Genomic DNA, 72,089 nt, shown 5'->3' with positions numbered 1-72,089 from the left:
AAGGGTATCTACCCAAAACATGTAGTGTAACAACAACCTGGAATAAAAGTTTTGCAGAGATTCTGCTGGAGTCCTCCCTCCTTTATTATTTTGATTTACTGGCACAGTGGAGTTGTTGGCACAGAGCAACTTAATTGGAATCAAAACATTCAATTCCCCGTCAGCTGTACAGACCAACACAACCTTTTACATTGAATATCCCATACCTGTACTAGCAATGGTAGAGTAAGAATATGATGCAGTAGGGCATTATAGAGTCCTGGCTGGAAAAGAATTGTGATAATCTAGAAAGCGTTAACAATCAGAAAGAAAAGGACAGCTATAAATTAGCATAGTACTTAGCATAGTACTTGTTCATATTTTACAGCCAATCCTATTAGAGGTAATGGATGAATTGGGTTCTAATGGGTAGAATGTGCTTATGGGCGCACAGTGATTGTGCTATTTCTTTTGTTGTTTATTTGTTGCTACAATAAAAAATACAAAACAGAAAATGTACTATTAATAATATTATTCGAGTGTTTTAAAAAAAGGTTCAATTTAAAGAAATTAAAGAGCTCATTTATTAAGTGGGTTGCACCAGTCAAAGCCACAAACCAATGCTTCCACTTAATAATAATTTGCAAACAAGTAATTTAGCACAGCATCTGAGTGGATACAGTATAGTAATCTGCGTGCCAAAAACAAAATAAAAAGAGAACACCCGTTGCAACCCATTCTAACCTGCCCACAAAGACAAGGCATTCACAGCCTTTTGCTGTACATAATTATTTGTACAAATGTCAAAGACGAAAAATAAAAGAGTATAATAACACACTTCAAGATCATCTGCAAGTGGAAGATCAAAAAGAGATGAAGAGGAAATGTAACCCTATTGAAATGTCACTGGTTGCACTTTCCTTCTCCACTGCTATTGTACGCATCTGTTGGTATTACAGCAAACATGGAAACCCTTTAAGGTTGTAGGGGGGGGGGGTGGCAACTGACAACTACTACAGTTCAGTGCCTGTACCACAAAAATGTCCTTCAAAGAAAAATGACCCTAGCAACAAAATAACTAAGGGCACAGTGTGTAGGTTATTGAGCTTAATAATAATAATACTAATAAGGAAAGTTACAATGGCAAATTAACACTTTGCTAATTACTGTTGCTTTGGATTTGGGGCCAATGCAATGTATTATGCATTAGTCTTAAAGGAGAACGAAAGCTTACCCGACATAGTTTGCTGGAATGTAAGATCCCCTGATAGTGTCCTGAATCGCTAGGTTTTTATTGCTGTAAAGGCATTCAGCTACCCATAAATCATGACTCTAGCTGTCCAAACTGCAGACCCTTTTGCGCATGCGCTAAAGGCCCTTCTACAGAAGGAGCATGAAGGATCAAAAGGAGCATGCGCCATAATGAGAGACAATGGAGATACTGCCCGTGGCAGTGGGGGTGTGGAATGCTAGCAATGCAGTGACATCACTGTACTTCTACGGAGAGCTTTGGAAGACTGGAGCTTGCAGAGAGAAAGAAAGCAAAGCAAGGGGAAACAGTAAGTGCTTAGAACACAATCATGTTAAAATAAAACAGACTTAATTTTAACCTTTCCTTGTCCTTTAATAAAGTGCTTTGAGTCCCACTGTAGAAAAACTTTTTGCATAGAAGTGTATTTGTTAGTATTGCTGCCTTAAAGCAGTGAGGTCCTGGGCTTAATTCAGATGTGGACACCACCTGAAGATGGCCATATACAGCCAGATATGTGGGAAAATAAGTTTGTACTTACGTTTGCCATGAGGCCCAGGGCCAACCAGTAGTGATGTGGTTTTTCCTGACCCGCACCTGACCCTAACCCGCCCTCCCTTAGCCGGCGCCTGCCCGCATCCGACTTCCGGGTTCCTTTTATAGACCCGAGCGCCCTGCCGATGATGTCACAAAAGGGGCAGGACGAGCAGGCGTGCGACTATTAAGCCGGAAGCCGGCATTTGAAGGTGGCAGACAGGGAGAGCAAGAGAAGAGCTCAACCTGCCTGCCACCTGCGAAGAGGTGTGTGAGACCAGTCTGAACCCACCTGGGGTCCCGCGGGTATCGGGCCAGCCCGCACATCACTAGCAACTAGGTTTTTTCCTGGTGTCCCACTGGCCCAGTCTGACCCTGAGTTTGTAAGCTCCATTCGGTCACATACTGGTGTTAGTGAATGAACCATCACCATAATAAACCATGATATGTCAGAACTAGATCAGTATTGGATAACAAAAACAATAAGGCATATTTCAAATAACCATTGTGTTTAGTAAAGAGAACTTTCTTCCTGTAGCACATACCTATGTAGATATATTGTAACCATTAGAATTAAGTTGCATGATGAAGCATTTTGGTTGAGTTAGCTTTGAGTTAAAAAAAAGTTTATGATAAAGCTCAAAAAACCTCACCAGAAATAACAAGTTGCTATAGCAACATGGTAGAGACAGAGCATAGTAGCTTAACATTGGCACAGGTGTATCTGTCTGCATGCCAGAGCTGTTTAACTGCTTTAAGCTGAAATCACACATTACACACACTGATACAATTCAATACATGTAATGGAACTGTAAACAGAAATAATTTTGTTGATAACTGAACAATACATGTATAGCACACATCTAACTTTAGAAATCCCAGTTAGAATTGTAGGTATATTATGTAACTAACGCTAAGCATTGAAGTAAAGGGCATCTTGGGATCATACAGGCCTTTTGGTGGGGGGTTTAAATAATAATATAGCAAATGTGTAACTGGAAAGAGTTGATGTCAGGGGTAAGGCTAAAGGGAAGTGTAAATACCTCAGCACCAAGGCCTCTTTGTACTGTCATGTTCTGAGGGAATCTGCCCTCCCAACCACATGTGGGTTTGTTTCTGAACGCTAATGTGATAACTCTAGCAGTTCTCGGTAGATAATGTACCTTTACAACAAACATTCAAACATTCTCAGTAAAAAAAAACAAGGTACCAGCAACTCTAATGGTCATATATATTGTTCTGTTGCCATTACTGTCTAAGAGAAATATATTTATTTCCAACCCCAAGGTTAACTAGAACTAGTGTTTATTAATAGATATTTTAAGAGTCAATTACCATATAATCCCCAGCAATATTATATACCCTATGTGCTGGAACTGGCCCTTGCAACAAATATCTCATCCTAGTTTCTATCACAACCATTCTATAAAATGGATTAGTGACCCTATACTTACAGTATATTCTATATTTTCCTTTGTGTGCCCCAGCTAGGCCATGCACCCTGGCAGATAAGAGGACTTTAATTACCATGTGTGTCACAGGGCCAAAGTGTATCATACTTGAAGAGACTGGGCTGCCTCATGCAACAGCTAATCTACATTTCTAAAGTGAATGGCTCATTTACATATTAAAGACCTACTTAGCATTTTTAGCTGAGCGCCCCATTTACATTTTAAAGCAAGCGGCCCATTGGGCATTTGCCCGAACCCACAGAATGCCAGTCCGGTTCTGATTAATACACATCTTAACAGGTCAGGTTGTGGGTTATACCAGACCTGCGCAGGACCCCTACCCCATAGTTCAAATATAGTTGATGTAAAGGAGTAATTCAGACAATTACAGACCCAAACTCTGCTTTGCTTTCAAATATTTGGTCAGTGACCCCTTACCTCATAACAAGTTTACAAATACAGGTATGGGACCTGTTAAAAAGAATGCTAGGGACCTGGGGTTTCCCAAATGATGCATGATTCTGTAATTTGGATCTTCTTAAGTCTACTCGAAAATCATGTAAACATTAAATAATTCTAATAGGCTGGTTTTGCTTCCAATAAGGATTAATTATATCTTAAATTGGATCAAGTACAAGCTACTGTTTTATTATAACAGAGAAAAAGAAAATAATTTTTAAGAATTTGGATTATGTGGATAAAATAGAGTATATGGGAGATGGCCTTTCCTTAAATGAGAGCTTTCTGAATTTCTGGATAACGGATCCCATACCTGTATTTGAAATGTTTTTTTTTATCAGTTATCATGGTTTAGTTTAAAGGTGGCCATAGATGCAAAGATCCGCTCGTTTGGCCACATCGCCAAACGAGCGGATCTTTCCCTGATATGCCATTAACAAGCATGGCTATATCGGGGGTAATCTGATTGTTCAGCCGTAAGGCCGAACGATCTGATTACGATGTGCCGTGGGCTCCGGCGGGGTCAAAATCAAACCTGATCGACCAAACGACCGATCTCCGCCGGACGAAAGATGTCGGCATACACCACACACGATCCGAAAATCGTACGAATCTTCGAGGATCTGTGTGTCTATGGCCACCTTTAGTAACTTCTAATGCAACAAATCTTATCCTAATCTGTTTTCATCCACTTTTGTGAGGTCAGTTTGGGGAGCCAGACCATAGTCTAAGAATGTCTAAGACAGAAGAATAGCAGTGTATGGGGGTAGCAGGAGTATTATTTAGGGTATAAAACACAGGCATTTAAAACTCTCTTTTGGAGATGTGTCTGTGCAGCTGGATGGGCAATAAAAAGTCTAGTTGTAAAAAATGTAGCAAGAAATTATTATAAATGGCAATTACAATTTATAATACTAATAAAAAGCTAAGTGTGTTCAAACATAGGGTAGATGTATCATGAGCATTAGTTTAGACATAAAACAGGATTGCTACATTCTATTTCTGCCTGTTCCTCCTTTATAAAATACATTTTATTGGCTAAAACTTGACCATGTTAGTTCAATGTTTTATAGCAGTGATGACCTATATGTAGTCTGAGATGATATTAAACGTAATAATGGTACGACAATTGAATCTTCTCTGTTGCTTGTGCTCATCCATATCAATAACAGTACCCCTTCCTAAACAAGCACAGGGAGGAAGGTGTATTCTTCCTAGCCACATTTCCTCTTGAAGATCTATTACAAACACTAACAAGGGATCACACGTATTTTATTCCTCTAATCAATATATAACACTATTTTGTCAGAAACTGTCCATATTGTTTTGCTGTTTTACCATTTCTATGAATATTAAACAGCTGCCCCCCTCCATTTGCAAAACCCAAATAACACACCTGTTAACTACAAAGACTTGGTTGCATTAACAAAAATTGGGCAAAAAATTAATTTTGATAGATATTGTATGTACCTGTTTCAAACTTAACAGCTACATAAATGTATATCCTTTACTGTTTTCTGCATATAATTCCAGCGAAAGACCTTGTCTGGCACGCCCACATGTTTTGGTTTGCTTCGTATAAAGGAGAATTTTCTCTTTACAGTAAATGTAATAGCAGCAACATGTTTTTAGGAGAAAAGTGCTTTTCTGGTTGTATTCATTAATTCCAGCTAGAGAGGATAACACATAACTGAAATTGCATAATAAAGCTTCATTTGACTAGATAAAGATAATGAGGTTGTTTAATTGTTTAGTTTCTTATGTTGTGATAAATGTAATTATCTGATTTATTATTTTGGTGAAAAGCTCATATTACTGTTTTCACTGTATGATCCAGTCCTCCATAGCGCATCATTCCATTTTTATAACGTTTTTTACAATGTATCATATAAGAATTATACTATATAATTAAAATATGTATTAGTTGATGGGAAAGGGGCTTCAAGTACCTCAAGTAAAGTCTTCATTTGATATTTAGTTAGTTAGTATTCTGTTCTAAAGAGAATTGCAGGGGGAAACATTAACTGGAAACCTCATTAGAAATATAGTAGAGTAATTAGGTCAAGAACTTCTTGTCGGCTAAAAAATAGCAATAAAGCCCTGAAAAAAACTTTGCCAAGAGCAGTTTCCTCTCCATCTCTTGAAAAAGCTCTGTTCGAGGTCATGCAAATCTCCTACAAAAGTTAACGCCATGGTAGATGCTTGAAACTGCAGAGATCCCTGTCGATGCCATTGTCATGGTGCTCTTCTCTAACAGAGGGACATTTATGGCAAAATTCTCCAGCACCACTACTGTGTATTATGACTTGTGGCACAATTCCATTGGTTAATAAATTTCTGAGTAAAAAAACCAGCGCTAAAAGCTTTGAGGGGAAAAAAGCAAAAAGATGGTAATATATAGTGTAGTATTTCCCTTTAAATAAAAACACCCTTTGTGTCACAGGTTTCTTTAGGAGTTTCACTCCTTCGCAGGTGGGGTCAGTTCACCCTATATGCCTTCACCACTTTCAATTATTTCACCTTTCGTGTTTATAAGTTTTCCAATTCCATTGGATCTGTCAGGAAAATTAAGACTTAAAATACTAATACAGGCAAGTACATTAGGTTCACTTCCTTCCAGCTTGTCATGCAATGCTGTATTTTTAGGTCACTCGCAGCTTGTGTTCTCCTCAAGATGAATTCGCTATGCATTTATTGGGCTTGATTTTTGGACCGTAAAAGAGCAAGGCACAGCAAGGCTCATGGCAAGTGGAATGCATTCTCTGTTGTAAAATCTGTCATGTTTATTTAAGAGTAGAAGAGCATATATACCATTAGTATAATATTTCAAGATGTCATGACAGAAAATTCATCATGAGGAACTTTATTCTACTAGCCTGGTGCAAAACTGTAAATATATATACAGGTATGAGATCCATTAGCCAGGAACCTGTTATCCAGAAAGCTCCTAATTATGTGAAGGCAGTCTCCCATAGACTCCATTTTAATCAGATAATTCAGATTTTTATAATGGATTTTCTTTTTTCTGTTTATTTAAGAACAGTACATTGTACCTTGAACTTGACCCAAACTTACAGAAAGATCCCTAATCTGGAAAACCCCCTGTTTAACAGATCCCATACCTGTATTAATAACCTTCTCCTCTGTTTATCTCATTAACCCCTGAGTATCCATAGACAGGCACATGTTTGTGCATTACCTGGTGTATATAACTATTTCTGTTAAAATGCAGGTGCCTGTATTGGACATTTGGGATATGGACTGTTTTAAGCATAGGATTGTTCAGAGATATTGAATTGTATACTAAAGATGTCCATGGGGTTGAATAAAATGATTGGTTTAAATGATGGACACATCCTGCCTCACTACCATTGGTCCAGCTACAGGGGTGAATTGAATGTATCAATGACCGCTAGTGTTGTGAAAAATACTCTTGCTAAGGGGCACTTAAAGTTCCTGAGACATATTGTGTTATGGCACTTTAAATAAATAGTCCTTTGCAACTGAAATTGCTTGTTCTGTGGTCTCCCTTGATACTTCTCTTGATCGTTTATGTGTGGGAGTTCAGCTCCACTAATTGGGGGTTGATGCATAGAGACTGCCACGCTGTACGCTGAAGACCTATTTAATTCTCCAAACGTTAAACAGGATGAACCTATATCATTTTTGTCATATAATTACAGAAATGGGGTCTACCGATAGATTTGGATTTCTCTGTAGCTATGTATCTACTTGAATGGAATTTAATTGATGTGGAAACAGTGAGTAGAAGTTGTATTCCTGCTCCAGATGCTAGAGCTAAGACGCTTGTTGAGACAAGATTTGTTCTTAATTTAAAGGCAGGGGCAATGCACTCAGTGGGAGGCCAAAAATTACATAGCATTACAATGTACTATCCCACTGTGAGAATATACCAAAAGCTCCATGAATTACAGCATTATAGTGAACATAGTAATTCAGATGAAGACCCTAAGCTAAATGTGTTCAACACAGAAGTTGTAATTTAAAATCAAAAGACTTGCTAGCAAGAAAAATAACTGCAACAGGGATGTATAGAAATACTAAATGATGGAAAAGAAAAACATAACTAATGGTTAAAGGGGACCCGTCACCCAAAAAAAATATTCAAAATCCTATTTTATCACATTAGTCAAGCAAAATGAACTTTAATTACACTATATAAATTATCTGAATATTTTTTCCTTCCATTTGGGAATACAAAATGATAGCAAGCAGGCAGCAGCCATTTTGTGGACACTGTTATTAAGGCAAGCCTTGCATCATCTCAGAATCTTGTTGTGCTCCAGAATGGGGGACCCGATGTCCATCTCCATGCACTGGCTACACAATTAAATGGTAAAGAGAATGAGGGGATGTGGGGAGAGCAGTGACATCAAGGAAGTGCTGAATGGAAAGTGAAAGTAATTGTCTGCCCCACCTCTATGCCGATGGCATAGAGGAGGGGCAGACAATATTTGATTGACAGCTGAGATTTTTAAATGAGCTTACAACAGCTATGAATGCTTTAATAAAAAATAGAAATTGGATTTCATGTTTAATTTGAAAAGGACTTTTATTATACAGATTTTTGTGTCTGGGTGACAGGTCCACTTTAAAACAATTGGGGAAGTTAACTTGAGTTAGATAGATTTAATAAAAGCTGATATGAAAAGTTCCTGAATAATAGTATTCAATATAGGTCCTAGTGTCCCATGAAAGACTAGTTTGGCTCTGAATAACGTCCAGTTTAACATAGGTATAGAACTAAACTAGGCAAATACATTAAAACAATATTTTAAAGACAATGTGGGAGTAGTTTTCCATGTCCATAGAAAGAAATGGAGAGCCTGGGGGCAGTGAAGCTAAAATGTATTGGGCAGCAGTTGCTGCAAACTGCGCTACCATTCACTGGGCTATGTATTACACAGCAGATTTCAGTCATACTGCTTTACCAGTGTACAAATATACCAAATTATTCACTATTTTACCATAGCAGCAATACTGTGGCCTGGTATATAGAATACTATAGCCTGTGTGTGAAGAATTGGGACTACATTTTAAACCCACTATATTACAGTGGTTGTTTGATAAATCTGTTTCACAAAATAGTTTTTGCTTTCCTACATTGGTAGAAGGAACATCACACTTATACTGCCAAATATTGTACCAAAGTGAAAGGGTAAAATTAGTGCAAAACAATTAAGCACGGGGGCAGCAGTTAGCTGCTACTATTCTGAATTAGGACCCTGTGGATTCTCCATCGCGCTCATAGAGCACCATCCATAAAGGTGTCCCAAGGCTGTTCTGGATTCAGACACTGGCATAAGAACGACTGGGCTCTGAAACAGCTGTTGTTATTACTTTAGCTGTATACCTGAAGCCCTGGGTGACAAGAACATCTAAACTTTTTTGTGCGATATTGTATTGCCTACTAGCAGATGGTTCTATTTGGATAACCACAATGTGATGAGAAGATGATGATCTCGGACTCTATTATACAGAGCTGTCTTGAAGTGATGTGACTTAATGCTGGTTGCGTATAAGGCAGAGTCTATAAGAATCAGGGGGCAATGAGAAATGAATTCAATTTATTTCTGACAAAAATACTATTAGTAACAGCAACTACTACAATTGCTTATAATACAAGTTGTTCTAACTGATAAGGAAACCATATTATAGACCTCCCTGCTAAACATATGCATGCCTGCCACATGCCTGGCCCTTTCAGTGCTTAGCAAATATTTTCTTTTAGGTTCCTTGATTTTGCATCTAGGAGGCAATTGGAAATGCTTTGTCTTTTCTTTAAGGGGCAGGGTAGGGTCATTTTTGAACTAAACAGGACAAAATCAGAAACTGAGTAAAGTCACATTCTAATTTCTGATTCAAACAAATCCACAGTCGAATGTGAAGTCCCTCCCTTCCCCAACTGTACTCAGATGAATAGAAAGTAGAAGATTGCTTTGTACTTTGTATCAGTTATGGGTTTTTTTTTGTATGCAATCTGTATGTTTGATATATATTAAACCAATTGATTATACAGGTATGGGACCTGTTATCCAGAATGCTCGGGACCTGGGGTTTTCCGGATAACAGATCTTTCTGTAATTTGGGTCTTCATGCCTTAAGTCTACTGGAAATTCATTTAAACATTAAATAAACCCAATAGACTGGTTTTGCTTCCAATAAAGGATTAATTATATCTTATTTGGAATCAAGTACAAGGTTCTGTTTTATTACTACAGAGAAAAAGGAAATCATTTTTAAAAATTTGGATTATTTGGATAAAATGGAGTCTATTCCATAATTCAGAGCTTTCTGGATATCTGGTTTCCGAATAAGGGATCCTATACCTGTACAATAAACCATTTGATTGTACAGTGTTGTGGAATATGTACATAAATACATAAGACTAATATTAATAATATGAATGGGACTTTACTTTTATTACCAGATTTTGCTCTGCTTATTGTAATAAATAGCAAAAAAATATTCCTAATTCAAATAAAAGACAAAAGGTATGTTCAGCACAAGCCCTATTTATTGAAGGCATGTTCAATAAGTGGGTATACCTATACTAGCCCTTTAAGAAAAAGAGAAAGAATGGATTTCTTGTTATTGAAGGACACACTAGGTTATCTGCCATTGGCTAGTCCAACCATAGAAATCAAATAAATATGAATTATTTTAAGTTTGCTTCTCTCCTTATTCTGTGCAGCTTGTTTATCATCATTGGTCCTCATACTATACCGCATGGAGCATCTCTGTCTTCATTAGAAAATGTAACTGTTAAATAAACTGATCATTGGTGTAACTAGACAGTAGGGAGCAGTTTGATGAAAGCCACAGGCAACATGACATTTCTATGAGAAATGGTATTATTTAAGTTTCACCCACATCCAGTATGTTATCTTTTTATTATTGAAGGGGGTTGTATACATTTGAGTTAACTTTTAGTATGATGTAGAGAGTGATATTCTGAGATAATTTGCAATTAGGTTTTATTTTTTATTATTTGTGGTTTTTGAGTTATTTGTAGTGATGAGCGAATCTGCAAAACTACAAGTACAAACAAACTAAAACTACAACTGCTTTTTCAATAAAAAAATAGGCTCCCATGTTGCCAATTTCTTAAAAACACGTCATTACTAATAATTAATCTGAACACCAACAGATAATATCTGGGTGCTTTGTATCCTCATATTTAAACGTATAAACCATATATTTATGGGTATGTCTTTATATAGACAGTGGGAGGGCTCAAATCCCTTTTGTTGATGTGGAAGGATAAAATCCATGTATGTGTTTGTCTGCGTCTCTTTTTTTGTTGCAGTTCTTTTTTTTTTTTGCTGCACGTCATTTTTGTTTTGTTGCATGGAAGTTTGCAGTAGATCTGTACATGCCGTCACTAATTATTTGGCTTTTTATTCAGCAGTTTGCAATTTCGGCAATCTGGTTGCTAGGATTCAAGTTACCCTAGCAACCATAAATTGATTTGAATAAGAGACTGGAATATGGAGAGGGCCTTAATTGAAAAATAAGTAGCAATAGAATAGTAGCAATATAATAAATTTGTAGTCTTACAGAGCATTTATTTTTATATGGGGTTAGTGACCCCCATTTGAAAGCTGGAAATAGTCAGAAAAAGAAGGCAAACTATTCATAAACTATAAAAAATAAATAATGAAGACCAATTGGAAAGTTGTTTATAATTGCCCATTCTATAGCACATTAAAGTTAACTTAAATGTGAACCACCCCTTTAAACCATTTCCTAGCAATAAATAGAAATCAAATAAATGCTATAATTGAAAATAGTATTTTAGAGTGGACCTTCCTCTAGCAGTGTTGCTTGAACTACATATACCAGTACTTTCCAAAAAGACAGATTGAAACATTTAAACAATAAGGACAGCATGGTGGTGCAGTAGTTACTATTGCTGCTGTGCATCCATGTGGTTCTAGGTTTGATTTCTATCAGGTTTCCTCCCACCCACCGAAAATATACAGGAAACTTAACTGGTTAATGATAAAACTGGTTATGGTGTGTGTGAAAAGCTTCACTTGGGCAGGGACTGATGTGACTGTTGTATGACCTCTGTGATCTGCTGCGGAGTATGTTGAAGCTATTTAAATAAAGAAGAATAAAAGCCATTATTATTTCCTATGAGCATTCAGTTCAAAGAACATGCAGACCAAAGAGACAGTATAAACAGCCGAAGTAAGCACATCATTTTTGAAAGATTTCCAGTATAAAAAGCACTCCGACAAACCTCCCCCTAGGTATACAGAGTAATCAGTGCAGATCAATGCAGCACCATGGACAGCAACTACCTGTTCCCATGCTGAATTAGGACCCTGTGGCTCTTCCAGGCTGCTCACAGGGCACCGCCCACAAGGCTGTCCTGATCCCGAATATGTTTGATTCAGACAGTGGCACAAGAGTGGCGGGGCTCTGCAGCAGCTGCGCTTCTTACTCCTGCCATAAACCTGATGCCTGGGGAGACAAGAACTCTTAGCCTGTTTTTTGCTTAATTTTGTATTGGCAATTTACAGGTGCTTCATCTGGATAAACACAACATGATAAGAGGGTGCAAATCTATAAATCTGTTAATCATGGACTACATTAACCAGATCCTGGCATGATGTGACTTAATGCTGGTTGAGAATTGGGCAGAACCCATAGGAATGAGGGGACAATAAGACCTGTCAGTGCTGCTCTGAGTAAGGTAAAGTAGGTGTATGTATACTGCACCCAGCAAACTCTGCAAAAGGCTTTGATGGAATTGCTAGATGAAAAGACATGAACAAGTTGGTCACATCCAGCCCAATGATGTTCACCCTGAAGGCTGCTGGGGAATCCTGGGAAATGTAGTTCCGCAACAGGTAGGAACCCACTGTATGCTAGTAACAAGTTAGGGTTTGCCACCTATAAGCTCAATGGGAGAGTCAAACAAAGATATCTGTAATGTACTCCGCCAGAAGAAAGAATGTATCAGGCTTGAATGTACAGATCAGACCGGTCCAGAGTATTCAAGTATCAGTTTTTGTATTTGTTATCCTTTCTCTTTGTATCATGCATTCTTCCTTTACTTACAAATACAATATGCCCATAAACAATTGCTCATGCATAATACAGGCTAACTGCAAGAGTGAGGAGGTAAGTCAGCCCGCTCATCAAATCAGTTAAGGGCAATTTTCATTCTTAAGTAACAATACTACATGTCCCAGGATCCCCCACCAGCAGAGCTTATAAGAGATTATGGCTCTGCAGATACCTGAAAGTAGCCATTCTCTTATACTTCAAAGTGTATGTATACAGAGGTAGGTTTTTATGGGAAAGCAGCTGAAGTTTGCACCTTTTCCCATTGTGCACCGTCAGCACTGTAAATTGTGAATGGGTATGTCATTGGGGGTCTACATTAGTGGGGCTGAATAGCATAGAGAGTGTGCATTTAAGCACAATGAATACTGTGGTTGCATTAATACGAAATATTTGCAGCCAAACTGTGCTGCATTTGGTAACTTATGATCATATAACACCTGTTCACCAAGATAGTAGTACCAGCATGTGCTGCACTCATAAATATATCAGCCCTGGATTCTGCATATTTCCTACAAATATGACATTAGTAACTGTGCAATTGCATGTGCTGTTGATTGTTTTGTTGCAATAAAAGTTGTTTTATCTGATAATCAAGTCATATTATAGACCTCACCGCAAACCATATGTATATTTAACAGGCAGCATGGAACAAATGGATGGCCCTTTTAGTGCTTGGCTTAATTAATATTCTAATTTAACTAGGAGGCAATTGTGAATGCTATGTCTATGCTACAGAAAATAATGTATTGGGGGATATTGAAGGACATGCTAGGCTATGTGCTCAGTGGTTGGTCCAACCATAGACTTTACAGATAAATATTTAAATGCTGCCTTTGCTTCACTCTGCATTCTGTGCTGAGTTTGTTTTCCCTTCATTTGTCCTCATGATAACCTTGTTACTGCATGGAGCATCTCTCTTCTCTGCATTACAACATGTAATTGTTTAAGATACTGATCGTTTCTATGGCTGAACAGTAGGGGGGGCATTTAGCTGGAAGAAAGAAGCAACAACAAAATTCCATTGGAAAGAACATTGTATGGTATAAAGATGTGCCGGTTTTTTTTATTGAAATGACTTTGCAACAATAAATATAACCTTGGGGAAAAAAAACATGAAAATATAAGCTAAGTTGAATTTCCTAACAGGATTTTAAAGTGGACATAAACTATTTCATAGCAGAATTTCTGCATCCAGTTTTGCTTGGACTACTTCTCTCAGTGTTCTCTAACAAAGCTGCTTAAAGCAACATTGCTTGAAAAAACGTTTGATCAGCATAATAGCAGCTCACTTCATACAATGGATCCTATAATAAGAATCCTGTCTACTTTCTTTACACCCATTTTTCTGTTCATTTTATTTTTTAAGCAAAAATGTATAAGAATAAGCACATTATTACATATTATAGTGAGACAACTGAAAAGGTGCTAACAATTTTGGGAGAGCTAGGGGGCACAAATCGGGTGTTTTAAGACAGATTGGTCTTCCATTTAATATTTAGAATAATGTAAATGTACAGAAAGTGCTTCCCAGGTAGTTTAGAGATCAATACTATATGGATGGGGCTTCTCCAATCGGAAATCTCCTACATAATCAGTCCTCTGTCCCAGTGTTGTCAGGTATCAGTCTCATGTCTGTAGTACAGCAGTATAATGTGTATTATAAATATGGCGGAGCACCTACCAATTCAGTGTTTTTGTATCAATCAACAGGTAACTAAAGGTGGCCATAGACACACAGATCCTATCGTACGAATCGAGGATTCGTACGATTTTCGGATCGTGTGTGGCGTGTGCCGACATCTTTCGTCCAGCGGAGATCGGTCGTTTGGTCAGGTTTAATTTTGACCCTACCGATCCCGCCGGAGCCCACGACACTCAGTAATCAGATTGTTCGGCCATACGGCCGAACAATCAGATTAAGGTGGCCATACACGGCCCGATAAAAGCTGCCGACAGACCGTGTCGGCAGTTTATTGGCCCGTGTATGGGGCCCCCCGACGGGCTTCACCGATCGAGATCTGGCCGAAAGTCGGCCAGATCTCGATCGGATGGGACAAAAAATCCCGTCGGATCGCGGCCGCATCTATTCGTTGATGCGGTCCCGCGATCCGAACGCCCGTTAGGCATTGTTATAATCTGATCGTTGGGCCCTAGGGCCCACGATCGGATCAGCCCGATATTGCCCACCTCAAGGTGGGCATATCGGAGGGAGATCCGCACGTTTGGTGACATCGCCAAACGAGTGGATCTCTCCATGTATGGCCACCTTTACACCCGATATAGCCATGTTTGTTAATGGCATATCGGGGAAAGATCTTTGCATCTATGGCCACCTTAAGACATGACAACTTACACAGGGAAAGAATAACACAAATAATAAAACAAATATTGCAAAGCTAAAAAAAAAATAATGAAAGTTAATTTTGGACCTTTAGTATTGGTTAGTACTTGTCCCAATAAAAAGGCATGTGTAGTTCAGGAACAGCTGAGATGGAGCAGTTTGTGTACCTCTGAGAAAAGGCAGCAGGTGTAAGAAATGCACCTAAAGACATTGTTAAAACAATTACAAATTCATTTAATACTGAATTTCCTTTTTATGAACCTTCGACATGCTGTGGTGTTTTTTGGACTAGCTCTGCTGCTTCAGGTGCATCCTAAGGCTGTTGGTTTTCCACAATGCAAAATGATTTGTTGTTCTGTGCCTTTATGTATTTTACGAGTTGGTTTATGCCTGAGCAGCTATAGATTAAAGGGCACAAAACGTATTTCTGTTGAGGGGGGGGGGTCTTCTGTCTGATTTTTCTTTAATATTAGCTGTAACTAACTTTATAAACCCCAGATTTCCCAGGCTTACCCATCTTTCTTTTCTTGGTCAGCCAGTTTTCTAGGGCCTAGGGCCCGAAAACCACACCCTTACAAGCTCATCTGAACTCAACACTTTATCTAAGAATACGCTAAATAAATGTGTAGTGATATGTGTTAAGAAGGCTTTCACTGTGCAGTAGTGGGTTTTAGCCTGTCTTATCCTAATATATCTTCAATATGGCATTATCCAGAACAGTAAAGCCTATTAAGATTCTTGTTTGTTCATCTGATGAATCCTGAAGCTGCAAAAAAAGCCAAAATCCACAAATCAGCCATTTCAGACCTGTCAAGGTCTTGTATAAGTCAATGGGAGAGGCACGTATCTTCAACTTTTTTTGGTCTGCACTGGGTTTAGCTGGAAAATCAGACTTTTTTGAGATTTTAAGGCAAATCATTTTTCAGCAATCCAATTAAATCAAGTTTTTTTTTATTAATAAATAAGCTAAATTCAGGCATGGGAGTTTGGTCGTGGTTTTTTAAAATAAAATACAAGATAAATTCTGATTTTAGTAAATAATCCATAACATTAACGTGTGACCACATTCAGGTCAATATAATAATAATGATAATAACAACCTTTTTTAAAGCAGTTTCCCATGCATCTGAACACAAAAGATGGAAACAATAGGGCAGAACATGCATTTGTAATGTATAATTTATAAATGATAGGGAATTGTGCTCCCAAATTCCATATTTCACAGTGCTCTAGAATAGGATCTATGTAGAGCAAATAACCAGGTCCAAAGGACAATCTGTTGATACCCAAGTAGTTTGTTGATCTTTATAATGTTCTTGACATCCTAACAAATAAAGGGTCAGAGAGCACCTCCGCAATATTGACTTATTTTATGATCAGCTCTGTGCCTTTCGATGGGACAAGGCTGAGAAATCAGGTCTCTTTCCAGGCTGCTAAGTCTTCATAGTAAGTCTGTAAAATACTGCAGTGTTCTTAACAAAACTGAAAAAAAAAAAAATTCCTTGCTGGTCATAAATTTGTTCCTGTATCTGGAGTCAGAACAAAGCCTACAAAGTTATTTTAAGCTACAAGTCATAATCAAAACAGTAGAGATGTATTAGGCTGCCTGTATATAGTAATACAGGTATGGGACCTGTTATCCAGCATGCTCGGGATCTCGGGTTTTCTAGATAAGGGTTCCGCAATTTGGATCTCCATACTTTGTTTATTTAAAATATTTTAAATATTAAATAAACCAAATAGGATTGTTTTGCCCCAATAAGGACTAATTATATATTAGTTAGGATCAAGTACAAGGTACTGTTTTATTATTAAGAGAAAAAGGAAATCATTTTTAAAGACCCGAGTTATTTGATTATTATAGAGTCTATGGGAGGTGGCCTTCCTGTAATTCTGAACTTTCTGGATAACTGGTTTTCCAGATAATGGATCTGTGCAATATTTTGGTGTTCTAAAAATACATGTTAATAATAAATAATAATATTGATAGAGAATTCTTGTTCTGCATATTAAACTATTCTGAGCATGAATATTTTTGGTATGATGAAGAGGATATTAATATGTTTTGGCACACCTAATTAGGTCATATGGAAAGGAAACACATAGCAAACTGCCTTCCACATCTCTTGAGTCATTCAGATTCCTGCCTTTGGCTTGTGAGCCATGCCATATGGGTAACTGTCACCATGCTGTTAGGTTAAAAGATACTCTACATCTGTATCACTTTGCTACTTGACAAGCAGGCCTCAGGAATAAACGCTGACATCTTAATGCATGTTTCTTTTTGTATTTAATTTTTTTGCAGTTTTTGTTGGATTTACTATAGGTTAATTCATATAAGTAGTATTGACGATTCACTTTTTTTTTTTAACATTATTTTATTTGAATTTTAACAAAAGAAAAAAATACATAACACAATACATTACATCCTCCTGTACTCGGTAGTGCGCATAGGAGTTGAAGGAACTTCCCACCATACATTTCACAACCCTTGTGTATGCATCCAATCCCGTGAACCCTTCCGTGTTATTAATGTTATCCCATCCTCGGGTACGTTACCCATAGGTTACTGTGTGTAGCTACATATATTACCCCCCTATGCGATTCATTATACATGTGCTGTCGCATTAACTCATGTCTGTGTCCTACCTCCCCCTTAAACCACAACAATATAATGTGAATAAATTGTAATACCAATCCCATTAGGTTATACCCTTACCAACACAATCCCAGTGTTTCCCCTTACTCGATCATATCTGTGTCCTATCTCCCCTTTAACCACAGCAATACCATATAATAATTCTCAATATCCTTCCCATTCGTTTATACCCTTATCAACACCAATCCCAGTGTTACCCTCACCCAATGCCATTACCCCTTGAATGATCAACTCTATTATAGTGTGGTTCCTACCAACCTCTCATATTCACTACCACCAGAAGGAGAAAGGAAAAGAGAGAGAGAAAAGAAAAAAAAAAAAAAAGGGGGAGGGAGGGGGGGGAAGGAGAAAGACACAACACAAAACCTGGTTCACAAATACAAATTCAAATTCAATTATCCACCAGAGTACTGATTGATTAATCCGCTTAAATCACTTAAATGATATCATAATTCACAGCATGTTATACCCAGCGTCCAACCTGAGTTTAGCTAGATTATAGATATAACTTTCTACAATTTTCCCAAACCGTTTATCTTCAGCCATGGATTCCATATTTTCTCAAATTTCTCCGGGCACCCTCGGGCCCGATAAGTAAGCTTAATAGAGGGAAGTATTTTATTAACTAGAGTAACCCATTGAGTAATGGTCGGATTGTTCTTACCCATCCAATTCATTATCACTAATTTCTTGGCATAAAACAGTATAACCCGCATGAGTGCTCTAGTTTTGTTTAAAGGTACTAAATCATCCACCAGTCCCAGTAAACAGGTTCCTGGGGAATAACCACAGGGAAGTGCTAAGTTGTCACCCAAATATCCAATCACTTCCCTCCAAAACCTTTGCACTGGAGGACAGTACCATGCCATATGCAAAAAAGATGCGTCTGGCTCCTGACATCTTGGACAATTTGCTTCAGTTTCTCTACCCATTTTCTGCCTCTTTATAGGAGTTATATACAACTGTTGAATGAACTTATATTGAACAAGTCTATCCCGTAAAGAAATTAGATCACCATAAATTGAACCAGTAGCCTCTTCCGACGATTCACTTTTAATGAGCTTAATTGGAATTACATATGATGACCGTGTTAAGAATTTTGTTAGCATTGAAAGTTTTTTTTCTTGCAGCAAGTATTAAATCCCCTAGGAAATTAATTTCTGGGTTGTGACTTTATTTGGATGCCCCTGGGCTCTGGCTGGCATTCACTTTTATTCATCGATAGAATTAATAAAGTGTTTTATTTATTACAAAACTTTTAGGAGGAACTCTATCTTGCAATTCAACTGAGACAGTAGCATAACTAGATGTTATTGCATATTAATTAGGGCCTAATGGAGCCCCCTTTACCCCTTCGGCCCCTCTGCAGCCCCAGGGTCTGCTTCCTCTATAGTTACACCCCTGGTCTCACACAGGAGAGAAAAACTACACTCAGTACACAATGCTTGGGTAAATTATGTGGCTGTTTTGCTTTGTGTATATAGATGTGCAATCCCTTATCCAGAAACCTGTTATCCAGAAAGCTCCAAATTATCTTCCATACATTCCATTTTAAGCATATAATTCTTATTTTTAAAAAAGATTTCTCTGTACCTTGTACTTAATGGTAACTGAGCTGCATGAACCCATATTGGAGGCAAACCAATATTAAGTAATGATTTTTAGCAGACTTTAGGTATCATGATACAACTTATGGTATTTCCTCCAAACACTTCCCAACAATACTGCAACAGCTTTAATGACTTAGTCTAGGGCCAGACGGATCTTGGGCTGTGGAGAACTAAGGGTTGCCACCTTTCTGGTTTTGACCCAGACAGCCCAGTTTTCAAAATGACTGCCTGGGTCAAAACTGCCTGGCCTGTTTTCCAGATAAGGAAAACTAGGCAGGATTCCCCTAAATTGATATGGAATCAACCAATTGGTGATCTGCCCTGTGGTATCATTGCCCCATGACATCACAGACACTCCCCTATGACATCAGCTCCTGTCCCTCGTCCAGAAAGGGAGATGGGAAAAGGTAGCAACCCTAGGAGAAATGCTGGACAAGAATCTGCTCCTCCATAGGCAGGCGCGATGGATTTCGGTGCGAATTGCAAAATCTCAAGTTTCAGCTCCAAAATCAGCTGTACCTGCCGCAGGCCAAAATCTGACTTGTCTGGCCCTAGCTTTAAAGTTTGTGGATACTACCACTTATTGAATGATAGCAATACAGTTAATAGTGATCTGATTGGTGGAATCAACCTAGTGTGAATAATTCTCTCCCCAAAACAGGACTGAATGATTAGCTCTACGGAAAAGTTTATCCAGTTTATTAGCTTCATTAGGTGCTGTACCTTACTGCCCCGAGACTTAATCATAATAAAGGTAACTGTCTACTTGCCATAAATACAGGTGTTATATCTCTTTTCAAACAAATTTAGTATATTCTATCCCTATGGTTAATTAAGAAATGTTAACGTATGAATTATCAGTGTTAGATTTGCAAGGTCATTGGTGGATCATAGCAAGATTGAAAAAGTATCATGCAGAGGAAGCAAAGTATTTGACCTCTTTACTGGCAAAATAAAGTAAAATACCATTAGGAAAACACTGACATTATAAAATGTTACAACATCCTGATTACTGGGCCTGCATGCGTGGAAAATGAGAAGGAATGCTCTATACAATGTAATTGTGACCAGCAGATGAATAGAATTTCCTTGAAATGGGCTTTAAGTTTGCTAATGACCAGCACTAGGGGATATTGCTTGACCATGGCACATGGCTGAACTAAAAATACAGATTTGAAGGTTTCTGGCAGAATAAAATAGAATGAATAAGAGCACTCAAACTTGTATCTCAAAAACGTCGAATGCACACAAAGGCTTCGAGTAGGAAAGGCATTCATTAGAAGGCTCAGATCCATCAAATCAATTCTGACACGTAAAAAAAACATACAAATTTGTATCATTTTGGATAAATGTGCCAATGTGTGATAGCTGTCATATACTGTATTTACATTTAAATTAACTGCTGGGAATGCCCAAATCTGTTTTAATAAATCTGCCCCCCCAGTTCTATATTTTTATCAGTTATTATTTCATGTAGCACGTTTTATTTGAATGATAGTATCTCAATAGGTAGAAGATGGTGTCCCAGTCGGGTAGGTATATAAACATCCTCATCTTATTCCAGGAAAAATGAATCAATGGCATTATTTGGTGATGCGCCTTTGATGCTATGCACTGTTTTGGTTTTGCCATTAAAGTATTTGTAGCACTATACTTGTAGATTGATGCAGAAGCTCATAGTTATCTGTTTAAAAAGTGTTGTGTATGTATAACATAGCCTGAATAGCCTAAGCAAATTGACTTGACATGGATTGTATAGTTTATGCAAAAAAACATTGCTTTCACACATCTCTGCATCACTTTGATACATTCAATTGAATGACATTCTAGTCTCTCATGCACCAATGAATCACTTTAAAAGCCTTACACTTTACTGCATCCTTCCTTGAACCAACATAATTATCCTTTCCATGTTATTCAGAAGAGCTGCATTTGCTAATACATCTGAAATAATAGAACTTTTCACTGTTGTAATTTCGCGGAATACAAACATTTCCCTTCAATTGATGTTATTCTGTAAGGTTTGCATTCTTTCCAAGCACTGATTTCATTTGGTATTCTCTTTTCTCTTATTGAATATGTTCTGTTGAAGTTAGGTAAAAGAGATAGCGAAGAAGCCCGCACTCCATGGGCCAGTCGATGTGATTAAAAGCCTTTTTCAAAAAACAGCTAAAACAATGAAACCTCTCTCTCTGTATATAGGTAAAAGAGAGTATGCATAATATTTCTACAGTTGCTTTGTGGAGACCTGCAAGGAGCATTTAAGAAAGAAAAAGACTCCTATAAATTATGTTTGCAACAGGTCTCATTATAAGTAGTGCAGCTGCATGGTTTCTCTCTTTACAGTAAATTAATCATTACTTTACTTGTGCATGGCTTAAAGTCATCTGAGGTATTTCACAAGAATGTAGATACTTGGAAAAGAAAAATAAAATAATTTTTATATTTTTTAAGGATAGAAATTGTATTGTTTTAATACTATGTTATAGTTAGATTTTAAGTTTTACCAAGGTCTGGGTCCTGGGCTTGTTTAAATCTGGTTGAAAAAATACAAAGTCCATCAAGTTCAAAACCTGCAAATTAAACCCAGCATCCATACACACACCCCTCCATACCCTCAAATAAATTATATATATATATATAAACCCATACCTATACTAACTATAGAGTTTAGTATCACATAAATAGCCTTTGATATTATGTCTGTCCAAAAAATCATCCAAGCCATTCTTAAAGGCATTAACTGAATCAGCCATCACAACATCACCCGGCAGTGCATTCCACAACCTCACTGTCCTGACTGTGAAGAACCCCCTACGTTGCTTCAAATGAAAGTTCTTTTCTTCTAGTCTAAAGGGGTGGCCTCTGGTACGGTGATCCACTTTATGGGTAAATAGGTCCCCTGCCATTTGTCTATAATGTCCTCTAATGTACTTGTAAAGTGTAATCATGTCCCATTGCAATCCAATCCAACCTTGACAGTCTACCCTCATAATTTAAGTCTTCCGTCCCTCTAACCAGTTTAGTTGCACGTCTCTGCACTCTCTCCAGCTCATTTATATCCCTCTTAAGGACTGAAGTCCAAAACTGCACTGCATACTCCAGATGAGGACTTACCAGGGACCTATAAAGAGGCATAATTATATTTTCATCCCTTGAGTTAATGCCCTTTATAATGCAAGACAGAATTGTATTTGCTTTAGTAGCCACAGAATGACACTGCCCAGAATTAGACAACTTGTTATCTACAAAAACCCCAAGATCCTTCTCAGTTAAGGAAACTCCCAACACACTGCCATTTAATGTATAACTAAATAAATATTATTTTTGCCAAAGTGCATAACCTTGCATTTGTCAACATTGAACCTCATTTTCCAGATTACTTAATACACACATTTGTAATACTAAAATTCACCTGGCAATAGAGTGCGAATGAACTCTAGCGACGGTCTCTTTCGCTAGCGAATTGGCACCTGCGTCTGTTAGTGATTTGACAATGTGCCTGCAGGTGGCAACACTGGTAAATTGTCTCTAGCGTTAGCCACTTTGTCCTTTATTGAATTTGTACCTAGGATTTAATAATCCATAGAATATTAGAATACACCAAGTTCAATTTCATCAGTGCATTTGCCCATAGCAACAAATGAGATATTCGATTTCGGGAAGTAAACTTATCAAAACGAATTATTGATTATACGTATGCTGTAGGCAACTGCACTTTTGCTCATAATTAGCACTTATAAGTATTGGTGTCACTGCTGGCAGAAAAACTGAAAATATGAAACATATGCAGTTGAATTAAAAGTTTCTAAGGGAGCAACACATGGCACAGATTTTCACAAGTCAATTATTTTTTATCTAAAGGAAAACCAGGCAAATGTAAAGTGACAACGGCATCTGAAGACCAGTACATCAAGCTAATGTAATTATCAAACAAAACAGCACCTGCTGAACAAAGAACATCTGGTTACTGTTAGTAAAATACAGTGCAAAGGTCATTGATAAGCTGTAGGCAACTTCGGAAATTCAAAGCGATCCTGCCAGTGATTCGTATTATAACAGATCAGCCGATATTCTGCCACTACAGCAATTGTACGAAAGTTATGTCCGACCAAAGCTAGTGACAGTCTCCCACTGAAAATCATATGATCGGCAATACACGCAGAGATATTATCGGCAGCCTGTCCGATCGACCAAACGACCGATCTCTGCCTTACGAAAAACGTCGGGTGTCTCCACACACGGTCTGAAAATCGTTTGAATCCTCGATTCATACGATCTGATCTTTGTGTCTATGGCCAGCTTTATGGAAAAAAATCCATTTCCAAACCATCTCGTTCACAACAAAATGTGTAAACATGTAGGATTGGTCAAACAATACCGAAATGTTGCTGCTAAAGGCTGAGAGTCCTGTGTGATTGTGTGACATGTGTGATTAAACAGCAATGCATAAAACTTACTCCCAAACAGGGACTTGGGAATATTCATTTGGGGGGTTATTTGCTTGTTCTCAGTGTCGGAGTACTCCCGGTGGGATACTGGGAAAACTCCTGGTGGGCCCAGGGATCAGTGGGCCTCTTGCTTCTAACCATTTGGCCTATTTCATGGTCATTCCCTATTTCTTTATAATAGAAGAATAGAGTATAGTATGTAGAGAAAATAGACTAGGAGAAAAAAAGAGAGGGAGGTATAATTGTTTGGAAAGTGGGCCCTCAGCCTAAGATTTTCTGGTGGGCCCCTGACATCCCAGTCCAACAATGCCTGTTCTGGAGCTGGGGACTTGCATGGGATCCTCAACCAGTGGCTTGTGAGCTAACCAATCCCTTGGATGTTGCTCCCAGTGGCCTTGAAGCAGATAATTATTTTTCAATTCCTGTCTTGGAGACAAGTTTAGTTTGCATAAAAACCAGGTGTACTGCCAAACAGAATCTCATGTAGACTGCCAGTCCTTATAGGGGCTCCCAAATAGCCAATCACATCCCTCATTTTGCAACCCCAGGAACGTTTTTCATGCTTGTGTTGTTCCCCAACTCTTTTTACATTTGAATATTGCTCAAGGGTAAAAAAGGTTGGGGACCACTGATCTACACTGACCAAATCCAGTAGCACTCTGTTCTCCTATGGCACACTGTCCCCTCTGGCTCTTACATATTATAATATGCTGTAGGCAGGGTCGGACTGGCCATGCCGGGGGCACCTGGGGCCCTTGCTTTAATTAACTTGGTATGGCTTAGTAAAATAATTTATAGTTTGTGCGGTCCAGGGGAACACTATCTGCAGGCTTCCGCCCATAGTTGCTGCCTGCTGCCTGCTGCCAGTACCTTTCTGATTGGAGCCGAAGGGGGCAGGCCCGAGGCTGCTGATGCTGTTACCGCCTACCACATGAGATATGGGGGCAAATTCACTAAACGACGAAGCGCCTAACGCTAGCGTTAATTCGCTAGCGTAGCGCATTTTAGTTAATTCGCCGATTCACTAACGGACGCTGGCGTAAATTACTTCGCACCCTTACGCCTGGCGAATTTGCACAACGGATGTAACTACGCAAATTCACTGACGCGTGAATTATTCTGAACGCTACCTTTCACGCCAGACTTCCTTCGCTACCTCAGACCAGGCGAAGTGCAATAGAGAAGATAGGGATTGCTTCAAAAAAAAGTTAAAATTTTTTCTAAGTCCCAAAAAACACTGGCGTTTTTTCTTTTTTTATGGGTGATAGGCTGAAAAAGATCGAATTTTTTTTTGGGGCTACCCTCCTTCCCCCCTACATTGCCCCCCATGGGGCAAATTCACTAAACTTCGTAGTTTCGCCAGCGTCTGATTCGCCACACTTCGCCAAGCGTATTTTCGCCAGCGCTACGCAAATTCACTAAAATCCGAAGTTGCGCTCAGGGGAAGCATAAGGTTGCGAAGTTGCGCTAGCGTTAATTCGCCAAGCAAAGCGAAGTTACGCTAGCGATGGTTAATTTGCATACGGCGCCAAATTGAAGTTATAATGGAGGAATATGTAGCAGAACTACCCAAGCCTGGGAAACCTTCAAAACAGCAAATAACATTTTTATTTTGCCCTACACATGTGCCCACTGTATAGTTAAGGTGCCATGAGTTAGGAAATGTAGGGGGGAAGGAGGGGAGCCCCAAAAAATTTTTCGATCTTTTTCAGCCTATCACCCATAAAAAAAGAAAAAACCCCAGCGTTTTTTGGGACTTAGAAAAAATTTGAACTTTTTTTGAAGCAATCCCTATCTACTCTATTGCACTTCGCCTGGTCTGAGGTGGCGAAGGAAGTCTGGCATAAAAGGTAGCGTTCAGAATAATTCGCGCGTCAGTGAGTTTGCGTAGTTACGTCCGTTGCGCAAATTCGCCAGGTGTAAGGGTGCGAAGTAACACTAGCGAATTTACCCCAGCGTCCGTGTAAATCGGCGAATTAACAAAAATGCGCTACGCTAGCGAATTAACGCTAGCGTTAGGCGCTTCGTCGTTTAGTGAATTTGCCCCCAAGTCTGTAAAAATAGTTTGGTTTCTGCACCTTCTAAGCATCTGCAACCACTAGTTCAGAGTCCATAATAGCAAAATAGATGTGCTGACAACTATATAAATGAAAAAATCCCAACAAAGTACCACAGAAGAAAGGAACTGCTAAAGAGAGTTATTGTGTCGCACAATCTATAACAAATTGAGTGTAAAATGAATGGTGTTGTGCTGGAATAAAGTTTGAACAAGGAAATCACATCTTGGTGTAATTAAATATTGGTTATTTCAATTAATAATTAAATTCATATCGTGAAAGACAGAAATGAGTGTCATTATTGAGTATTGTGAAAACCAAAAATAGTTAATTCATAGTTCTGATAAAATGTAAAGTGTATAAAATGATAATGGTCTGGTATGCAGTTCACATTCCACAAATAAATAAGTGGAACTATTTGATTGAAAACTCCTTCATGACCTCCCCATGCAGGATAAAGATATGTGCTGGCAGTGGGGGGGGGGTTGTAGTATGCAATACAGAGGGGGCCCTGGGGGTGGTGAGGGGTCCTGATGCAACACCCCCCAGTCCGACCCTGGCTGTAGGATTAAAAAAAGTCTGCTTTATGTTGCTACATTGGCAACATGTAAGAGAGTATAATAATAATTTTGTATATTTGCATTGATGCCAAGATACTTAGTCACTCTCTATTCTTGTTCATTCTGTTGCTATGTGTGGTTAATACATTTGGTTGGTGGATGGGATAACTGCGGCAGGAAAAGGAAGGATGCTGGCTGTGCATTGATAGGGAAAAAAGCTGCTTGAGGGACAGCTTAGGATGAAAGAGATCTGGCACAGTCACTATGTTCTAGCCCAGAGACAGCTCCATGTGGTGTGAATGAAGATGCAAATGTTAATAATAAAGTGAGATCTTATCTAACTGACCGATCCTTCCATATATTCTCTTTGAACTTTACAAACAGCCAGCATTCTTACCAACTATTCATAGGATTAATAAAAGAAATCATAACACAGAACAGTCAGAACAAATCCTTTATTCTCGTGAGCAATCTCTGTGTGTGACAACCAATCCAACTTGAAAACACTAGAGGCAACATTCAATAACAGACTCTAATTTTAGCTACAGAGAATTGTTGCCTTTTCATCACTGCTCTCATGACTAACATAATATATTTTATCATTTTACATACCATCTCCCAGTTCTCTCTGTAACAAAACGTTTCTCTATATCACCAGTATTGATGGAGCCAATTAGAGGTGGAAATCTGCAAAACGCATTAAAGTCAATTTGTGTTTTTCGCTGTGTTTTTGCAATGGGCTTTTTCTGTGGTAACGTTTTTTTACATTAGATTCAAAAGAGTTTTTTCTAATTGACTTTTTTGAGCCAAATAAATAAATTGGAGTCATACTAGTTTATACATAGCGTTATGTATAATTAATATATGACTGGAAAATTCATATTCAGACATAACTGTCATCCTTTTGGCCAGTTTAGAAGTGATGTTGGAAAATTGAATGTTTTCATGTTTTAAATGTATGGCAAAGATTGATGTAATGTCAAAATGCATGGTACTAATGATCAACATAAATTTATGGTGGTAAAGAACACTGAGTTCCTTATACATATACAATAATTGTTTGTTTGGCCCCTTGTGGTTTGGGGCAAATCAGGGACACAATATTCCACTGGCTAAAAACCCACTACTGGAAACTAGATATACAGTACATGACTGACATTGAGATACAGGTATGGGACCTGTTATCCAGAATGCTCGGGACCCGGATAATGGATTTTTCCGTAATTCATGCCTTAAGTCTACTAGAAATTCATTTAAACATTAAATAAATCCAATAGGCTGGTTTTGCTTCCAATAAGGATTAATTGTATCTTATATGGGATCAAGTACAAGCTACTGTTTTATTATTACAGAGAAAAGGGAAATCATTTTTAAAAATTTGGATTATTTGGATAAAATGGAGTCTATGGGATACATCCATTCTGTAATTCGGAGCTTTCTGGATATAGGGTTTCCGGATAAGGGATCCTATACCTGTACATGAATGGCTGAGACCAGAATGTTAGTATGACACGTATACTTTATATGGGATCATTTTAACTTTTAGGATGTTATAGAATGACTACTTCTAAGCACCTTTTCAGTTGGTTGTCATTGTTTTTATAGTTTCTGATTTATTCGCCTCCTTCTTCTTCTAACTCTTTCCAGCATTCAAATAGGGGTCACATCTAAAAGACAAATGCTCTGTAAGGCTAAAAAAAATTGTTTATTGTTACTTTGTATTACTCATCTTTCTAGTCAGGCCTATTCATATTCCAGTCTCTTATTCAAATAAATGTATGGTTGTTAGGGTGATTTGGACCCTAGCAAAAGCATTGATGAAATTGCAAACTAGAGAGCTGCTGAATAAAATCCTAAATAACTCAAAAATAACAAATAAAAAAAAAAGAAATCCAGTTATTATTTTATTACATGCGCTTATATAGTGCCGACATATTTCGCAGCGCTGGTTGCAAGTTGTCTCAGAATATCAATTTCTACCTCATAATAAAAGTTAATTTAAAGGTGAACAGCCCCTTTAAAGGTTTAATATCAGATGTAAAGTCATCCCCAGGATGGCTATTTGACAAGGAGTTGCTAGTGGAGTGCACTCTGTAAAAAGTGATTCTAATTGTTTCCTAATGAAGCAACTTTCTAATATAATAATAGATGTTCAAAATTTTTTGAAAATATAATTGCTATTGAATATAATAGCAATTATATAATTGCTATTGAAAGCAGTACCTGTGTGTCCCTTGCTATTCTTGCTATACAAGTAAATGTACTAGTGAAACAATATAGCAGTAGTCAGTTTCCTTCCACCATATGCGTTTGCCATAATGTCTTTCATATACAGTGATTCTGATTTATTACAGGTCTGCAGATCACAGCCCTTTAAGAACTCGAGTTTGACTCTTCGCCTCCTAAAACCTGCCAAATTGCTGTTTTAGTCAATGGGAGTTGTTTGCAGCCTTCCTGACATTCGAGTTTTTTTTTGGAGAAAAAACTCAAGTTGAGGTTTTAAAACTCGAATCGAATTCGACTTGAATTCAATTCGAGTTTTTCGGGTCAGTCCTACTCAAATGAGTTTTACAAATTCGATTTTTATAATACATTTTGATTGGTTGAATTTCAAGTTCATGGGCGTTTATGGGAGTTTTTTAAAACTCACATGAATTCGAAATTCGACCTTTGATAAATGTGCCTCTCGGGTATATCCTCATTCGGGATATATACTGTATGACCAGAAATGATCAGACATCTGCCTGTCCAACATCTTATTTAAAAAACAGGGATATCAACTGGAAGATTGTCCTCTATTTGTTACATTGAAGCATTGTTTGTAGAATTTGCTGCCAGGTAGCCATAGGATTGTTAGTAAAGGGAATTGATGCTTGGGGTCAGGTCTGGCTTGCAGTCAGCATTATTATTATTATTATTATTAACATGCATTTATATAGCGCCAATATATTTGGCAGAATTCCAATGCATCCTAGAGTTGTTCATTTGGGTTGAGGTTAGGGCTCAGTCAAGTCACACTCACTTACACTCCAAAACAGGAAGCTTTTAAGCCGCAGCTAATTAAGATATACCTGGAAGGAGTCCCTTGTTGCAGAACTAAATGGCAGCTATGGCACATCACATGGCATTGTCATTGGATGATTATTTTATTGGCACTGGAGACTAGTTTAATGAGTGATGTTGCTTTATAAATACAACACTGATATTGTTGGACTATAGCTCCCATTATGATTTAATCATTATTTATATATTGGACTATAACAGGATATATTAACCTCCTGTATACATCTAAAATTAAAAAAGGAAGATAAATGTTATATGAGGCCTTTTAATTTACTATTCCTTTATGCACTGTAAAATACAACTTTGAAGCCTGTCAGTGGTATTCCACATACAACAGAATGGCATATAGATGTGGTTATGATCATGTCCATCATTATATTAATAGGTTAGTATCTAAAGATGACTTCATGTATCATATACTCGCAGAGGAAACGAGTTCAGTGACTGGCGTAGGTGTATCAATAAGAATGACTCGCCTTTTGATCCATCTGTGCTCCTCTCATGAGATCTTAGAAATAGAGTGCTTCTAGGAAGCCTCAGGATAGAAATTGAAACCATTAGCCTGCTGGGGTACAGTCATATGTGCTTGTTCAGGCTTGAAACTTCGTCAGGTTCACTCCATGTCAGATGCTATAAATATTATTATCATTACAAAAGAAGGTGGGGAAAAAGGCAAACCTTCATTTCTTGCAGGGATGGCTTCTGTAAAGTTTATTGTAACACTAAGAGGCAGCTTTATTAAAGGTCCGAGTTGTATTAAACCCAAAAAAAGTTTTCAAGGGTATTTTTCAGTCTAAACTCAAATTTTCTGGTTAAAATTTTTCATTTTTCTTTTTAAAAAAACTCAAATCTTTTGACAATGCTAGAAATACCTTGAAACCAAAAATACTCCAACTAAAACCTGTCGAGGTCATGTAGAAGTCAATGACAGAGGTCCCTTTAACCATTTGAAGATGTTTGTAGCCTTCACAATTTTCAGGTTTTTTTTTTTGGTGGGTTTCGCTCAAAAACTCGATTTATTCAAGCTATCTGAGTTTATTTTTTTTTTGGCGAAAACTCGATTCATTTGAGTTTTTGGGTTGTTCACCCTTAATTCACGGATTCAAGTTTTTTCCATTTCAGTTTTTTCTTAAATGGGAGAGTTGTGATTCATTCGAGGTATAAAAAACGTCTCAAAGTCGACCTTTGATAAATAAACCCCTTGGTAATAAAGAAGCATTCTCCAGAATTTTCTTTATTAAGGCTAAAAAGAGCAATACTGTGTATACAAAAACATTAGCTTGGGTGTCCATCACTATTTAAAAAAAAAAACCCAGCACAGTACAAATGTGGTGATTGCATTATAAGGGATTATTTAGAGGGAAGTTTGAGAACTTGAATGAGCTTTGCTTCCTTAATTGTCATTTAGTCATTTTACTGCCAAAACATTTTCTTGTGCAGCTTCCCACAAATGTGTTTTCTAGTAAACTGATTCTCAGGGGGGTTGTTGCTTTCCTCTGTTCAATATAAACATTTTGTGCTTACCTCGTATGGTGGATCACTGAGGTGTTTGCTCCACCACCAAGCTCAACATTAGCGCTATACCACTACAGGTGGAATTCAAATAGTGGGAGGGGACAATGATTTATCTTATTCCTCTAAAAAGGTGGAATGTGTCAGTATCACTTTAAGGAGGATCCTAGAAAGCCACTCTAGGCAGCCTAGAAACCTGTTTAATGATACTAACATATATGGGTTTTATATTTACAATTTATCCGATTTGTTATTTAATGCTTGTGTAAGATAATGGCACTGTAACATTCATATATAATTATGGAATGCATTTATTGCTAGGAGAAGTAGGCACATGTAAACCAGGTTAAGTGTACTTTAGTGCTCCACTTTGATAAGCTAGCATTTAAACTTGTTTTCAACTTTGGTCTGTATAAGTGACATACTCCATTAACTCTATGCATCTGTAGTATTAGATTCATTTAGGAAACCGTGTGATTCCTATTTATGTATAAAGTGCTTAACCAGGCTTGGCATAACCTTTTAGTGCCACAGATTGTAGAATATAATATCTGTTTCCCTTCCCGTAGGTAATGAATAGAGCATAGAGTGTTGTAACAGGGGCCCCTTGATTTTCTGACCATATCTCTGCTGTTGATCTGTCATATAGAGCCCCCAGAGCCACCACCATGTTAATATATGTGGTTGCTGACCACCATGTAGTCCTCCACCGTGTAGTCTTCTGCCTTCCTACAAACAGGAAAATACACACACACAGTTCACAGTTTTATAACACCACTAGTTTTAGCAAAGATTTGCAATTTGGTAGTTCAGAGTATAATGTTATATGGTATTTTGGGTGTGGAAGACTTAAATTATGAGGGTAGACTGTCAAGGTTGGGGTTGTTTTCTCTGGAAAAAAAGGGGATATGACTACACTTTACAAGTACATTAGAGGACATTATAGACAAATGGCAGGGGACCTTTTTACCCATAAAGTGGATCACTGTACCAGAGGCCACCCCTTTAGACTAGAAGAAAAGAACTTTCATTTGAAGCAACGTAGGTGGTTCTTCACAGTCAGGACAGTGAGGTTGTGGAATGCACTGCCGGGTGATGTTGTGATGGCTGATTCAGTTAATGCCTTTAAGAATGGCTTGGATGATTTTTTGGACAGACATAATATCAAAGGCTATTGTGATACTAAGCTCTATAGTTAGTATAGGTATGGGTATATAGAATTTAATTAAAAGTAGAGAGGGGTGTGTGTATGGATGCTGGGTTTTCATTTGGAGGGGTTGGACTTGATGGACTTTGTCTTTTTTGAACCTGATTTAACTATGTAACTATCTTCCTGTTTAGGGGGATTTATAACAAGCAGGGAGTGTGTTGCAAAATTTGTATACACATGGTACATTTTCAAGACTTTACAATATTGTTTTTTTTATTATTAACAGATATTTATAAAGTGTCAGCATGCAGCATCAATAAGTTACCTATGCATATCAAGCTGTTCATAAGATCCATGGAATTCATATTTATGATGGTTTGCCTTTGTGAGTTTAATCACACAAGGGATGTTTCTGCAAGTGAGATAAGCTAATGAAATTATTTTTAATTTGAATGTGATTAAACTGGAGATGTGTTCGATGTGTAGCTTGGAAGATCGGGTTATGAGTTGGATTTTTCAGTTTTCTTCTAGAAAACATATTGATATTTTAGAATCTAATAGTAAGTGCCATGCTAACAGCTCCGATGGGACATTTTGTTTTTATAAAATTTATAAACTTTCCGGGGCTTAGTGATTGATAACTGGTATTTTAGTGTTGAAAGCTGCAGGAAATGTATGAAGAATTTACTCGTTTACTGTTTTCCTTTTGGAGGAAATGCAGTATAAGTGGGATAAGACAAAGTAGGGAATAGTTACAATACATTCACACAGCTTTGCTGCTGCTTTTTTATAAGTTATAGGGTTTTTTTCTGAATATATTTTTACCAATCTAGCTATGGGCACATTTTCACTCAAGCTGCATATTTCTCTCAAGGGAGGTTTAGTCACCCAAGAGAAGTTTCTGCAAGTGAGATAAGCTACTGAAATTGTCTATAAATATAAATGTGTGTGATTAAACTGGAGATGTGTTCGACGTGTAGCTTGGAAGATCAGTGAGCTATGAGTTGGATTTTTTCAGTTTTCTTCTAGAAAACCCATTGATGTTTTAGAATGTGATAGTGAGGGCCAAGCTAACAGCTCAGACGGGACAGTTTTTTTTTATTATAAATTCATGAACTTTCTGGGGCCTATTGATTGATAACTGGTATTTTAGTGTTGAAAGCTGCAGGAAATGTATGAAGAAGAGTTCACTTGTTTACTGTTTTCTTTTTGGAGGAAATGCAGTATAAGTGGGATAAGACAAAGTAGGGAATAGTCAAACTACATTCACACAGCTTTGCTGCTGCTTTGTTATAAGTCTTATAGGGTTTTTTTCTGAATATATTTTTACCAATCTAGCTATGGGCACATTTTAACTCGAGCTGCATATTTCTCTCAAGGGAGGTTTAGTCACCCAAGGGAAGTTTCTGCAAGTGAGATAAGCTACCAAAACTATAAATATGAATCTTATATATTGAATAAAACTTGATGATGTATGATGTATTTGATGTGTCACTTGGAAGATCAGGGAGTTATGAGTTATTTACAAAATATATTCTAAATATTCTGCAGTATAGAGGAGAGCACTCAAATAGCAGTTACTGCTAGAAAAATATTTTATTGACTACAAATCACACCACATGTTTCGGGCTTAGCCCTTTTTCAAAATTTTGAGTCTTCATAGGATTGCGGTAATCCTTTGCTGAGGATTGAAGAATTGAGGAATTAACCCCTGCACGGCTGAGCGTAAGAACAAATTGTGTTTTTTGTATATATTCTGAATGTGTTAGTCTTGTCCATAACACAGTCTCTCAAATAATGTTGGGCGAATTTGTCCCGTTTTGCTTTGCTGAAAAAATTAGCAATTTTCCAGCGAAATTTGCAAAACAGAGAAACGCGAATTTTGACACCCTCATCAATTCTGACGCAAGCATCAATTTTGACACCGGCGTTAAAGTCAATGGGCGTCCGAATAATGTTGCAGCGCAGCGGTTTCAGCGCCAGCGACTTTTCCGGCGCTCATCCAAAATTTTTTGACGCCAGAGAATTTTCGCGCCAGTTTTGTGAATTTAGTCGCCGCCCGCAAAATGCAGAAATTCACTGCGAATTCGTGCCTGGCTAATTTGTTCACTACTCTCATATCATGTTTTTTTTCCATATCTTACAATTCTGTTGCATTTTGCTTATGATAACTTTTCTCTGAGTTGCCACTCCAGATGTCCATGCTTATTGCCCATTGTTCCATTTTACCCCACTGTTCAACCCAAAATACAGATACACCAATGGCAGTTTTAGAAAAGGAAACTTTAATGTTCAAGGCTGATGACACTGTGGTCCTTTTCACTATAGAAAAACCTCACCAAAAGGTTCAGTCATTACCACCAATTGTGGTATAGATGGGAAATTCTATTATTCGACTGCACTCAGTAAAGTATAGTAGACATCTGTTTGCAGATAGTAAAACTTTCTTTCTCTCAGTTTGAATGGCACGAAAAGGTATTTTATTCAAAGTAGGTATCCCTTATCTTAAAGGGCACTGTAATGTTTCTCATTTAAACTTACAAAATTGGCCAATCTTGCTTTATTTGTTGAGTACGATGTTTTGTTGTGTGTGTGAGATTTTGGTTCTGTGCTCCTCTCAGGGTTATTATTTAGTCTGATGCTGACCTATGCCACATAACATAACATAATGCCCCTTGGCTACAGTTGGGGCAGATTTATCAAAGATCGAAGTGAGAATTCAAATGGAAAAAATTTTAATTTCAGCGAATTTTTGTGTACTTCGACTAGGGAATAGTCCAAATTTCGATTTGAATTTGAAAAAAATTAGAAAATTTGAATTTGGAAATTTATCATGTACTGTCTCTTTAAAAAATCGATTTTGACTATTCGCCATCTAAAACCTGCCAAATTGCTGTTTTAGCCTATGGGGGACCTCCTAAAACCTATTTGGAGTCAATTGGTGGATTTTGAAAAAGGTTTTTGTTGGGAAAAACTTTGATTCGTACGATTCGAATTTGATTGAAAATGGACCTATATTTTTGAATTTGAAGTTTTTCAAATTCGACCCTTGATAAATCTGCTCCCTAGTGTACTATGCATGTGCCACAGGGTCCAAAAAAGGACCTAAACTGTGACAATAAAATTTTCATATATTCTCATATATATATATCAGATACATTTATATAATATACATATTAGTGGGAATATATAATTCCATATAAAAAAAACCATTTTTTGACATACAACTTTCAACATGTATGAAAACTGACCTCTTTTCTTTTTGATGTTCAGTGACTTTGAATTTGCTTACATTGGATTAAAAGTGGAGGGAAAAAAAGAGAACTAATTAACCCAAACAGCTTGGGGTGACAGCTTGGCTTTCAGGCTGCTAATCTAGTCTTTTGTTACCTCTATATTGCTTCTGCCAGTGACATTAGCTTATCAAATAATGTTGAACAAATGAATGTATTTGATGAGATTCCTCTTGCATAAAATAGGATGCCATTTTCTTCCTTCTCCATCTTTATTTGCTTCCTGTAATGTGTTAACCCATAGGCTGCTGGTAACTGGTCAGGTTGTTTATAAAAAGGTCTGAAACTGCCTTTGCTGTAAAATGTATAGAATCTGGCAACGTGTGAATAAACGATTCAATGGGTACATTGCTGCTGGATTGATATGGCTTATGGAAAGATGCTTATTTGAAAGAAAATATCTTGCATGTTGTTTTACAGACGAATTTATTTAGGCTCTTGCCACACAGAAAATGAAAAGTTTTGTTTTTTGATTCTGCTTTCTGCAGAATAACTGTGTAAATGTTGATTATTTCCTGGGGACTCACCCTGAATTCTATAGAGCAGGAGTCCCCAACAGCCGGGCAGTAGACCAGTGCTGGGACGTGGGCTGTGCCAAACTGGGCCACCTCTGGTCCTGGCTAGACTAATGTGATCCAATGCACTCCTGAGTAGCACATTACCTTGCAGCACCGTGGGATGGATGTGCAGATGTGTCTGGCCTCCTGTCTCTCTGACAGCATGGGGAGAGACAAGAAGCATGGTAGGAAAGTTCCAGGCAGATTTAGATCCGGGTGGATCGGAAGTCCCTGTGCATGAGGCTAAATCGTTCCCTTGCTCCCTTCTTCTATTCACTAGCAGCTGAAACCCCTGGTTATTAACTGTGATCCCAATCCCTGATGTGAAACAGCGCCACACATATGACACTTCATCCGATTGGTGTCTCTGCATTGCTGGACATGGAGCAAACTTGGTTGTAAGGCTAATACAAGAGGTTCTCTGCACTCAACCCATTATCAATATATTAAGCCCATTGAGACATTTTGTGCATACTGCTACTGAAAAATGCCTTATCTTTTAAACAAAACAGGGATTGTTTGTCCATATATTGCAATATATTTAAGCTGGCCAACTACGTCAAAGTCATCCCATATCTGGCCAGTCCTACGCTTAATTTTCATCTGATTCATTAAGAATTCTATTGCTTCATTATACGTTTTACACAGTGGTGAGCACAACTTTCCCCTGTTTGTTATAGTTATACAGGAGCAGTGACCAGCTCCATGTTGTAGCTCCCACCCTTCCCAGCTATAGTCAAGTGATGCCACTGGTGGCTCATAAAAGGGCAACCATGTTTTGGAAGTTTTAATTTGAAAGCAACAAGTAACTTACAGGTAAACCTTATTCCCCTTGTAAAATTTATAGTGAAGCTTGAATATATTGCAATATATGTACAAACAATCCCTGTTTTGTTTAAAGGGTAAGGCATTTTCTAGTAGCTCAAGGCACAAAATGTCTCAATGTCTTAAATATATTGATAATGGGTTGAGTGCAGAGGACTCTTGTATTTGTCTATAAAAATTTTGTGCTCACAGTCTCACTGCACCACTGCTAAGGGCAATGGACCACAGGGAGATTTGTTGGCCAGGATTATTTATGCGCTTCTGTGACACATCTCCAGACAATGCATCTCCATTGGAAATTACTGAAATCGACTGCAGTAAACCCAACATATTGCGAAGTCTCTAGACGTTGCTTCTGGAGGAAACTTTGTGCGACTTCATGATATGCTGTCCCCTACTACTCTTAATGGTTTCAAAATTAGTAGTGAGCGCAATTCTCCCTTGTTTGTACGACTAGTTTAGTATATATATATATTGCTATCTTCAAGCTGAGTTCAGAGTTTCATTCATTACAAAGCCACCGTATAAAGGAAGGAAATGTAACATGTATGCATAAGAGAAGAATTAATTGACTAAATCAATTACAGGTTAACAGATTTGTTATCTGGAAACCCACTTTCCAATATCAATGCCTTTTGCCCTAGTGTACAAATTAAATTAAGCATTGATTACTAAAATAACACAATTATGTATCCCCAGCAGTAAAACATAAAGATACTACTTAATTATATTTTACAGCAACCAGCAAAAAAAAAAAAAAAAAAAAATATATATATATATATATATATATATATATATATATAGATATATATATAATATGTTCACTGCTTGTGTATTACACAAAATGTTTTCACTTTCGCTTGCTTATTTATACCCTTTGGACTGAGTATACAAAAGGTAAAGTGAGGGGAATTAGCATCCTTATAAAAGAGAGGGAATATCTGGCGATTATATTTAACACCTTCACCATGTTAGCCATCAAGAGTGCACGGTTTGTTTTCTTAGACTTAAGTAGATCCCTCCAATTGACTTGGGAGTAAATATTTATGTTAATGTCAGAGGTGTTTCCTAGCAGCCATTTGTGAAATGAACTGGAAATCTCATTCACATGAGAGGATTAGTGGCTTTCCATATTAAAAATAGTTATTTCATTACTTTTCCCTCTGCTGGTGCTTGATAAATATTATATTGGATTTCTGATTAAAAGTGATGATGTCTTTCCTTTTGTGGGTAGTACTTTGTTCATATACTGTGTGAACACAAACAGCTTCATGCTTCTATAGATAAGCAGAGTTTGTTCAGTATCTCTTTTTTTTTTAATTTGTTCTGTTTCCTTGGCAATTGCCTGCTCGAGTTGAGAACTGACAATTGCAAAGCACGTCCCTGTGTCATTGTTGTGATGTGGGCTTGCCTGTTACTATTTGCTATTTGAAATAAGTCATGCAGTGCTTCTCAATCGAGTCTCAAAGGGTACATACACATTTTGTTTTTGCATGTTATACAAAAGCAAGCGGGCTGAGATTTCAAGCTCCAGAGACACTGTAATATAAACAGCCTTTAGATGCATCTAAATGTTTATTTCTAACCCATTTTTGTAAACAAGAGACTTTTTTTCTATACCTGTCTTGTTTTTGGAAGGACTCTTTTTACCAGAAAGGGGTGTATAGACAGCTTAACAACTCTGTGATATGGAGCCAGAATAGACCCATTTGATGTTAAATAATGACCCCAGCCCCCGATCTTATTTTATTTTTCTTAAATGGTGTTACTTTTTTCATAATTTAAACATAATACTCCACCCCTTTATTTCAGGAGAATTACAATGGTAATTGTAATGCAGAATGTATGTATTTAACTGCAAACCCCTTGCAATCTTGCAATCATCAAATAAAGATATAGGACCTGTTATCCAGAATGCTTGTGACCTAGGGTTTTCTGGATAAGGGGTATTTCAGTAATTTGAATCTCCCTTATTAAAAAAAATCCTACCCCCCTTACCTACGTAGACCCCCCCCAGCCTAGCTGCTACCCGAGGCAAATGCCCTAACTTTTTACTTACCCCTCGGTGCAGATTCATGCATCGGATTTCACGGCAGCCATTTGCTTCTCTTCGATCTTCTTCGGGAAGTAACAGCTGTATCGGCACATGCGCAGTTGGAGCAGTCTTCAGGTTTTTGACAACTGCGCATGCGCCGAAAGTCACGGAAATTGCTGAAGCACCAGAAGAAGAATTGGAGATTACCAAAGAAGAAGATGGCTGCCTTGAACTCCGATGACTGAATCTGCACCGACGGGTAAGTAAAGATTTAGGGGCATTTGCCTGGTGTAGCAGCTAGGCTGGGGGGGGTCTACATAGGGTAAGGTGGTATGGTTTTTCTAATAAGTGGTTTACTTCTCCATTAAGACTGCTAAAAATCATTTAAACATTAATGCGACCGAATTAGGAATGCTTTGCCGCCAATAACGATTAAGTATATCTTAGTTAGGATCAAGTACAACTTACTTCAAGTACAAGTCTTCTTATTAGAGGGAAATAGGAAATAATTTTTAAAAATGTAAAGAAAATGTAATTTGATTAAACTAGGGTCTATGGGAAATGACCTTCCCGTAATGCAGAACTTTCTGGATAACGGGTTTCCAGATAATGGATCCTTTACCTGTAATGTGTGTTTGGCTTTAGGCAGAATGTAGGAAGCACGTCATGAACAACAAAGACTAAATAGAGACTGCTGGGATCATTTTATGCTTAACGCTGTTATTGAAACAAAGGTAATTGATAGCCGCAGGACTATGTAGAATTAGCCGTGGAACATTGGTGGGCCCTGTATGAAGCCCCTGCCGTTAAAAATGATCATATTTGTACAGGCCTGGTATCACATGTGGCATTTTGTCATTAGTGGGAATCCTAATAGATATGACACGTGGGCATTGTCTCTTGAAAATATTCCCTTCTGTGTTTTTAGGCAATTATCTGGAAGAACCAGAGACACAACTATCTTTTTGTTGTAACTTACATTCAGTAATTCTTATTTACTACAGCGAGAAGTCATCCATGACAAAAAGTTCTAGTGGCAAAATGCCACATATAAACAGACAGATTTTCTGTAGTATGATAGCATTAAGTGTACTAGAACATTGCAGTAAAAGTTATAGTCTTCCCAAACAATTCACTTCTGTGCTACATTGCAAAACAGAATTAGTGATTTGCATGGCAGTGTATACACAAAGTACAGAGGGAAACACAAAAACCCTATCCCTGAAGGAGGTATGAAATTCAGTTTTCATAAAATCTGTAGAGAATTATTACTGCGGATGTAACCGGGATGGAAATACTTATTCTTTCATGTAATGTAGTTGTGTGTTTTTTTAAATTTTTTTCTTCTTAGTCCTATCTAGTTACAAAGATGTGATAGAGTTTTTACTATAGCCACTTTTGGGTTATGTGATGACCTTGCACTGGTGTATTGCCAATTTTGATCAGTTAGAGTTTCTCAATGAGCAGAGTTGACAAACAAAAAAACTGTATGCCAAACCATTATATGTAGCAACTGCATACTGAATATTGTATATGAAATAATTCATCATTTCGGTGTCCTCCTAACTTTCTGTATTAGACACTCATTGGATTCTTCCACAAAATCAATAATAACTCTGATATGTTACTCTCATCAACATCACATTAAAGGGGACCTGTCATCCACACATGAAAATCTGTATAATAAAAGTCCTTTTAAAATTAATCATGAAACCCAAATTCTTTTTTTTCTTAAAACAACAATACTGGTTATAAACTTATTTAAAACTTCCAGCTGTCAGTCATATATTGCCTGCCCCTGCCTTAGGCATAGAGGCAGAGCAGACAATTACTTTCACTTTCCATTCTGCAATTTCTAGATGTCACTGCACTTACATTCCCCCTCTGTCTCCAACATTTAATTTTGTAGCCAGTGCATGGGCATGGGCATCAGGTGCTCCATTATAGTGCAAAAACAAGATTTTGGCAAGATTTAGTTTGCCTTAATAACAGTGTCCACAAAATGGCTGCTGCCTACTTGATGTGATTGCGATTTACAAGACTAAAATAAAGAAGATTGAAATCATGTATATAGTGTAAGTGACGTTTACTTTGCTTGAATAGCATCATAAAACAGGATTTGGGAATTATTTTTTAGGGTGACAGGTCCCCTTTAAACAAGAAATAAACAAGGGTAAGTAACACAAACTAGATCCCTGAATACTTTGTTTCATTCTAGTTAAGTGAATGCAACCCATCGTCTCCAATTATAAACGCTGGTAGATGACATTTAGCAATTAATGATTTCCCTGGAGCAATTAACTGAAAACTGGTAAAAGGACTAATCTCTAGAGTCAGACCATGTAATACAGGTTTCTTACCTTGATAATGCTCCTTGAGTTTAAGCATGCCATTCACAGTCGGTTCCTACAATCACATTGACACAGTGCTACGCAATATGTTGGCGCTATATAAATACATGTTAATAATAATATCTTATCTGGAGTTTTTTGTTACTTTTTCTGCACCCAGCAGCAGAAGAGCTTACTATTAATTATCAGGTATTCAACTTTAGCTATGATATAAAACACAAACAGTTCAGCAGCCTTAGAGCAGATTCAAAGTAAATAAATAGAAATTTACCCACTGCTCAATGGTTACAATCTTAAGTGATTTATTTTAATTCTACCTTTAAAATTGAGTAATGGGAATGTTAATTTGTGAATATATTATTTTCAAAAATTGATTTACCATACACTGCGTATGCGATTCTCATTCCCCCTTGCCCCCTAATATACATATGCAAATTAGGGTTCGGATTCGGGTTAGGATTTGGCCAAATCTTTCAGAAAGGATTCGAGATTTGGCCAAATCTTTCAGAAAGGATTCAAGATTTGGCCAAATCTTTCACAAAGGATTTGGTGAATCCTAAAATAGTGGATTTGGTGCAACCCTATTATTTTTACTTCTATGAGAGAGCTACTCGCTCATCTTGCAGTTTTAGTCTTCTTAACTGTCTATTATCTCAACTGGCCACAACCTTCCCGGGGTGGGGGGTGCCAGCTAAATCCAGTAATAACTTCAGTTATTGCATTTTCAGAAATTAAACCTATATCGCCATCCTACACATTATGCTGAGAGATACCATAAAACTCTTCTAGCATAGGTATTGCCATGTACTAAAAACAATCACAAAAAGGCAGGGGTCCCCAACTGTTTTAAGGCATAGCTACCCCTCCCCTTCATTAATGTATTTTGGTATTAAGGTAATTTCTATTTCATATAGATTACATATGGTTTTTTGATAAATTAAATTGTTTAAATTATAATATTGCAATATAGCATCTAACACATGCAGCTAATGGGAGGGCTTTTATAATATAGACAAATACAAGAGGTCCTCTGCACTCAACCCATTATCAATATATTTAAGACAGATACATTTTGTGCATACTGCTACTGAAAAATGCCTTACCCTTTAAACAAAACAGGGATTGTTTGTCCTTATATTGCAATATATTTAAGCTGGCCAACTACGTCAAAGTCATCCCATATCTGGCCAGTCCTATGCTCAATTTTCATCTGATTCATTAAGAATTCTATGGTTTCATTATACATTTTATAAAAGGGACAAATACGTTTTACCTGCAACTTACTAGCTGCTTTCAAAGTAAAACTCCCAAACTTGGCTGCCCTTTTATTAGACACCAGTGGGATCATCTGACTATAGCTGGGAAGGGTGGGAGCTACAACATGGAGCTGGTCACTGCTCCTGTATAACTATAACAAACAAGGGAAAGTTGTGCTCACCACTAATTTTTAAAACTATTAGGCGCAATGAGGTTGTGACCACAAAATACATATAGACAAATACAAGAGTCCTCTGCACTCAACCCATTAAATTAATTAAATTATAATATTGCAATATAGCATCTAACAAATGCAGCTAATAGAAGGGCTTTTATAATATTCTAAGCACTGTACTGTAAGTTCTAGCTTGAATATTTTCTATGGAATAAAATATCATTGGAGACAACTGTATAATTTCAGATTTGACATAAGTAACAATTTAGGATGAAACACAGTATATTTAAAGCTCCTATGTCTTCCTGGATCTGAACTATTGCTTAAACATTTTAAAAAGCTTTCCTTTGACATGGATGCCTCAATTACTGATGACAGTTTGAGAATCTGTATTATTATTTTGGCTTTAAGGCTCATGGACCCTAAGGCAAGGTGACAGAGCTGGTAAAACAGAATTCTTGTGAATGTGCAAAGCCAGCAATATGTCACTGTCGTTTACTAAGGATAATGGTGAGTTTACATTTTTATTTAGTAGAATGAGGCATACTTCTTGAACTATAGAGTACTAAATGCATTATGCAGTTTTTATTCAGAGATTGCCTATTTAATGTTTCAGTTTAACACGATCTACTAAATGTTATTTATTTGATTGATGTGAAATCCTTTTATACATTTTTTTTATGACATGCATAAATAAGTAATGCTAAATGTAAACAGAGAAAATTGTAGTGGCATTGTGTGTCCCCTACTACAGTAAAACCTCAATTTTACATCTCCTGATTTTAAGTTTCCCCTCATTTTACACTGTTTGTCTGTGGTCCCACCAATAAATACTGCAAAATGAATTTCCCTGATTTTACATCATTTTTCCACGTCCCCTGAAAAACATAAAATGGGGGTTCTACTGTAAAAGATAAGTGTTAGAGATTAGTATTTTAAACTAAACAGATGTTTAATAGGTCCCATAGGAAAAAAAATCGCTATCGGTTCCCCAGTGAATTCAGGCTTCAAGATTGTTTTGCAAACATATTGAAATTGTTCATTATTTATCAAAGAGATAAGTTAGCGATGACCACAGTCCACTAGAGTGAAATTCTGCCACTCTCCATTTATTTCTATGGGATTTTTAAAAGAGTATTTATCAATGGGTGAAAGTGAAGGTTCACCCATTGATAAATATGCCTTTAAAAATCCCATAGAAATGAATTGGGAATGGCGGAATTTTACTCTAGTGGACTGTGGTGTGAGGAAGGAGAACAACCCCTTCTAAAGCTTCTACAATTTGACTCCAAGACTTTTCAAAAATTGACTCCAAGATGCAATTGGACCATTTTCTGGATTAAATTTGTACTAAGATCTTTAAACCTGTATATTATGTATACCCCATACCCAGAAAGCAGGATGGCACAGTAGAATTTCCATGTATAAATACCCCTAGAACTCATAGCAGAAAGGCAACTTAATTTATAAATCCCCCAGAATTCACAGCATGATTGCAACTTCATTTATAAATACTCCCAATATTCATAGCAGAATGGCAATTCCATATATAAATACCCCCAGAACTTATATCAAGATGGCACGGTGAGAATCCCATGTATAAACACCCCAAAACTCATAGCAAGATGGCATGGTGGCAATTCCATGTATAAATGCCCCCAGAATTTATAGTAGGATGGCAGAGGCAATTCCACGTATAATACACCCCAGAATTTATAGTAGGATGGCACAGTGGCAATTATATGTGTAATACCCTCCAGAATTCATAGTAGGATGGCATAGTGGCAGATTCACAAATGATGGCAGTCAACAAGGAAAGAGTTATGGCTGGAGTTCTTACCAGTCTTCTTTCTTCCTATAGAAGGAGTCCTGTCTCTGTGTATTGCTCCCACTCTGCCCCACAAGCCCCTGGTTGGAACATACTGTACGTGTCTGTAACAGCAACGTGGTTACATTCTAGGTCAGTTCAGCATGTTTGATTGGCTGCCTGTAAGGCTCTACTTTGTGTCTAGTCTGCTGCCTCTGCCTGCCTATTGGTTGGTTGCCTGTCACACATCTTTCAAATTCACCTAGAGCTTAGTATTGGCCATGAGTGGAGTAATCATCCCGGCTGTTCACTGTGTCCTGGTTTGTGGCTGCTGTCAGGGGGCCTAGCACAGCGTGGGGTTCCTGTGCAACCCATGCCTCTCTACCTGGAATAAATAAGACACCAAGTGTGCCTCCCTGCAATGTGGGGCCCTTCAAGATTTTGCCCCCCCCTTAGTTACGCCACTGAACCTGCCTGAGGAGGTGGTTGGATGCAGGTGAGACTGTGAAAGACCTGGGAAGTGAAGGGTTGGAAGGACAGATGTGCCACTCCTCAAGTCAATGCACCAACGCAATGCTCTGTCCTCTTCCGGGTTCCTGCAGACTGCGAAAGACGAGGCTTCCTTTCCATTGCTTACCACTTCCACTTCAATGGCTGGGGGTGGTGGTGGTGAGAAGTGCCCCCCAGTTCCGATGCCTATGCTCCATTTTAATAATTTGTCTGGTTACTTTGTAATTAGACAACAGCAGACAACAGCAGGACAGAGGATGTAAACTACAGCAGAAATGGATCAAAGTAGCAGCTGACAATACATTATATTAGCTGAAATATAAAACAGGATAGGACTAAGAAACTGACTTTTTAGGTGTGTGTTTCTATATTTAAAAAAACCCAATTATATAATGATTACACAATTGTCCATACAAAGCATTTTTGTGATAGGCTGTTTTTGACATGTGACATGTACAGACATAGGAGGTTATGTAATAAAAGACATTATGTTTGCCCAGGAGCAGTAACCCATAGCAACCAATCAAAAGGTAGTATTTAGTACTGGTTACCTGTTTAAAAGCAAACATCTTACTGGTTGCTATGGGTTACTGCTCCTGGGCAGAAGTGCCTTTTATTACATATGGGAGAACGTATCTTGTAGGTGAGCTACTTTCTGTGAAATGATGGTTCATACATTCAACTGGTTTTTCATGCAGTGCTTTAGAGGGGCATAGTTTTTCAAATATGTAACAGGTTCTGTGGAACTGTGGAACTGAAAAAATAAATAAATGCATAAAAAAGAAATAGATAAACTGCACGTTTAAATAAATAATATAATGGTTTGAAACAATACTAAGCCCCAAATGATTCAGCAATGGCTGTTTCCACTAAAGTACCTGAGAAATGTATTAGCCTAAAGGACCATTAGTCATATCTCAGATATCCCAAATATAAAAGCCTATTAACTCACAAACAATCAATTTATTTGCAAAAAAAGAACATTTGGATACCTTGAGCAAGCCATACATTATTAACAACAGCCTGTGTTTGCCATACGTATTTACACAGATAAGCTTTCCCTTGGGCGTGCATTTTGTACTTTGTTTTTTCTCCTTTTAGTGAGCATGTTATGATCTATAGCTGCCTAAGGAGAATCTTCTCTTAATTACTGTTTTTAAAGAGTTTGTTCTCCTTAAAGTGAACATTTAGCATGGTGTAGACAGCAGAATTGTACACAAATAGTAACCCGTCTTTAGTTTGATTGTTATTAAAATTTTTGTTCTACAGATGCTAGCTTGAAATTCAGATGGTTTTCTAGTTGCCAGGGGTTAATCACCCTCGTAATTTTGAAATCGTTTTGATATCAAAATGGAAGATTAATTTTAAAAGAACCTGAAGAGAAAATGAGGCAATACAATATTATATTAGGGGCTACAACCCTCAGTGGTAATTGGTCTATACCCTGTAGGCATAAATCATTAAAAAGTTTTATACTCCAAATTTGAGAGGGGCTCAGGGATTTTTTTGGGAAATCCCCTTCATGGCAGCCACATCAATAAATAAGAATACTAATAAAGCTTAAAGGGGAACTCCACAAAAACATAACTTAAGCTTTTTGAAAAGTAAACATAATTTCAAGCAACTTTGCAATATACATCATTTAAAAATATGGCGACTTTTCACGATTTTTTAATGGTTTCTGACAGTTCCCTAAGCCTAGCCCCCTGCTCTCCTGCTGATCTCTCTGACTACTTTGCTGAGCTGGCTGACTACTGTTACTTTGTATCAACAGCCAGCTATCCTTAGCCTGCATTCTCCAAACCCCACAATTCCCTGCAGACATGATTTTCATAAGGAAAGGAACATCACAGTGTAATGCATTGTGGGTTATGTAGTTCCTGCATGCTGTTTGTAAACGGTGGAGAAGTTGTTACAATTTGTAACATCAGTGTTTAGTCCCTCCTTCCCTGCCAGGATTTCAAATGATGCAGAAAGAAGAACTGTTGGATTTGGATTTCAGCATAGAAAATTGCATTTATTCATACTTTTTGAAGAAACAGGTAACTGTGATGGATATATTAGGGGTTTGTGTGTTATGTGGGCCTCTATCAACTTTTGGTTTGGAAGCTGGAGTTCCCCTTTAAGCATTGCAGTCAATCTATTTTTGGTTCCTGGGGACCCTCATGAACCTGATCAAATTTACAGCTACATGCTGATAAAAGCCAGAATAATCATTCAGAATGATATAAATGACTGATAAAGAATAACTGAAATGTTGCTTATAAAAGTTAACATAGAATAGAAAAAGTTAATGTAAAGTGAAGCATAAGAGGTAATTTACTTACTGCACCAAAATAGACAATGTGCAATTTTGGATACATACAGAATTTTTAAAAAAAAATTATATTGCAGTGTTTTTTGCAATAATTGTTGTGTTCACTAGGGAGATGTGACTGACACAATTGTGCCCAATTGATTTCTTTTTGTGTCCAAAATCAGTTTAATGTACTGGCCCTGCCACAAGGTGAAATACCTGGGATACCTGATGGAGAACTCCATGTTTCCTACCTACCCCAACTCAAACAAAAATGCCACTTGCCTTTACTCCATTTTTAAAATTCCTCCAGCTCAGGCATGCCTTTCATTTGCAATTCTTTACTCACTAATCCATCCCTTGCTATATAACTCCCATAAGGCTTAACCAAATGTAGTTTTCCCCAATGATCGTTGCCCTATGTGTGAGGAGCCTGGAGGTGACTTTTTCCACTTGATTTGGGGATGACTATATATTCACAACTTCTTAACCCAAGTTGTTGATATTCTGGCTGGCAACCTTGCTTCCCTTTAGTTATAACACAAACTATTTGCTTCTTTGGGGTTTTGGATAATTTAATACTGCAAACTCACATTAGGTTGTGGTTCTGAATCTCCTGCTTGCCATGCATTGGATGGAAACATCCCCTCCAACCACTAGAGAATGCCCTCAATTGTTAAATTCAACAAAGTATGGGTTCCTTGGTGGGATATACCTTAGAGTTAAACCAACCACCAGATACTCAATTTAACTTCCCCCTACCTTTGGAGACTGCTATTGCCTATGACACCGGTGACTGCTGTCTTATTCACCCCAATAGGCACTATTCAGCACTACTACTTTATACTACTTTGAAGAGATATAAGCGCACTTTAACCTAATAAAAGTAGTAGGCAGGAGGAAGGCAGCAGCACCAAGTGCAACTATACAGAAGTGCCTTTTGACACAAGTACCATTAATGAAATGGAGTTCTCTCGCAATTCACTGTAGCCAATTTAGCTGCTGCACAACTGCACTTGCATTCATAAATGATGCTTTATTTCCATTTTTTTCATTAAAGGGCTGGTTCACCTTCAGGTTAGATTTAAGTATGTTATAGAATGGCATATTCTAAGCAACTTTTCAATTGGTCTTCATTATTTATTTTTTATAGTTTATGAATTATTTGCCATGTTCTCCTGACTCTTTCTAGCTTTCAAAAGGGGATCACTGACCCTTCTAAAAACAAATGCTCTGTAATGCTACAAATTTAATGCTATTGCTACTTTTTATTACTTGTCTTTCTGTTCCGACCCTCCCCTTTTAATATTTTATATTCTCATTCAAATCAATTGATGGTTGCTATAAGTAATTTGGACCCTAGCAACCAGGTTGCTGACATTGCAAACTGGAATGCTACTGAATAAAAAGCTAAATAACTCAAAAACCACAAATAATAAAAAATGAAAACCAATTGCAAATTGTCTCAGAATATCATTCATGCATGTGCAGTTCGGATCAGCTCTCTGCTAACAGGTTATGGGCCCAGATCACAGCACCACTGGTACCTGATCCTGAGACAGAAGCTGAGGCAGCTAGTCTGGAGTTCAGGTCAGGCATAGCAAAGCTGAATAACAGCAACTATCAGCTATGGAAATTGAAGGTGGAAATGACAGGCTAAAGCAGTTATTAGCCTACTGGTGGAAGATAATCAACTGATTCACATCAGGAAAGAATCTATAGCAAAAGGTATGTGGAATGCACTGCAGGTAAACTGCCCCTGCTGTGTAAACTATACAGCATGAAACTGCAGAAAAATCTCAAAGGAATTAGAGAGTAAATTAAAGACAGCCATTTAGTATCTCTACTTTTATGCAGCCTTCCCAAATCTGATAAATGCCATTGAAGTCAGACCAGAGTCAGAAATAACTCTAGAATATGTCAAAGGCAAGTTAATTGATAAATATAATCACAGAAAGGAAAACATAGCTGTAAAAGGGAACTATAGCACCAGAAACAGCTCTTAAAGCTGGAAAATTGCAAAACGAGATGCACAGTGTGTTTTTGCTGTAAAAAGCCAGGGCATTTAAAGAAAGACTGCTTTACATGGAAAAATGAGCAAAAACATGCAGTGGCAAAGACAGCAAAAGAAATTGCAAAATGTGTTGCACATAAAACTCCAGATAGTATAGATACACAGTGGACTTTCAGTAGGAGAGAGGAGAGCACTCTGACGCAGATTAACTGCTTGTGATTAATATTTATTTAAGCTGCTATACACAACATGTTTCGGGCTGTAATTGCCCTTTCTCAAGTGTGGGCAATTACAGCCCGAAACATGTTGTGTATAGCAGCTTAAATAAATATTAATCACAAGCAGTTAATCTGCGTCAGAGTGCTCTCCTCTCTCCTACTGAAAGTTCAATTGTTTGGGATGTTCGGTACATCTATTCGGGAGGATTGATGCATTCATTCATCAGGTGCTAATTGGCAGAGCGCGGATTCCCTACTTCCACTAACAGATACACAGTGGAGTGGATGTTTCAAGTTTACTCAAGATAACTGCTCATCAAACTGGTGTATTGACTCCAGGGCAACGAGTCACATGACAAGTGATAAGCATTTCTTTGATCAAATAGATTGTGATACAAACGAGAGAGCGTTCCTTGCAAATGGGGACAGCATCGATGTGAAAGGAATTGGTCAAGGCCCTGTGAACTGTGTCATAAGCACAGGACAAAAACATAATATACTTGTGAAGGATGTACTGTATGTCAAAGAATTAGGTTAATTCAAATTTCAGTGGAGGAATACGTAGAATCACTACAAATGCCTGGGAAACCTTCAAAACATCAAATAATTTTTTTTTTTTTGCCCTACACATGTGCCCACTGTATAGTTAAGTTGCCATGAGTTAGGAAATGTAGGTGGGAAGGAGGGGAGCCCCAAAAATTTTCGATCTTTTTCAGCCTATCACCCATGATATAGAAAAAACGCTAGCGTTTTTTGGGACTTAGAAAAAATGTGAACTTTTTTTGAAGCAATCCCTATCTACTCTATTGCGCTTCGCCTGGTCTGAGGTAGCGAAGGAAGTCTAGCGTAAAAGATAGCGTTCAGTACACTATGCGCGTTAGTGAATTTCCGTAGTTACATCCGTAGCGAAAATTCGCCTGGCGTAAGGGTGCGAAGTAACACTAGCGAATTTACGCCAGCGTTCGTTAGTGAATTTGCGAAGTAACGAAAATGCCAAACGCTAGCGAACTGACGCTAGCATTCGGCGCTTCGGCTTAGTGAATTTTGGCTTAGTGAATTTGCCCCAAGGAGTATATAGCAGAATCCTGTGATACTAAGATCTGACAATGGAGGGGAGTACACAAGCATTGAAGCTAAAGCATATCTAATGGAACAAGGCATTCAACATCATTGATTCGCAGTACTGTCCAACAGAGACGATGGTTGCAGACTCATTAACCAAACCATTGCTCCAGATGCCAATAAACATAGGCACAATCATTTTATACATGACATTGTAAATGCTTCATTCTGCTGACATGTTAGCTGCCTAGTGCTGCTTCCTAAGACATGAAATGATGGAGGCCTCTGATTTTTTCACCAAGAGAAAAAAATTGTTCTTGAATGTTTACAGTGATACTGACACTAAAAAATAACCTTCAGAATATAAATGTATATTATAAGTTACCTATAGGTCATGCTGATGTTTTCAGAGATAGCTCTGCTTTTGTAAGTCACTTGAAGTTTCCTTAACCTGACTGTTTTGCTAACCTGACTGTTCCTTTTAACATGTCAGTTAGAGTTACTAATGTTAATGGACTACTACTGCACAAATATGAAAAGAGCAACATGGTGGATCAGATAATTAAAGCACGCAAAGGCAATGTTATACATTAAATTCTGGTGTCATTATCCCTTTGAGGGACCACTACCCCTTTATTTTAATGTTCTCTTTATATTGTATTGTTCCTTTCTTCTATTCAGTTTTATGTTAAACATACTTTGTTGTCCTTAACTTTTTTTTTAAACCTCCCCCTTATTGATCTTGTTATAACAGCATGAAAGGTTCTTAATGACTCAGTAATGTTTGATATATGTCACTGCAAATGTGGGAATAAGTTTTAAATTGCACTGATTAGATCTGTACTTATCTCCTAGCATCCCTTCTTTCCTGCTAATGTGTGAACAAATCTTCATGCTACTTTACCGTACTTAAAAGGTCCTAACCTTCCATAGGATAATTACTTTATATTGTTATATTCATTGTTGTTGCCTGTTCACATTTACATATATCTCCATTATGTTACGTAATGAATTGCATACATTATACATGATTTCATTGTACTTATACTCTTTCTTGCCAAATATAGCTGTATTTTTACATTTGTGCAATCTGCAACTTGTTTTTTTTTTTATCTGTGTATTGTTCTAAGGATGCATATAAAGTTGTTTTTAGAACTATAGAAAACTAGGAATACAATATATTTTTAAATGAATACTTAACTACAGGATAATTAATATCATAATAATGCACCTTTTAAAGAATCATACCAAATTGTCAAATACATTGACCTTCTTATGACTTGAGCCATGATTTTATGATGTTCCGTCACTAATCACCTGAACGGAAAGCAATGCAGATTCTAAAGGTAACAGGAAGGACTAATAGACAGGGCTCTGTCGATTCACTGGTTGATACTTTCCAGTTTTTATCTTTTACGTTTTTACCTATCTCAAACGTTCCTAACGTTTAATGTTCCTGTCTCTAAACTGTTACAATTTTGCAACATTTAGTTGACACATTTTTCAGCAGCGTCTCTGAAGTGTATTAGCAACTATTGTATCAGTTCTAACAGCTGCTTTTAATGAAATTCAGGGATTCAGCAACAACTAAAAGAATCAATTTAAAACAGTTTACAGGGTCAGCGACCCCCACCTCCCAGAGCTGCCCTAGATGGTGAAAAATTACACTTTACACTTCAATATTAGAAAATGTTCATACATAGAATATAGAAAGTAATTGGAAAAAGTCTTTATTTCTGGTGAACAATCTGAAAACAACTGGACTGAAAAAAGTCTTGGAAGGTGAACAACCTGTTTGTGGCACTTGCATGACACAAACCTGAGCACTCATATGTGCAATTACCACACTATACATTAATTTTAGAATGATCAGAGAATATTTAATAGCATTACTGTTACAACTGCCTTATAAATAAACTATTTTTTTATTTATTATGGGTTTCTTTAAATGTATTACAGTGTATGCATGTATGTATATTTTTATTTATATAGCGCTACTTGAGAACAAACACTGAATAGCAGAGATGCACATCTGCAAGGGGAAAAGCATTTGCATGGACAGATTTAGTAGTTGGAGTGCCTTAAAGTAGACATATAGGATACATGTAAAACCCCTAATTTTGTAGGCAACAATGAATAATATATGGTGCCGGTTTTACTTTGCGCTAAAAATTATCTTTAAAAAAATCTTTACTGGATCTCCCTATAGATCTGATACGATCCCTGTCGGGGTTTCAAATGTGGAGTGGGCATGTCCTAAAAGTTCCTGCCAACAGCACAGTAGGGGGGGCAGCCAATCACAGCCCTGCAGTCACCCAAGCAAAGACTTAAATTAGGTCAGCCTAGCGTCTGATTGTTTCCCATCCTGCAGTGCAGTGTGCTTAGTGCATCCTTGCACAGTCTTTTACATGATTCAAGAGTCATGATTCACAGTTTTATTGTCATATGTACAAATACAGCATACACAGTACAATGAAATTCTTACTTGAATGCCTTCTTCACAGACTAGACAATCAATACTCAGGGCAACATTACAATGATATAATAAAACTACAATGGACTGGTAGGACTAGTACGGTTTTTGCAGAAATTTTCAAGTAAAACACCACTTTTTTAAGTACATCCGTCTGTATTTAAAAGAGTCTAATGAATTATTCTTGTTTTTCACAAAATATGTCCCTTTTTATTCATGATTGTCTATAAATGCATGACTATAGAATGATGGTGACTCACTATCATGTTCTCCTAATGAACATCTGTTCACTTGTTTTTTTTTTATAAAATTGTAATATGTATATCTATATATATATATATATATATATATATATATATAGCAATTGGTTGCCGGCACTCACCTCCGCCATTCGATCATTTCGCCGGGTGCTAACCCAATTTAATATTGGGTCCTGATGACGGTCCCTTGAGGTACCGAAATGCGATTCAGTAAAGGACTTCTAACAACCTTTATGCCGTGAGTGCTTCCTTTTATTTTTGGACTATATATATATATATATAATGTGTGTGTGTGTGTTCATATCTTTGCTATGTGTAAATTAAACAAGCTCCAAGATAAATAAAATCAGCTCATATAGATCTCTGGTTTTGGGAGTAAACAAGAAAATCAATGATTGCTAATTATTGCTGGTGAATCTTGTGTCAGGAGACAGTGCCGATGCCCTTTAGTTTAGGGAGTTTTGGGAGTTTGTATTGCAGGGTTTAATGCATTTGTACAGTTTAGTTCAGTCTTGCAGTGACTGTCCATGTTGCAAAAGCAATTTTTAAAATGATAGTTGCTTATGTTTGCTATGTTCTTACCTCAAACAGTAAACACCTTAGTACCAAATAATCTGTATTCTTTTTCAGATTTACCAACCTATTAGGGATACACAAGTATATCCCTTGAATCCTGTTATCTTCCCAACTGTGAGAAGGTAATAAACATATATCACTTACACATGGGAGATGGGGGTAGTTATTTCAACATAAAACACACAGAAGTATTATCACTGCTTACACGTTGTTTTTTATTATATTATTACAATGACTTTATTATAATTTATAATATCATAACTGCTTTAACTTGATCTGTTACTTAACCATGTTATATGAAACACCTTAAAATGCTAATACAACAAAGCTGTAGATTCTATATACTGCCAGACATTAATTTATTTCTACAGAATCAAATTTTTCACGATTTTTTATACCCCGAAGCTGCAAAAAGTCAGAATCTGAAAATCCGACATCTCAAACCTGCCGAGGTCATGTAAAAGTCGATGGCAGATGTCACTTTTTCAGTTTGAAGGCATATTGATCTGCATTGGGTTTCGTCCGATAATCAGAAAAATTTGGGGTTTTCATGCGATAACCCAAAAATAATCGAGTGATTCGGGCATCGATTCCGAAAAATTCGTATCATTTGGGCTTTCACTCAGTTTCACTCAGAATTTTTTTAGTTACAGGTATGGAATATGTTGTCTGAAAACCCATGAGCCACAAAGCTCCGAATTATGGAAAGGCTTTCTCCCATAGACTCAATTTTCTCCAACGTAGAAAAATTATTTCCTTTTTCTCTGTAATAATAAAACAGTATCTTATACTTGATCCAAACTAAGATATAATTAATCCTTACATGAAGCAAGACCAGCCTAGTGGGTTATTTAATGTTTACATGATTTTCTAGTAGAGTTATGGTATGAAGTTCCAAATTACAGAAAGATCTGTTATCCAAAAATCCCCAGGTCCCTAGCATTCTGGATAACTTGTATTTTATTGATAAAAAGATTAAAAAAAATGGATGGGGTTTGGTCGAGCTTTGTTTTCTAGAAATATGAGATATTTTAGCTTTAGTAAATAACCCCCTAAAACTTGAAAACGAAAGTTTTAAATAATAGGTTTGTTATCATGTGAATGTTGTGGTATTCAGTGTTTTGCTTTATTTTACAAAAGCATATATTTCAAAGTCAGTGTCTTTGAGTTGTTATGACAACAGTTTATATTAAGACATATAATAATCTTGACATACTTGAAATGGAATTGTCATGTGTTGCCTTGACTACTGGACATCACACTATGGATAGTGTTAAAAGAAAATATTTCATTTTCACCAGCAGACAAGACTGAACTACTGAGGAGACAGAAAAACGACTCATTCTACATTTGAAAGGGATTAATCTCATGTGTTGCGTGCTTATGGATAAGGGAGCTTTCTGTTTTATAGCTTTATATACATTCTCAGTTCACATACCACTGAAGAGACACAGCAGCAATTTATTTAAAATTCCTTATTTTCTTGCCCCTTCAGTTAAGCAACCCTGCGCAGCACAGTCAAATATAGATCTTGTAATAAAATATGAAATTTGGAGTAAAGCAATATCAGCAAAACAGCGACAGAAAAGGGGAAATCCAGGCGCTCAAGAATTGCACAAGGGCAGCAAAAATCAAAGTACAAGATGTTTATTGAAAAAAATTGTATCTCCAGTTGCCCTACGCGTTTTGTGCCTCCCAAAGCACTTATTCATGGGCTAACTTCCCTCTATAGGACGTGGGTATTTATAGAAGACTTGACAAAAATGTATTTTTTTCAACCTCATCTACTATAGTTACTATGTAACTATTTAATTTGTTACTAAATGACTATGTTACTGACATCGGCAACTGTCTATGGTTGTTGCCTTTCAATAAATTTTGTTGGGTAATAAAATGAAGTAACAGCCCCCCCCCAGCTAATTTTGATTATCAGCTCTAAAGCAAATTATAAATCATAAGGTTCCTGCAAAGGTCATCCTCCCCAGCCACAGCAACCATTACTGTGCAGCCCTGAAATATGCTATGGCTTTGGTCAGCAGTCTTCCCTTTTGCTGTTTCCTTGTATCATTTATTAATCAATTCATAGCTTGGAACACAAAGACAAAGTCAAACCTCATAAATAACATTACTTCTTTGGGTTAATCCTTTCAGTTTGTCGTTCAGCTATCATCAATTGTTTTGACCTACATGTATTTGTGTAAAGTTTTTAGCATATACTGTAGATGTTGTTCTTAACAATCTCTGCTAAGTTTTTGGCATGTTAGGATTTGAAAAGAGACTATGGTCTTGACTCTTGTTATTCGTTGAATGAATTATTTAAATTGAAGTGACCTTCCTGTAATTCTATGTTATTGGGTTTTCAGATAAGAGATCCTATACTTGTCCTGTCAATAACACTGAACAGCTAGGAAAGAGAAGAAGGTTTCAGACAACAGATTATACAGAGGGAATACAGGCAAATAGTATACTTATAAACTGGCTTGCCTTAGAAACAGGGGATCATTTTGAGGAAATCTTCAGTAAACATTTCCTGGTTCCTTGTTTCACTAGTAATTTAGTATCTGTGCAAGTGCATATACTTTTCAAAATAGAGGTTTTAGTTAGTTACAAGGTTAGTTACAAGGTTAGTTACAAGGTTAGTTACAAGGTTAGTTACACAGTTAAGATCTTAAATTAGGCAAGTGACGATACCTCGTCAAGGTAAACCCCATAAGGTGGTCCCTAACTATTTACCTCTGGTCATATTTTTGATTGACTGGCACCTCCCTGCATGGTTGCATTACTTGGGAAAAGTGTCTTCTGATCTCAAAATTGGTCCCAGTCACAGGTTTGAACCTTCTCACCATTAGCTTTTATAAGGAGAGAGATTTCCATGTGCAAAGTATTAACATGACATGCTTAATCCTGTGATTGTAGCACCGGTACTTTTAATGGTGGTCTTATGCATTTAAAAGGGTGTTGGTCTGGACAATCAAGTAGGGTAGGATTAAACCCCTGTTTTTGAATGTATATGTACTTGCCCAGATACCAGGGAATGTGCATTAATCAGTCCCCTCTCTTTGTAAACCTGTAGCTAATTTGGCCATTACAGTTGCACTTTGTTGTACTTGTATATCTTACTTAGCCTTGGATAGCTCCCACAACTCCCTTTTGTGTGGAAATCTTCAATAGAGCCTCATCTGTCTCATCACATTTAGAGCACTTGACCACTCCAGCCGTGCTGCACAATTTTATAGGCACAATACTATTTACACTGGAACAAGATTAAATACAAATCAATAAAATCACATGACTGGTGCTAACCAATCATATCTAAAAACAGGGGCACATTTACCTAGGGTTGAATATCAAGGGTTAATTAACCCTCGATATTTGACCGTCGAAGTAAAATCCTTCGACTTCGAATATCGAAGTCGAAGGATTTACCGCTATTCCTACGATCGAACGATTGAAGGAATAATCGTTCGATTGAACGATTAAATCCTTCGAACGATTCGAAGGATTTTAATCCATCGATCGAAGGATATTCCTTTGATCAGGAAATTGTTAGGAAGCCCATGGGAACCTTCCCCATAGGCTAACATTGGCCTCGGTAGGTTTTAGCTGGCGAACTAGGGGGTCGAAGAAATTTCTAAAGAGACAGTACTTCGAATATCGAATGGTCGAATAGTCAAACGATTTTTATTTTGAATCGTTCGATTCGAAGTCGAAGGTCGTAGTCGAAGGTCAAAGTAGCCCATTCGATGGTCGAAGTAGCCATATTCGACCATTCGAAATTCGAACTTTTTTTCCTCTATTCCTTCACTCGAACTAAGTAAATGGGACCCACAATGTTATTAGAGCATTTCCCAAAGAAAACCAAAATGACCAAAATGAAAAAGGCAGATATAGCATCTTCAAATAGTATCTGATGTTTATATTAACAGCAAATACTGTGAGTCACATTTAATTATTTTGAGTATAGACAACCTCATTGTTAATCTTATATAAGGCAATGTATGTCCCATCTTTTTTTTCAATCCACCTGGGCTCCTAGTCCCCAACTTAAAAATTCCAAATGCCTCACAACGATTAATAGTCATCAGTCACCATGTCTGACTGGAATAAGGACTTTTTCTATAACTTGTACATGTAAATATTTTGCGTCACTGTTGCAGCAATGTGCATAGTGCTTCCCCACTGGGGATTCTCTATTCAGATTCTCATTAGCAGATAAATGCTTTCTGATAAAACTTTTTAATCTGCTTATGCTACATCCCATGTATTGGATCTGACACTTATCACACTGTTACAGATACACCACAGATCTACTACTATTAAAGTGCCCTTTTATGTCATATTTCTCACCATTAGTAGTCCCTGCTATATCTAACCACATATTTTCCATTTCCCACAGTGACTTTTTTGCTGCACCGCCTATCTTTAATAGCTTGGTGACAAATTATAAGACAAAACTGTGACCTTCTGTGACACACATTTAATTTCAGTATCTTTCAAAATATTTTTACATTTTTGATCACCATACAGAATTGGTAAGTATTTATTTAAAACAGCTTTAACCTGATTCAATTCCTTACTGTATTCAGTGGAAAAATATAGTATATTGTTTCCCTTACTTTGTCTATCTTGTCCTTTATCTTAAGATGACACTGATTAAGCATAGTTGCCCTTGCATAGGCTTGCTGAATAATGTTTTGAGGATAAGATCTTGGTAAAAGTTTTTTTTTTTAAAAACATCAGCATGTCTATAGAATGCATTATCACTTAAACAATTCCTCCTAACACAGAGAAATTGAGAATATGGTATAGCTTTTATTGTATGATATGAATGACAACTTCTAGCATGCATCAAAGTATTGACGGAAACAGCTTTCCTATAGATCTCACTTTCTACAAATTTTCCATGTTCACCTATCAATGTAATATCTAAAAAGTACATTTTGTATTTAATCTGACTCATTGTAAAGGACAATTTCATGCTGTTATGATGAAAATACTGCAGAGAGGCTTCAGGAGACAGGAGACCAAGTTTCCATATCAGCAATCAGTCTCTGTAATGACCATACCATATTACTTGGTCCCTGAAGGGGGAAGCACCTCCAAATATGCAGGACTCCTCCCACCAACCTATATAGAGGTTGGCACATGAGGGGGCAAGGGCTACCCCCATAGCCATCCTACACATTTAGAGGTAGAAATGCCCATCGAACATAAAGTAGTTATGTTTAAGAAAAAGTTCAACACACTCCCCCAAAAAGTATCTTAAGTCATCAGAATAATCAGGAAAGTATGTCATGAAATGTTTCACAGATGCTTTGCCTAATTCATGGGGAATGCTAGGTTATAACAATTTAATGTCTAACGTTATCCCAACATATTGTTTATCCCACATTACATTATGTAACTTCTTTAGGACATGTGTGGAGTCCCGTAAATATGAATCCAACTTAATTACAAATAGCTGAAGAGATTTGTCAACCCTTATAGAAAGGACCTCCAAAAGTGAACCTATACCTGCCACTATGGGAATGCCAGCAAGATTATCCAGTCCCTTGTGAACCTTAGGCAAATGGTGGAATATAGGTATAATCCAAAAAATATGACTTTGGAGAATCATAGCAGCCAAACTGTGTAAATATGCATATAGGTATCACTGGATTAATTTTCTCTAATAATAAATTCCACCTTGGCTGAAGTTAAAATACCAAGTAATACCCCAAGGGACACAAGTGCGCAGTTAATGTAATAAAACTTCTTACGTTACGTAAAGTTGTTACGTTTGTTCCAAAGATTACGACATCTTCAAGTACTTCTTAAAAGTGGACAATGGGCAATGAAAATTCACAATGCGCAATGAAAATTTGCAATGCAATAACAGTTCAAGGAAGAATATTACATTGTGAGATGTGAATTTTTATTCTTATTGGTGAAAAAAGTTTCTCTCTTTGTGACTTTTATTACAGTCCACCTTTTATATCTTATTACTGAGCAGTTGTTACTGTCTGTAGGTTCATTGTTATTTCCTAATGTTAGCAAAGCGCTCTTTGTTTGTCTTGATGCCACTGGGAAGTCAGCCATTGATCAGGAGGACAGATTTTTTGTATACATTATGAAGAAATCATATTATGTAATGTCGGTGTCTTGCTGTCAGAATATAAGTGGTTGTGTCTAATAGCTTTGTGATGTCTTGGTATCTTTTTTGTTACGTTTTTAAATTAGCTATGAAATATAATAGAAAGCCCAAGAGCAGGTTCCTTTTAAGCAGAACTTAAAGACATACAAAAGACATTTGTATTTCCACCTTATATGTTCACTTCAATATAGTTGATAATAAATGTTTCATGTAATGTCATAAATCATCTGTAAAATGTCATAGGGGTCATATATATTCAGTAAGACAGTTGGAAAACTGCAAAAGACAGACACAATCCACCATTTTTTTGCACTTTGACTCCCTACTTTACAGAATTGCCATACTTCGGAGCACAGTGGCAGTAAATGTCAAGGGATCTTTAAAGGAAAACTATAACCCCGAACAACGTAGACCTCTATAAAAAATATATTGAATAAAATAGCTCATGTATAAAAACCTGCTTCATGTAAATAAACCATTTTCATAATTATATAATTTTCTAGTAGTATGTGCCATTGGGTAATCATAAATAGAAAATTCACAGTTCAAAAAATAAGGGGCACCCTTTGGGTCCTAGGATTCAGGGTGCACACAAACAAAACATATGTTGGGCCACATGAGCCAATAACCAGACAGAGTTCTGTCTTTTGCTTCCCACACTTCTTCCTGTTACAGTTAGAGCTGCAGTATTTCTGGTCAGGTGATCTCTGAGGCAGCACACAGACCATCACGAAATGGTGGTTCAAGACAAGAAATGTAAAAGGGCAATATTTACTTACATTTATACAGTATACCAGTTTGGTAAGATTCTGTAATATGCCACTTAATTTGATATAATCTGTTGGTTAAGTATTCTTTTTAGGGGTATAGTTTTCCTTTAACAAACATTACCTATGGCCATTGATCCTTCCCTGGTCTCTACGTGAGCTCCATATTGTGCCTTTTCTTCATCAAACATCCATAGACACTGCAGTCCTTTTATGAATTAATATTCACATTTTATTTATCAAGTACTATGTTTTTGCATTCTTAGCCTGTTTCCGATATATTTATCCTTATTTAAATTATTATTTATTTTATTGTATTTATCCTTATTTATCCTGTACCTTTAGATACAGAATCTGAGCCTCTTTTCTTAATCTCTTCCCTGTATTAAAGATAGCAAGTCATTATTATAAGTAGATAATAATAGGTAGATTTTCATGAGCTGCTTTCAATTATTTGCACTGAATCTCAATGGACATTTCACAAAACGAATGTCCAAAGATTTAGTCTCAAAAGTAGCTTTTCATTTATATGACTAAGAGAAGGAATTCAAGTACACTTCTATTGTTTCTAGTGTTATAAATTACTCTGCATTATCTCTAAGAATGCCCTGATAACTCTTGATGTAGTAAACAATGTCCACTCTTCTTTCTACAGCTTCCCAGCCTAGATGACCTGATCCAGTTTTCTAATTGAAAAATGAAGAAAAAGTACCCCACTAGCTTCAAACTCGCTCAGCAGTCTCTAATGATTTAAACCTACCTAATTTAAATAGTCACTAATGTGTGCAAATTTGCTAATAACTTTATATAGATACCAAAGTGCTTGTGCTAAGATTAAATCAATTGAAATTCATTGATTATAATTTAATTAAATAGTAGTAATACATTTCATTCGGTTCTATATAAAAGTTTCAGAAAAACATTGGTACAGTGTACAGATGTAGTAAACAATGTCCACTCTTCTTTCTACAGCTTCCCAGCCTAGATGACCTGATCCAGTTTTCTTCCACAAGCATCTTCAAATCCATTGATTTCTTTTCATATACACTTGTCATTGCATTGCTCTAAAGGCCAGTGGGCATAATGTTCCAACTAAAGAACAAGTGAGTCCTCCCTTCTTTACATCAAAGATGACCAACATGACAACCTCAAATGAAGATCTTTGAAGTGTAGTATAAGAGCTACAGTTCATATGAAGAGGTATATCTCAGTTTCTACATTGTAACCTCCACTATTCAGTATGATTCTTGTTCCCAAGACAACAGAACAATTCTATATATGACCCAAAGTAGCACTGTTGTATGATTGATCTTTCTTATTATTGATTCTACCCACATCTCTACACATTTTATAAATGATGACATTTTGCATTGAATCAATATAGTTTTGACAAGTTCACATTTAGCAAAGCACACCATTAAATATATAGAACCTTTTTCTTACCTTCTGTCTGGAGTACAGAATAAATGAAGGACTACCAAACCCAAAGGCAAACAATTTATAATGTATACTTCAGAAAAACTAGAGATAGATACATATGGATTTCTTATGAATGGAAGAACATCAAACACATGTCCTTAGCATGAAGAGTTAATATCCTAATATTGTGTAACCAAAGGCAGGAGCCTGGGGTGCGGAATTCAAATATTTAAAGGTGCCCCACACAATTCTCCCATGTCCAACATAGGTCTATTTCTGAGTTTCTTGGTGCACTTCTTGTCTGTTCCTCTGTTCCTTGACCCCAGCCTGTTCTTGACTACTCCTGTGTTGCTGCCTGAACTGACCTTTGCCTGTATTGGACTATTCTTCTGGATCCTGACTGTGTACTGCATTTACTGATTGGTTTGACCTTGGCCTGTGTCCTTGACTATGATTTGCTCCCCTGTACTGCATCATCTGATTGGTTTTGACCCCAGCCTGTTCCATGACTACGCTTTGCTCTATTCACATTCATCCTGTTGCTCTTTAAAGTTCCCTTTTCTGCACAAAACTATGATTTAAGACCTGGCAGCATCTGAGGAGCAGAGGGTTCCTCTGGAAGCAAAAGGTGGCTTTTATAGGCAGAAGCATGAGCCGTGATACTTAGGGGCAGATTTATCAAGGGGCGAATAGTAAATTCGAATTTTCAAAATTCACACATTCGAATGAGAGATTTATCACACCTCGTCCATGGAAACATTCCTAATTCGAATATTCGCCACCTGCCAAGTGCATGTACAAGTCAATGGCAGAGGTCTGTTGAGCCATTTAGAGATGTTAATACATTTTTTTTCAGAGAAAAACTTGATTCTTACAAATTGAATATGATTCAAATTTTTGGGATGGAACCATTCAATCAAATATTAGACATTCAAATGTTTTCTTATATAACCTCCCAGTCGAATTATGAGTATATTTGAATTAATAAAATGAACATGGATTCGAAATTCCACCTTTGATAAATGGGCCTCTTACAGTCATTAAAACTGTGACATTCTCAAGTCATCAGTCACCTGTTTGTAAATGCCCATATACCCACACATTTTGTCACACTCATTTACATCCTCATTAAAGGGGTTGTTTACCTTCCAACAGTTTTCAGTCATTTTCAGATAGTTCACCAGAAATACTTTTTCAGTTATTTTCTATTTTCTATTTGTGACCGTTTTTCTAATATTGAAGTGTTAAGTTTAATTTTTCACCTTTTTATGTTTCTGAAGCAGCTCTGGGAGGGCGGGGGCGGCAACTCTGTAAACTGTTCTAAATTGATACATTTAGTTGATACATTTCTTATCTTTGTCCCTGCTGAGCAGAATCCCTGAGTTTCATTAAAGGCAGCTGTTAGAATTGATACAATAGTTGCTAATATTCCACAGATGCTGCTGAGAAATTTATCAAATAATGTAGCAAATAGTAACAGTTCAGAATCAGGATTTGGATTTCTGAGCTGCCAGACTGAAACACCAGAATGAGCAACATTACAATTTAAACTTGAATTTTGCAAAAATGATAAAAAAAACAAAAATGAAAAGCAATTGATGAAAGTCTTTATTTCTGGAGAATAATCTGAAAACAACGGAATTGATAAAAGTGCTTGACTACTTGAAAGGGGTGGTTCACCTTTGAGATAACTTTTAGTATGATATAGAGAGTGATATTCTGAGACAATTTGCAATTGGTTTTCAGTTTTTATTATTTGTGTTTTTTGAATTATTTAGCTTTTTATTCAGCAGCTCTCCAGTTTGCAATTTCAGCAATGTGGTTTCTAGGGCCTGAATTACCCTAGCAATCATGCAATGATTTGAACAAGAGATCAGAATATAAATAGGAGAGGGCCTAAATAGAAAGATGAGTAATAAAAAGTAACAATAATTATAAAAGTGTAGCATTACAAAGCATTTGTTTTTAAATGGGGTCAGTGACCCCCAATTTGAAAGATGGAAAGAGTCAGAAGAAGTCAAATAATTCAAAAATTATAAAAAAAAGAAAAAAATTCAGACCAGCTGAAAGTTTGCTTAGAACTGTGGCCATTCTATAACATAATAAAAGTTAATTTAAAGGGGAACCACCCCTTTAATATACAATTCTTGGGTTCTGAGTTCAGCTCCAGCTGGACATTACGTGCAAGAATTCTTACATGTATGTTCTTCCTATGTCTGTAGAGTTAATTTTAGTGTAAATTGTTGAGTAAACACGACAGTGCTATATATAAATTATATTACACTAAATTTGTAACAGTTATACTAAAATGGACTACAGATATTGCATGTAATTATCTTCCTGGCTTGCAACCTAGAAAAGAAAGCTTTCCATGCCGAAACAAAGATATATTTATAATATTAGTGATATGATATGTCACCTAACACAAAATGCTATATTATCAGCAAAATAGAAACCTAGCATTACAGCTGGAGTACAGGTACAGAACACTAGTATGTTTTCTTGACATTTTCACAGTTTTATTCACAAATGAAGCAATTAAGTATACTAGGAATATAGAAACACCTGTAAACTAAAAGAAAGGTTGGCTTTCTGGCACAGATCCAAGTTCAACAAGAATTTATTTTTCAATACATTGTGGGTATTGTGAATATTTCTATTACAGTTTTAATAAGCATTTCTGACATGCATACTCATCCCATTTGTACCCACAGTCAGCAGCAGCTCACCTAGCAATATATTTAAGCTGGCCAAATAAGTCAAAGTCATCCTACGCTCAATTTTCATCTGATTCATTAAGAATTCTATTGCTTCATTATACATTTTACAAAGGGACTAAGTTTTACCTGCAACTTACTAGCTCCCACCCTTCCCAGCTATAGTCAGGTGATCCCAGTGGTGTCTAATAAAAGGGCAGCCAAGTTTGGGAGTTTTACTTTGAAAGCAGCTAGTAAGTGGCAGGTAAAACTTAGGTAAAACTTAGTGTGGTCACACCCTCATTGCACCCCCGCCTAATGGTTTTAAAAAATAGTGGTGAGCACAACTTTCCCTTGTTTGTTATAGGTAAAACTTAGTCCCTTTGTAAAATGTATAATTAAGCTATTTAATTCTTAATGAATAAGATGAAAATTGAGCATAGGACTGGCCAGATATGGGATGACTTTGACGTAGTTGGCCAGCTTAAATATATTGCAATATATGGACAAACAATCCCTGTTTTGTTTAAAGGGTAAGGCATTTTTCAGTAGCAGTATGCACAAAATGTCTCTGTCTTAAATATATTGATAATGGGTTGAGTGCTGAGGACTCTTGCATTTGTCTATATGTATTTTGTGGTCACAGCCTCATTGCGCCTAATGGTTTTTAAAAATTAGTGGTGAGGCACAACTTTCCCTTGTTTGTTTTATATATATATATATATATATATATATATATATATATATATATATATACATATCCAAGTCCATTGATAGTTTTAGCAAAACACAGAGTCAACATGTAAATCTGGAAATGTGTGAAGGAGGAGAATGGTGCTACAAACATGAGATTACTGCACTGGTATTTTTTATGATCTAAAGACATCAATTAGACATACAAGTTTGGGAGCACCAGCTCTGCATCTTGTACCAGATTTTCGAACCCAGCAAAAGGCGCAGAATAAAGCCAGACACTCAATAGAAGAGCTCTTTATGTAAAGATCTACATAAATGACCCCTTTGTTAGTACATAGGATGCTAATTACTGTACATTTTGAATCCTCTGCCTGCTAGTTCGACACTTGTACAGAGAGGGACAACAACATAGCTACTGTAGCTCTCAGAGGCGCAGCAGTTTATTCTGTTTTGTTTTTTGTCATTTGACCAGATGTGACAAACCTAATTGCAACTCAGTAAAACCAAGCCCTGTTTGCTTTAACTGCATTGTCTCTGTCTACATTAGTGGGACCTCAAGTTTGTATAACAGTTAACCTGTTCCAAAGGACAAAGATCAATTGTGCTCTGTCTGCATCAGAACACTGCTGTGGCCTCATTATTTTGATTCATCACAAATAATGTATAAATATTATGAAATATGTCATTGTGATGCTACTCAACTGTTTTGCATTTGCTGAGGCATCAGAGGATGCAAAGATCATTGACAGTGCAGACGTTTATGTTATTTTGCATTTTGGCTTTTAGTTGCATCTACAGTATCTCCCTCAGAGATATGCCTTTTAGTTAGATCAAGATGCACTGATTCAACAGAAAAATACATAGACATCATTGATTTGGTGGCAAATACCTATTGATCAGCCTGTTGATCAGAGAAAGTTCCATGAGTCTACAGATGTTAGCACACCTGATTAAGTCAACATCCTGCAGAAGAGTCATACTAAAGTATCAGATTTTAACCAGTAAGGGGCAGATTAATCAAAATTATGATAATAGAACTCACCACAGAAAAACTTTTCCAGTTTGCTGCCCATTTTTCTAATCTAGTTCTAGTTCTGCAAAACTTAGTATCGTCAGCAAGAAAATAAATGGTACTTTCAATGCCCACCTCCAGGTCATTAATTAACAAGTTGAAAAGTAAAGGGTCGAGTACAGACCTCTGTAGTTCTCCACTAACAACACTGGTCTAATCACAAAATGTTCCATTTACCACCATTCTTTGTAATCTATCCTTTAGCGGCTAAAGGTATAAAGTTTAGCCAGTTCTCTATTCAATTGCAAATACTATGTTCCAGGCCAACATTCCTTAATTTAACCAGTAACCTTCTGTGCTGTACTGTATCAAATGCTTTAGCAAAGTCTAAGTAAATCACATCCAATGCCATGCAGAGTCGAGGTTCCTGCTCACCTCCTTCTAAAAGGCAATTCAATTTGTTTGGCAAGATCAGTTTACACATAAAACCATGCTGGCACAAACTCACAGTATTATGATTGCAATGAAGTCTACCATTTTATCCTTCAATCCCCCTTCAAAAAGCTTTCCAACCACTGACATCAGACTAACCAGCCTATAATTTTGAGGCTGAGAACGGGATCCCTTTTTGAATAGCGACACCACATTCTCTATGAACCCAAACCCTTCATTCCTACACCAAGACTTTAGCCACAAATTTTACTCCATAATAGGATTGTTCTCCCTCTAATAAGGAAGAATAATACCTTCGTTTTTTCAACTTGTTCTTCCTCTAATTAGGATGAATTATATAATTTATAATAATTTGATTTACAGTATTTGAGTAAAATAGAGTCTATTGGAGAAGGCCTTACCGTAATTCAGAGCTTTCTGGATTCCAGATAATGGATCTGTACGTCATGTCAAGAGTTGTCAGAGAACTGTTAACTTATTGTAAAATGATATTTTATCTATACTTAACTATAAGCCTAATTGGACACAAAAAGAGGTTGAAAATGCTCATCAATCAAAGGAAACCATTCACTCAGATTTCATATTCTTTGTATACAATGGCTTCTATTATTTCCTTCTATTATTATATTTTTTATTATGTTTTAAAATTCCCATTAAATATGAAAACATAGAACACATCACAGTTATGTAGCTACAAATATTTTGGTGTAAAAAGGTGTTAGCTTGAAAAATGGAGGGTAAAAAAAGTCACAGCTTTTTTTATCAGTTTTTACCAAAGAATGGATTCTATGCCTGAGCCTGTCCTGATGTTAATAAGTTACACCAGGTCTGAGGTAGTGTAAAATTATAATGTTGATCTGAGGTTAAATAAAAATACACACCAGTATAATACTAATGCTTTGTTCTAGCAAGTTGAACTTTGTAATGGATTCAACCTACTAATTTCAGCAATGGCAGTGGATGGTGTTAAATCACACGCAGGGAGAAAGACACCGTTTTATAAATGCACCTTTTGCACCCTTTTTGGTGAAAAACTTTTTACACATCTTTATAAATATGGCCTTTAGTATGACACTGATATTATAAGACACATTGCTGTGACATTCTTATTTCTAATTTTTTACTTTTTATGGCTTTATATTTTGTCTTTTCTAATGTGAAATTTAAAATGCTTTTTGGTTATTTTAACTGTAATTTTTTAAAAATATCTTACTAGTCTTTTCAAGCACTCTTCTAATTATCTTCCAAACTGTCATTCAATTCACACTGCTTGGTTGCTAGGGTAAATGCTACCCTCACAGGCATTAAGTACAGATAACAAAGTGGAACTTCAGCTCTGAAAATTACCAGTGGCAGCTTTTAGGCACAATTACTTCCAGGATAGGTCCTAATTTTGAGCTTGTGGTTTTTATAAAAAAGCTCACAAATGTCAGATTGCTTCGTTTTAAGTTAAATATTCCTTTGAATAAAGAAACCCAGAAAAAAATGAATATTAATTTCTTATACAGGTTCATATAACTTTGCGATGCTGAAAAAAATGGATTTGAAGAGTTCTTTTATTAATGGATTCTGTGTCTTCTCATTGTGTCTTTCAGAATTAGCAATGTGTAAGAAGAGAAAAGAAGCACAGCTACCTAGTCAGGGGTACGGACCCAGTATTTAAGAAATGTTTCTAATGAAGATTATGAGCACAGTTAGAATGCATGTAATCTAACTGCTTTGCTCTCTGAATGAAGAAGATGAATTGTACAAACTGCACAATCAAATCAAAAACAGTAACTGAAAAGATGCTAATTTCCATAACTCTGGCTGTAATAACCATTCTGACGACAGTGTTAAACTCTGCTGTCATACTTGCAATTTGCACAACCAAAAAATTGCATCAGCCAGCAAACTATTTAATTTGCTCGTTAGCGGTAACAGACTTTCTCGTTGCAATTTTGGTCATGCCTTTAAGCATAGCCTACATAGTTATGGATACATGGAGCCTTGGCTTCGTCATATGTGAAATATGGCTCAGTGTTGACATGACTTGCTGTACCTGTTCAATCCTTCATTTATGCGTCATTGCTTTGGATAGATATTGGGCAATTACTGATGCGATTGAATATGCCAGAAAAAGGACAGTCAAAAGAGCTGGAATTATGATAATAACTGTGTGGACGATTTCTATATTTATTTCCCTACCACCATTATTTTGGAGAAACCACCACAACGTAAACATTCCTACCCAATGCATAATTCAACATGACCATGTTATATATACCATTTACTCTACATGTGGAGCATTTTACATCCCCTTAACTTTGATACTTATTTTATACTATAGAATTTACCATGCTGCAAAAAGTCTGTACCAAAAAAGAGGGTCAAGCCGACACTTGAGTAACAGAAGCAACGATAGTCAAAACTCATTTGCCCACTGCAAACTTACACAGACGTTCTGCGTGTCAGAATTTTCTACTTCAGACCCCACCATGGAATTTGAGCAGATTAATGCATCTGTGAGGACTCCTCCTTATGATAATGATATTGACATGTTTGGAGAGCGACAGCAACAAATTTCCAGTTCACGAGAAAGGAAAGCCGCTCGCATTTTGGGACTCATTTTAGGTGCTTTCATGTTAAGCTGGCTACCATTTTTCATTAAAGAACTTGTGGTCGGACTTAGCCTATGCACTGTTTCACCAGAAGTGGCTGACTTTTTGACATGGCTGGGTTATGTGAATTCACTCATTAACCCACTTCTATACACAAGTTTCAATGATGATTTTAAGTTGGCATTTAAGAAACTCTTCAGGTGCAAAGAACACTCTTAAGTATCACAATGGATGTGCAAAATTATTGCCTTAAGGGTGAAGATCTTTCAAACTGCCAAACTATCTTTTGGTTAAGGGAATGCTAAGTTCTTTTTTTTTTTGGTTGTTGTTTTGTTCAATCGAGTCATTTACACAGCAGTCTTCTACCTCTGTTGTTATTTTCGTGATAAATATCAAATAAAATGTTTAATGAGTAATATATCTTAGATCATTTGCAATTGGAGATTGAAATTATATCATCTGATATTCTCTCTGACATCTAGCTTTGGATACTGTGTACAATTATAAAAAAAAGTGCAAATAGGATGAAACATCCATAGTTTAAGTTTTGTAGTAATGGTGTAATGAAAGTTTTGGAGTTCTGGCTCTTCATTGGATCTATCTTAACATAACATCATAACATTTCTTTAATAGAATTTAAGTTATAAAATTGAGACTTTCCTCCTTAAAATCAATGCCATTAAGCAAAAATTATTGTTTCGCTGTAACAGCAAAATAATATATAGAAAATGTAGAAAAGGCAATACATTAGGGGAAAGGCAATGACTGCATCGCTGGTAAAACAAGGCTTTAAACATTTTGTCCAAAATTACTGACCACCTGCTGCAGTCTATAAAGGCCTGTCAAAAAGGGCCAAAAACATTGGAATATAGCCCCCAGCTAAAAAGGGCACATATATCCAAAGATATATTCCAAAACATTCTTTCAAAGTTTAAAAAATTATTCTTTATTTAGCATAAATATTAAAAAAATAGGCATACAGACCAATTGATGCTCTGCCTTACGTGTTTCGTACCCCCGGCACTTATTCATAGGCATTACTGTTGTTCTATTTGGTCACAAAATTTATACCCCAGGAGATCCCTCCCCAAACATTAAAACCAATCACGTGTTGTCACCTCACGTCTACTCTTAAAGCAACATACACAAATTCCTCAATTTGGTCATATTAACATTACTTTTCTGCCTATACTCTGTTACATCACAAAATCTTTACAATAAATGTATTAGGGTACCCGATTCAAACAATTTTGCATAGCAATCACTGCCATATAGTCTAGGTCAGGTTTTCTTTCCCAATAACATTGTATATATATATATATATCACGTTGTTTTAGTTTTGATTGCCCTATATCACCCTATTCCTACCTCATTATAGGTTTAATGTATTGTGAAATGTGGGAATCACTCATGACAGCAGGTTACCTTCAATTAAGCTTTTTATTGTGTCACCACACGACATGTTTCGGGCCTGTTGGCCCTTTTTCCAACAGGCCCGAAACATGTCGTGTGGTGACACAATAAAAAGCTTAATTGCAGGTAACCTGCTGTCGTGAGTGATTCCCACATTTCACAATACATTGGATTTATACAGGGTGCCAGAGACGGAGCATCCAGGGAACCATCACAAGAAGTAAGGCACAAAAGCTAATCAGTGTAAAACCCTCTGTTATACTCATTAGAGGTTTATCACCTCACATTATAAGTTAAGTATGTTAAGCATGTTACATCAAATTCGTAGTTTAAATCAAGTGGCAAACGAGTATGTAAATAAAAAATCCAAAATAATTCTCTTTTTGCTAAAAGCCCTGCCAGATCACCTCCTCTACTCCCCAATCTCACCTTTTCTATTCCCTGTACAGAGAAGCATGACAAATCACTTCTATTACATTGCGAAAAATGTCTTGTTATATTACTTTTTTCAACCGCTTTTGGATTTTTTATTTGACTCAGGTGTTCACGTATCAGCTCTTTTAGTGTTCTACTTATTGTTTTTGACACATTAAACATGTTACCAAAAAAACCACTCTGGATGTATTACAATTTATATAACTTCTTATTTTAAACCTGGTATTAGTCACAGTAGACTTAAATTCTTTTGAGATTTTAATATGCCTACTTTTTAATATTTATGGTAAATAAAGAATACGTTTTTAAACTTTGAAAGAATGTTTTGGAATATATCTTTGGACTTGATTTAAACATTTTGTACAGAATAATAACACACACAAACATACATATGTGTATATATTGATTGAGTGGGGCCACAAAACAGTTAATGGAAATATATTAGAGGTTCACTGCAAGAGAGGGAAAGTATGATCTAGTAAAGCAGAGAACTTTCTCAATGCCATTTTGAGTTATCCTACTTAAAAACAAAGAATATTTAACATTTAACTTAAGCTGGTCACATAGGTATTAGTCATA

The 72,089-nt window shown here is 36.9% G+C and overlaps 1 protein-coding gene across 4 annotated transcripts; it reads left to right on the top strand.

The window, feature by feature from the left end:
- The first annotated feature begins 12,119 nt into the window (after nt 1–12,119).
- htr1e.L (5-hydroxytryptamine (serotonin) receptor 1E, G protein-coupled L homeolog) lies at nt 12,120–70,078 on the top strand. 4 transcript variants are annotated; one of them, XM_041563032.1, is made up of 5 exons: nt 12,120–12,397; nt 53,941–54,008; nt 58,283–58,418; nt 61,442–61,986; nt 68,658–70,078. In XM_041563032.1, the coding sequence occupies exon 5, from the start codon at nt 68,793–68,795 to the stop codon at nt 69,879–69,881; it is 1,089 nt and encodes a 362-aa protein (XP_041418966.1). In that variant the 5' UTR covers nt 12,120–12,397; nt 53,941–54,008; nt 58,283–58,418; nt 61,442–61,986; nt 68,658–68,792; the 3' UTR covers nt 69,882–70,078. The 4 variants fall into 4 exon arrangements, with proteins under 4 accessions (XP_041418966.1, XP_041418965.1, XP_041418967.1 ...); XM_041563031.1 differs by having other exon boundaries at nt 12,120–12,554; XM_041563033.1 differs by lacking the exon at nt 12,120–12,397 and adding an exon at nt 33,647–33,902 and having other exon boundaries at nt 61,759–61,986.
- Nucleotides 70,079–72,089: the final 2,011 nt, after the last annotated feature.

Source organism: Xenopus laevis, chromosome 5L, assembly GCF_017654675.1.
Source record: "Xenopus laevis strain J_2021 chromosome 5L, Xenopus_laevis_v10.1, whole genome shotgun sequence".
NCBI lineage: Eukaryota > Metazoa > Chordata > Amphibia > Anura > Pipidae > Xenopus > Xenopus laevis.
This window is presented reverse-complemented; position numbering and strand designations above follow the sequence as displayed.

Coding starts and splice junctions, on each gene's coding strand:
- htr1e.L (XM_041563032.1), top strand. CDS start 68,793: ATGAAGAAGATGAATTGTACAAACTGCACAATCAAATCAAAAACAGTA.